Genomic DNA, 60,948 nt, shown 5'->3' with positions numbered 1-60,948 from the left:
AGGGAAGAGTATAAAAATATTGCTCAGGCATGTAGGAATGAAATCAGGAGGGCCAAATCGCACCTGGAGCTGCAGCTAGCGAGAGATGTCAAGAGTAACAAGAAGGGTTTCTTAAGGTATGTTGGCAACAAGAAGAAAGCCAAGGAAAGTGTGGGCCCCTTAATGAATGAGGGAGGCAACCTAGTGACAGAGGATGTGGAAAAAGGTAATGTACTCAATGCTTTTTTTGCCTCTATCTTCACGAACAAGGTCAGCTCCCAGACTGCTGCGCTGGGCATCACAACATGGGGAAGAGATGGTCAGCCCTCTGTGGAGAAAGAGGTGGTTAGGGACTATTTAGAAAAGCTGGACATACACAAGTCCATGGGGCCGGACGAGTTGCATCCGAGAGTGCTAAAGGAATTGGCGGCTGTGATTGCAGAGCCATTGGCCATTATCTTTGAAAACTCGTGGCGAACGGGGGAAGTCCCGGATGACTGGAAAAAGGCTAATGTAGTGCCAATCTTTAAAAAAGGGAAGAAGGAGGATCCTGGGAACTACAGGCCAGTCAGCCTCACCTCAGTCCCTGGAAAAATCATGGAGCAGGTCCTCAAAGAATCAATCCTGAAGCACTTACATGAGAGGAAAGTGATCAGGAACAGTCAGCATGGATTCACCAAGGGAAGGTCATGCCTGACTAATCTAATCGCCTTCTATGATGAGATTACTGGTTCTGTGGATGAAGGGAAAGCAGTGGATGTATTGTTTCTTGACTTTAGCAAAGCTTTTGACACGGTCTCCCACAGTATACTTGTCAGCAAGTTAAAGAAGTATGGGCTGGATGAATGCACTATAAGGTGGGTAGAAAGTTGGCTAGATTGTTGGGCTCAACGGGTAGTGATCAATGGCTCCATGTCTAGTTGGCAGCCGGTGTCAAGTGGAGTGCCCCAGGGGTTGGTCCTGGGGGAGGTTTTGTTCAATATCTTCATAAATGATCTGGAGGATGGTGTGGATTGCACTCTCAGCAAATTTGCGGATGATACTAAACTGGGAGGAGTGGTAGACACGCTGGAGGGCACGGATAGGATACAGAGGGACCTAGACAAATTGGAGGATTGGGCCAAAAGAAATCTGATGAGGTTCAATAAGGATAAGTGCAGGGTCCTGCACTTAGGACGGAAGAACCCAATGCACAGCTACAGACTAGGGACCGAATGACTAGGCAGCAGTTCTGCGGAAAAGGACCTAGGGGTGACAGTGGACAAGAAGCTGGATATGAGTCAGCAGTGTGCCCTTGTTGCCAAGAAGGCCAATGGCATTTTGGGATGTATAAGTAGGGGCATAGCGAGCAGATCGAAGGACGTGATCGTCCCCCTCTATTCGACATTGGTGAGGCCTCATCTGGAGTACTGTGTCCAGTTTTGGGCCCCACACTACAAGAAGGATGTGGATAAATTGGAGAGAGTCCAGCGAAGGGCAACAAAAATTATTAGGGGTCTGGAACACATGACTTATGAGGAGAGGCTGAGGGAACTGGGATTGTTTAGTCTGCAGAAGAGAAGAATGAGGGGGCATTTGATAGCTGCTTTCAACTACCTGAGAGGTGGTTCCAGAGAGGATGGTTCTAGACTATTCTCAGTGGTAGAAGAGGACAGGACAAGGAGTAATGGTCTCAAGTTGCAGTGGGGGAGGTTTAGGTTGGATGTTAGGAAAAACTTTTTCACTAGGAGGGTGGTGAAACACTGGAATGCGTTACCTAGGGAGGTAGTAGAATCTCCTTCCTTAGAAGTTTTTAAGGTCAGGATTGACAAAGCCCTGGCTGGGATGATTTAATTGGGGATTGGTCCTGCTTTGAGCAGGGGATTGGACTAGATAATCTCCTGAGGTCCCTTCCAACACTGATATTCTATGATTCTATGATTCTATTCTAACACCTCCTCCTTTTTTCCCCTGCCTGTCCTTCCTGAGCAAGCTGTACCCTTCCACACCAATATTCCAGCCATGTGTATTATCCCACCAAGTCTCTGTGATGCCAACTATGTCATAGTAGTGTCTATTCACTAGTACAAGATTTCTAGTTCTTTCTGTTTATTTCCCATATTTCCTGCATTAATACACAGACATCTAAGATACTGATCTGATTTCCCCTCTATCTTCCCTCTTGCCTCGCCCTTGTCCCTGATATAGTGGCCCATGCTCCCCCGCAGATTCTGACCATTCTCCCTGGTCTCCATGTTTTTGACTTAGGACTTTTGTTTCCTGTCTCCATCAACCTTAGTTTAAAGCCCTCCTCACTAGGTTGGCTGATCTATATCGAAAGAGGCTCTTCCCCTTCCTCAGTAGGTGGATCCCATCTCTGCTCAGCAGTCCTTCTTCCTGGAACAGCATCTCATGGTCAAGGAAATCAAAGACCTCTTGGCAACACCATCTGCACGGCCAGGCTTTCACTTCCAGGATGGATCTGTTTTTGCCTGGGTTCCTACCTTTCACTGGAAGGATAAAAGAGAATATCACTTGTGCCCCCAACTCTTTCACCCTTTCGCCAAGTGTTCTGTAGTCACTTCTGATCGCGCAGGGTCATACTGCATGTAGTAGGAAGAGGGCTTGAAACATAAGCCCTTCTGTCAGAGGCCTGGTCTGAGGCCTGAGGCCTGGGCTAAGGTAGTGGTCAAAGCTTTACTGATATAAAGTAAAATCAGGCTGTAAGCTAGAGACAGGCCCTGCTCACAGCATCTGTCAAGAACAGGATGAATATTGCAGAAACACACATTCCTAAGAAGTGCTAGGCACCAGGACACTCACGCAAACACATTTGAGAAAGATGGTACCAGAACACCCTGATACCAAGTACGGTACAAACACAACCCTCAACGGTAACAAGAACACACTGACCCATCCTAAAGATAAGGTCAGGATGACAGCAAGAGGGATAGAAATGTTTTGATTGAACTGACAGGTATAAGGTAATGGGTGATGGTTAGCTATATCAGAAGGGGCAGTAACTAACCACATCAGAAGGTGGCACCTCACTCTGTCAGGTGGCACCTAACAAATGTACGTAACTTGTTTGTACTGGGGTATAAAGAGGTATCTCTGAGGGGGTATTGAGCTCTGGCCTAGGGGGGAATGGAAAGTCCCACCGTTCACTGAATTGATCCTTTGTAATGGGCATACATGTGTTAGTGGTCCTGTAGAGTCTGCAGGATATGGGGACTGTGCCTTGTTAACAATAAACCTGGCTGGGTGCCTTCACTAAAAACGGAGTCTGTGGATTTATTGGGCAGTTTAATTGAGGTCTGCTATCTCTGCTATCTGTGCAGAGCTGGGACAGCACGCTGAATGAACACGCACACAGTCAACATCTGACCACACCTCGCAGTATCATTAGTGCCCACGGGGTAGTAGTCAGAGGGCCAGATGATCCTTAACAATCCCTCTGTAACATCTCAGATATAGGCCCCTGTCAAGCACCATACCTCACTGATGCCAGGTCAGGCCAAAAGATGGGTGTCTGTGTCCCCTCAGAAGGTAGTCACCAACCACAACTACCCTACATTTCCTCTTTGGAGTGGTGGCCGTGATCCTCCCAGTCTTGGGGGAACATGGCTTCTCCTCCACCTTTGGGGGTGATTCCTCATCCCTCATTGCTAGGGCAGCATAACATTTCTTTATCACTATGGTTGGTGGGTTGGGATTAGGGGTGGATCACTGCCTGCCACTGTACATAACCAGCAGCCAATGTCGTCCCTGTGACAGACCCATATCCTTCTCCCTTGGGGGTGTGACATAGAAATATAGGTCTGAAGGGGACCTTGAGAGGTCATCAAATTCAGTCCCCTGCTCTGAGACTAGACCAAGTAAACATAGACCATCCCTGATAGGTGTTTGTCCAACCTGTTCTTAAAAACCTCCAGTGAGGGGGACTCCACAACGTCCCTTGCCAGCCTATTCCAGAACTTAACTACTCCTACAGGTCAAAAGCTGTTCCTAATATATAACCTAAATCTGCCTTGCTGCAGATTAAGCCCATTAGTTCTTGTCCTACCTTCAGCAGACATAAAGAACTGATCACCGTCCTCCTCATAACAGCCCTTAACATCGTTGAAGATTGTTGTTAGCTCCCCTCCCAGTCTTCTTTTCTCAGTTTTTTTAGCCTTTCTTCATAGGTCAGTTAGTCTAAACCTTTTATCATTTGTGTTGCTCTCCTCTGGATTCTCTCCAGCTTATCCACATCTTTCTTAAAGTGTGGTGCCCCAGAACTGGACACAGTACTCTAGCTGAGACCTCACCAGTCTTCAACAGAGTAGGACAATTACTTCCACTGTCTTACATATGACTCCTGTTAATGGACTCCATAATTAGGGCCCTACCAAATTCACCATCTACTTTAATCAATTTCGTAGTCATAGGATTTTAAAAATCATAAATTTCATGATTTCAGCTATTTAAATCTGAAATTTCACTATGTTGTAATTGTAGGGGTCCTGACCCAAAAAGGAATTGTGTGGGGGGGTGTTGTAAGGTTACTGTGGGGGGGGGGGTGTGATACTGCTAATCTTACTTCTGCGCTGCTGCTATTGGTGGCACTGCCGTCAGAGCTGGGCAGCTGGAGAGCGGTGGCTGCTGGCTGGGAACCCAGCTCTGAAGGCAGAGCAGCCGCCAGCAGCAGTGCAGAAGTAAGGATGGCATGGTGTGGTTTTGCCACCCTTACATCTGCGCTGCTTCCTGCAGAGCTGGGCCCTCCGTTAGAAGCCATCACTCTCTGGCCACGCAGCTCTGAAGGCAGCAGTGTAGAAGTAAGGATGGCATGGTATGGTATTGTCACCCTTACTTCTGCGCTGTTGCTTGCGGAGCTGGATCCTCAGTCAGCAGACGGCACTCTCCGGCTGCCCAGCTCTGAAGGCAGCAGTGCAGAAATAAATGTGGCATGGTATGGAATTGCCAGCCTTACTTCTGTGCTGTTGCTGGCAGGGTGCTGCCTTCAGAGCTGGGCTCCTGGCCAATAGCCACTACTCTCCGGCTGCCCAGCTCTGAAGGCAGCGCAGAAGTAAGGCTGGCAATACTGCAATCCCCCCTAAAATAACCTTGCAACCCCCCTGAAACTCCCTTTTGGGTCAGGACCCCCAGTTTAAGAAACACTGGTCTCCCCCATGAAATGTGTATGGTATATCTTAAAAGCACACAAAAGGCCGGATTTCATGGGTGGAGACGAGATTTCATGGTCCGTGATGCATTTTTCATGGCCACAAATCTGATAGGGTCCTACCCATAATGATATTAGTCTTTTTTGCAACAGCACCACATTATTGATTCATTCAATTTGTGATCCACTATAACTGGCACATCCTTTTAATCTGCACTACTGTCTTGAAAGTTATTTTCATTTTATAGTTGTTCATTTGATTTTTTCTTTCTACATTTTTTACTTTGCACTTGTCATCATTGAATTTCATCTTGTTGATTTCAGACCAATTCTCCAATTTGTCAAGGTCATTTTGAATTCTAATCCTGTCTTCCAAAGTGCTAAGCAACCCCTCCCAGCTTTGTGTCATCAGCAAATTTTATAAGCATACTCTCCATTCCATTATCCAAGTCATTAATGAAAATGTTGAACAGTACCAGACCCAGGACCGACCCCTGCAGGATCCCATGAGATATGCCTTCCCAGTTTGACAGCTAACTCGCTGAGTGCTGTCTTTCAACTAGTTGCACACCCATAAATTCGCCCAATCCCAGCCATTCAGGCCAATGACTAATCTTAAATTTTATACAAAGAATGATCGAAACCACAAAAACTTTCAGACTGAACTGTGTTTATACAATATATACAAATAACAGCTGAAAAGCTGCTGAAAATGACAGTAACACTTTATGTTAATAAGAGGGCAAAATGCTTGGTGTTAATTGATGGTAATATTTACAGGTGAACTTGGTTGGCTTTTCTTGCCAAAACAAGGGTTCCTCATACAATCATATAAATGGAGGTCATCTAGTCCAGCCCCCTGTGCTGAGGCAGGATATAGTATACCTAGATCATTTTTCACAGGTGTTTATTGAACCTGTTCTTAATAACCTCCAATGACAGGGATTCTAAAGCCTCCCTAGGTAACCTGTTCAAGTGCTTAACTATGCTTTTAAGTGACTCCAGAGAACCCGTGAGCTTATTTTGTTGCTCTGACCACACTGTGAAATAAAAGGGAACACTAAGATATTTTCCAAGCTCAGGACTTACAAAGCATATGCACAAAAAGAGTTATATTTGCTTCCCTCTCCTGTCCCTCATCACCACAGACAGAAAACGTTACACAGGCAGAGAAGAAAGATAATAAATGTGTTACACATCATTGAAAGCTCCTTGAATCGAGGCACTGAAACTCAATAGCAAGGTCCATAAACTGTGAGTTCTACAAGTCATGACTGCAGTGTACGGTGCAATCACAATCTCACTCCCACAGACCTGTCCCAGTCTGCGCTGAGCTCAGTTCCATCCTGGGAGGGACAGCCTCTTCTCTGGTTGTTCCAGAGTCCTAGTGAGGATTCTGGAGAGAGTAGTGTATAAGACATTACACCCAGTTCACTCCTTAAGTTTCAGGCATGTCTTGCTGTGTGTGTATTCAAATCCTCAAGAGAGTGGGTGAAAAGTCAGCACATTTGTACAAAATGTTCCACTCAAAGCTTTTGACATCTTGCATCAAGATTTCACACAGTTTCAAGTAGTTCTCCTTATTGACACTGCTAAAGTGTTTGCTGCTGTGATATAGTAGCAACCACACCATCGGCTATGGCTTGAGTAATGCAGGAAAGACCCACAAAAGCTAGAGGGGTAGAGCAGCCCTGCTGTTGCAGTTCATGTACTTCCCAGATACCATCGCTGCGGCTTTGGATATAGTTGACGGGGCAGGTTTCACAACCAAGCGTGAATGACATCAGCGCTGAGCATCTGCTATATTTCTCATGTTTTCTGTTGTGGTTTTCCGTCTGTGACTGAGAGTGTCTAATGATTCCTGACCACTGAGAACAAGCAACTAAGTTTGTGTAATTTTTTAAAGTGCTGGTGGAAAGTCCAGGACTAATAGCCCTGGAGGCTGATGTCCTCTGTTTCCAGAATATCTGCAACCCAGAGGGCAGTAACACAAGCTGCCTTCTTGGGCCCAACACCCATATGCACACTGTCCCATCCCTCTGCTAATGCTAACCTCATCCTTGACCCCGAGGGATCACCTCTAAGGGAGACAGGGGCCCATGCTATGGTCCATTCCAGTTTTGACCCCTCTGCTGAGATATTGAGTGGAGCCAAGTAATTCTTATCTGGTAGTGATTTTTGTGATGTAAACATCATCCTTCTCAGAGCAAGACTGGGATCTACCCACTTATTTCAGATAGGCCCCTGAGGGGCCTCCAGATAGGAATTAACAACCCGGAGATGTAGAGGAACCAGTGACCTAGAGATGAAGGAGGGCCATATCCTCACCTGGTGTAAAGAAGCATAGCTCATTGAAATCAAAAGAGTTACACCAACTTTATCTAAGGATCCGGCCCTGAATATATGAAAACAGTCTCATGATACTGTATAGTTATTCCAGTTGTCTCCTAAAATGGATCGGCTTAGACAAAAACAGATGACTGTTGTGGTTGGTAGTGCTGGATAGAGACAGATTAAGTTGCTGAGGCGGTCCATGCAAGTTCCCTACCACCAGCAACTTTGCTTGTCTCGGTCCTGTTCTCAGTATCCCTGCTAGTTTAGGCCCGCCATTCTACATAGGTTTGTTGATGTATTTTACTCATGCCCCACAAGTGTTAGAATAGGGTGAGGAAGGCTTCAATAAGATGCAATAACAGTTCTGAGGAAGCATGTAAACCCTCTCACATTTAGACGGTGCAATTAAGTCTTCACTGTCACAACCACCAAATTCACTCCCCAATTATATTTTAAAATTACCTAACTGTCATTAATTGAAGTTGTTATAAATCCAGACTTTGCAGGAGAAGGAACTGTAGATCCACACATCAGAGCGTACATGTCTATAACATGACAAGGGAACATTTTGATTTTCCAGATTCACACAGGAACATCTTCCCAGCATTTACTACCAGCGTTCAAAAATAGCAATAGAAGTTGGTGATCTGCAAGACCTTCACAACACATTTTGAGACCTTGCCTTTTTTGAGATACAGCATGACAATAAAGCTTAAGAAGAATTTGCCAAATGGACAGCTAGACCCTGAGGACGAGAACCTTCCTTCACCTCACCAGCTTCTTTGTGCCTCACTGGCAGTGGCAAAAGGGGGAGAAAGCTGGCTTAAACAGAAGTTGAAGCTATTCCATTTTATACAACTGAGGATCTAGCTCATGGCTATTGTAGTGCTAACAGCAAAGAGGCTGCTGCTTCCCCACTCGTTAACACACAGAGTTTTTAATATGTTTTCTCTGTAATTCTTTCATCTTAAGGATAAATGTGCTTGCTTAGAAAGGGCTGGGTGGTAACTTATAACTGTGGGAAATTATGCTGTTTATAGCCTCTGAAGGAAAAGCAAAGCATAGATGCTGGCTGTGTAGGCTGTCTGGCCTGCTGGGAATAACACAGTGTAGGTAGGGAATTGTGCACCCTGGAAAAAGCCCCAGTCAGCAGGGAGAGAGACAGGGGTCTTTGTCCAAGAGAATTGACAGCCGGGGAACCGGGATCTTGAATAGGATTATGGAAGGAAGATACAGGTGCTGTTGACCTGAACTGTGACTTGCACTTTTGAAAATCCCATCCTTAGACATACGAGTTTAGGCATCTACAATTGAATGTTTTCATCAAGACAGTTCCCAAAAGAAACAAGTTTTTTAAAGGCACAGTCAGGGGGAAAAGAATTTCAGATATTTTCCCTTTGGAAAAGAAAACGTTATTGTACTAATTTAAATGAAGAATTAAAGGTTGGGACATTCTGAATTTTGGTCAATAACTCTAATAATTCCAGACAGTGTTTTCTTCTTTGATCTGTCCAACTGAATTACCTGTACCTGCAAACACTTAAGCACATCAGTAACTCACCTGTGCTACTCATGTGAGTAAAGAAGATTTTGTGCAAAGCATTTGCAGGATAGGGCTCTATGGAAATGGAGGCTAACATTTGGATGTTTTAAAAAAATTTTCCTTCTCTGTGTTACTAACAACTGAGATGATTAAAACTCAGTATTTTAGGATCTAACTTGCTTCCACTATAAATGCTGTTTGTTTCTATTGTGCACTGATACAAATGTTAATGTTTCTAATGTTTTTCAGTTTATTGGGGAAGAAAAACAAACCAAACCACATATTAAGGCTTCGCAAAAAGAAAAGGAGTACTTGTGGCACCTTAGAGACTAACCAATTCATTTGAGCATAAGCTTTCATGAGCTACAGCTCACTTCATCATGTAGCTCATGAAAGCTTATGCTCAAATAAATTGGTTAGTCGCTAAGGTGCCACAAGTACTCCTTTTCTTTTTGCAAATACAGACTAACATGGCTGTTACTCTGAAACCTGACATTAAGGCTTGATTCTCAGTCACCCTAAGGCTTGTTTATACCACTTTGGCAGTGTAAATGAGAATTGGTCCCATTACTTTAGCAATTCAGATTGTGAAACCCATGTGCAATCCGCGTGTTGTAGCACTTATTTCATTTCACAATGGTGTAAGTCACACAGGAAACCTGAACATCAGACATCCAGCCTTCACAATGTGTGTTTTGGGTTTCACAGAAAAGTTGTCTGTGTCTCAGCAGAGTGTAAGGGTGAAACAGAATCATAACAAATAGGGGACTCCTGGGTCATCCAGTCTGATCTCCTGTCCCCCAGAATCCCACAGGACTATGTCCTTCTGCATTCCCACATCAAATCCAAACTCTCTGGAATCTCACCCCATCACTGGGTACTCAGCCACTTCCCCACTATTTCCCTGCTTTGGCTGTTACAAACTTTCCCTCGATATCGTAAGGACTGACTATGGCAGCTATTAATAGCTATGGCTCAGAGCTGCACTGCCCTAGCAAAAAGAAAAGGAGTGTTTGTGGCACCTTAGAGACTAACCAATTTATTTGAGCATAAGCTTTCGTGAGCTACAGCTCACTTCATTGGATGCATGCAGTGGAAAATGCAGTGAGGATGTTTTATAGACACAGACCATGAAAAAATGGGTGTTTATCACTTCAAAAGGTTTTCTCTCCCCCCACCCCACTCTCCTGCTGGTAATAGCTTATCTAAAGTGATCACTCTCCTTACAGTGTGTATGATAATCAAGGTAGGCCATTTCCAGCACAAATCCAGGTTTAACAAGAACGTCTGAGGAACAGTGAGGGGGGAGGGGTAGGAAAAAACAAGGGGAAATAGGTTACCTTGCATAATGACTTAGCCACTCCCAGTCTCTATTCAAGCCTCAGTTAATAGTATCCAATTTGCAAATGAATTCCAATTCAGCAGTCTCTCGCTGGAGTCTGGTTTTGAAGTTTTTCTGTTGTAATATCGCAACTTTCATGTCTGTAATCACATGACCAGAATGATTGAAGTGTTCTCCGACTGGTTTTTGAATGTTATAATTCTTGACATCTGATTTGTGTCCATTTATTCTTTTACGTAGAGACTGTCCAGTTTGACCAATGTTCATGGCAGAGGGGCATTGCTTGCACATGATGGCATATATCACATTGGTGGATGTGCAGGTGAACGAGCCTCTGATAGTGTGGCTGATGTTATTAGGCCCTGTGATGGTGTCCCCTGAATAGATATGTGGGCACAGTTGGCAACGGGCTTTGTTGCAAGGACAGGTTCCTGGGTTAGTGGTTCTGTCGTGTGGTATGTGGTTGCTGGTGAGTATTCGCTTCAGTTTGGGGGGGCTGTCTGTAGGCAAGGACTGGCCTGTCTCCCAAGATTTGTGAGAGTGAAGGGTCGTCCTTCAGGATAGGTTGTACATCCTTGATAATGCGTTGGAGAGGTTTTAGTTGGGGGCTGAAGGTGACGGCTAGTGGCGTTCTGTTATTTTCTTTGTTGGGCCTGTCCTGCAGTAGGTGACTTTTGGGTACTCTTCTGGCTCTGTCAATCTGTTTCTTCACTTCAGCAGGTGGGTATTGTCGTTGTAAGAATGCTTGATAGAGATCTTGTAGGTGTTTGTCTCTGTCTGAGGGGTTGGAGCAAATGCGGTTGTATCGTAGAGCTTGGCTGTAGACAATGGACTGTGTGGTGTGGTCTGGGTGAAAGCTGGAGGCATGTAGGTAGGAATAGCGGTCAGTAGGTTTCCGGTATAGGGTTGTGTTTATGTGACCATCGCTTATTAGCACCGTAGTGTCCAGGAAGTGGATCTCTTGTGTGGACTGGACCAGACTGAGGTTGATGGTGGGATGGAAATTGTTGAAATCATGGTGGAATTCCTCAAGGGCTTCTTTTCCATGGGTCCAGATGATGAAGATGTAATCAATATAGCGCAAGTAGAGTAGGGGCATTAGGGGACGAGAGCTGAGGAAGCGTTATTCTAAGTCAGCCATAAAAATGTTGGCATACTGTGAGGCCATGCTGGTACCCATAGCAGTGCCACTGATTTGAAGGTATACATTGTCCCCAAATGTGAAATAGTTATGGGTGAGGACAAAGTCACAAAGTTCAGCCACCAGGTTTGTTGTGACATTATCGGGGATAGTGTTCCTGACGGCTTGTAGTCCATCTTTGTGTGGAATGTTGGTGTAGAGGGCTTCTACATCCATAGTGGCCAGGATGGTATTTTCAGGAAGATCACCAATGGATTGTAGTTTCCTTAGGAAGTCAGTGGTGTCTCGAAGATAGCTGGGAGTGCTGGTAGCGTAGGGCCTGAGGAGGGAGTCTACATAACCAGACAATCCTACTGTCAGGGTGCCAACTTTGAGTTGTAAGTCGTGTTCTCGTCCATCTTTCCTGTTGAAGGAAAAGGCCCAGTAGGGACCATCGAATTGTAGAAGTAAATGCTTGGTTACAGAACTGGTTTCGGAGAGAGGGTTTTGGATTCTTTGACCATGAGATGTTGTTCCAGGAAGAAGGATTGCTAGGAAGAGATGGGATCCACTTAATGAAGAGAGGGAAGAGCATCTTCGCAGGCAAGCTTGTCAATCTAGCGAGGAGGACTTTATATTAGGTTCACCATGGGATAGAGACCTAAGCCCTGAGGTAAGTGGGGAAGTGGGAGGAAACAAAAGGAGGAGGGTGCAACAGGGGAGGCCTCCTGATTCATACTGAGAAAGTAGGGCAATCAGCTACTTATCTTAGGTGCCTGTACATGAAAGCAAGAAGCCTGGGAAACAAGCAGGAAGAATTAGAAGTCCTGGCAGAGTCAAAGAACTATGATGTGATTGGAATAACAGAGACTTGTTGGGGTAACTCACATGACTGGAGCACTGTCATGGATGGGTATAAGCTGTTCAGGAAGGACAGGCGAGGCAGAAAAGGTGGAGGAGTTGCACTGTATATAAGAGAGCAGTATGATTGCTCAGAGCTCCAGTATCAAACTGGAGAAAAGCCTGTTGAGAGTCTTTGGATTAAGTTTAGAGGCGAGAGCAACAAGGGTGATATCGTGGTGGGCATCTGCTATAGACCACCGGATCAGGAGGAAGAGGTAAGCGAGGCTTTCTTCAGACAAGTAACAGAAGTTTCCAGGTCACAGGCCCTGGTATTAATGGGGAACTTTAATCACCCTGACATCTGCTTGGAGAGCAATACAGCAGTGCACAATCCAGGAAGCTTTTGGGGAGTGTTGGTGAGAACTGGTACAAGTGATGGAGGAACCAATTAGGGGCCGAGCTCCTCTTGACCTGCTGCTCACAAACAGGGAAGAATTAGTAGGGGAAGTAGAAGTGGGTGGCAACCTGGGCAGCAGTGACCATGAGATGGTTGAGTTCAGGATCCTGACAAAAGGAAGAAAGGAGAGCAGCTGAATACAGACCCTGGACTTCAGAAAAGCTGATTTTGACTCCTGCAAAGAACTGATGGGCAGGATCTCCTGGGAAGCTAATACGAGGAGAAAGGAGTCCACGAGAATTAGCTGTATTTTAAAGAAGCCTTATTGAGGGCGCAGGAACAAACCACCCCAATGTGCAGAAAGAATAGCAAATATGACTGGCAACCAGCTTGGCTTAACAGAGCAATCTTCAGTGAGATTAAACACAAAAAAGAAACTTACAAGAAGTGGAAACTTGGACAGATAACTAGGGATGAGTATAAAAATATTGCTCGAGCATGCAGGGGTGTAATCACAAAGGCCAAAGAACAATTGGAGTTGCAGCTAGCAAGGGCAAAAGAACATGACTATGATGCTGTGAAAAGCTTGTATTCATTCCTGCATGTAAGTCCTGAATTTGCAGTTCTCCAGAAACAAGTTACCTCTTTAAAAACCAAAACCACAGAATTTACACAGACAGGACTGTGTTTTCTTCAGCCATTGCAAAGAGAAATAAATGGAGGGCAGATAGGCGAGAAGGGAAGAGGAAGAAAGAGAGAGGGACAATTTCTTGGTCAAAAGGGAACATTTTTCTTTGTGACATCCTCTTATAGGAAGTTCTGGACTGCTCTGTTGCCTCATTTGTATCTACCAATGCACTGAAAAGGAGCCCTCTCTAAAACAGCAGATCTTTTCCCTCACTCAACAGCTGCAGAACCTGAAACGTGCTATAATTTTTTTAGTTGAAATATAAGCTTCCGTCTTCACCAGCTATGACAGAAGAAATAACATATGCGGATCTGGAATTTAATAAATCTTATGCACTGGAAAATATCCCAAAGCCTGACACTCCTGTGGAAAAAGGTACCATCTCTATGGGGCTTTTTAGTTGTGCTTAAAGTAGCTGGGCTGGGAAGTGCTCTAACCTAATCTTAGGCAGAATGGACCAAATTCACTCCTTTAACTCCCTCCTTCTCAGTAGAGTCACACCAGTGGTGAATTTCTCCTGTTTTATTGTGATTACTGCAGAGGCATGCACAGTGCTGTTCAAACCATGGAGGGAGATGTCCCTCCCCATACCATTTTACTATATAGGGACCCACTCCTGCAAACATCAATTGCTGAAAGTAGTACTTACTACCGTGAGTAGTCCTATTGACTTTAATAGGACTACCCATGGGAGTGAGCAGTGTGAAAGGTAGTAAGTGTTTGAGGATCAGGCTCTAGAGTAGAGTCTGACAGTCTTGAGGACATATTGTGCCATCAGTTCATAATGAATTCAGTGGGGATTTCTATAGAATCATCCATGGGATGATGTGGCCCTAGGTTAAGATTTTACAGTTGCCAAATTCTGTTCCATGGGGAAACGAGAATCTTTGTTCTCTTTCATGTAGGACCGACTCCAGGTTGCTTCTTTCTCATGGGAGGTGGTAACATTTGGTGACAAATGATAACTTGCTTTCAGGGTATGGAGCATTTGTGGCATCTCCATGTGAGAGGGTAAACACAGCCAGAGAAGGGGAAAACACTTGAAATTGTCATAGGTCACTTTAAAAAAAATACACCAAGAGCACATTAGTAAGTGTAAGAAAAACATTCCTCAAAAAACAAACCTGATTCATGGAACCTTTTCCTGAAACAATGAATGAGAGATTATTTAAGTAAAACACTCACAAACCTGGTCTTTTGTTTTCTCTGGCTCCCTGACCAGTTCAGACCTCACAGCCCCATCCTGTCCTCTGCAGCAGGATTTGCATTCAGCTAAGGAAACCACAGTCCTCAAGTGAATCAAACTGAAAACCACATTCCCTTTTTTTGCTTAAATTTCTGAGAGCACCAGTTGTGATGCCTTTAGGCTCCAATTTGGGGCTGTACCTCGTTAGGGAAGGTGTTAGGTTATTTTGTCTTTACGTACAGGCTAGTCCTCTGGTATAAATTAGAGCATTCTGAAGGCTGCTCCAACTTGTGTCTGCTGCTAGTGACCATAAGTGGTTATTACAGCAGTTGGGGATCTCCAGAGTTCAGGGAAGCCCTAACTGTGCCTTCTTTTTCAGAGCCACCACTTTACACCAGCCATAGGGAGGGGAGTTGACAGCACAGCTACTGCACTGATATGATCCTCCTGGGCCAGCTTTGTCACTGTGTCCCAAGGGTGCTGTGCATAGGGGTCACAGCTAGGGTGACCAGATGCCCCGATTTTATCAGGATTGTCCCGATTATTAGGGGTTTTGTCTTAGATAGGACTTTATTACACCCCCCGCCCACCCCCATTTCCCCTCTCCTCTTCCCAATTTTTCACACTTGCTATCTGGTCACCTTAGTCACAGCACAGGGAAGGATCTGGGGCATCTAAGTATTGTTAAGTGCCCAGAACCTAGGCTGGAAAGAGAAAGAGAAAGAAAAAGAAATCCTGTTTCTGATACTGACCAATGTCAAAAGCTTTAAAGGAAGATTTAATAATCTGACTCCTGGAAGATGTTGTAAGCAGGCACACAGATCTTTCAGTGCTCTCTGGACACACGCTGGCTGCAGCCAGCTTCTTTGCAGCAACTTTTGAGGATGGCTTTGCAACTCTTTGGGTTTGTTCCCTCATTCCCGACCCAGCCTCCTCTGAGATTTAAAGTGAACTTCCTTCTCTTCAGCGTGCCCAGGAAAAGCAGTCCAACACCTAACATAACCAATTCCAGAAACTTGACTGTCTTTCAGGCAGTCATTGAATTCAGTGGAGTTAATCTTGATTTGCACCAGTGCAGTGGGAGGAGAAGCGGAGCCATAGGTATCTTTAATATAAGCAATGTTTATTTTGCCTTGGATAGAGAGTAAAAAGAAAAATGGCAAAAGTAAACAAAAGGTGCCATATCCTCAGCTGTGCCAAAGCTCCATTTAGTGCAGCTAAGGGGGAAGCAGATAAAAGGGAGTTTACACCACCTTTGCTAATCATGAGGCCAACTGGGGCTGTATGATGGGGCTTAACCCCCATCATCTGCAAGGTAAGGGAAAGTACCCCCAATTACTCAGCTCCACACCTGAGGGTGATTAACTAGTTGCCTACTAGCCAGAGTAGGTGAAGCTAGGCCTTATAAGTAGATTGAGGGAGCTCACTTAGGGGAAGAGAGTGGCGAGGAGGCAGGTCTCTCTGGCAGAGAGAAGTGATGGGATAAGATTTAACAGACAGGGTACAATGGCAGAAGAACAATACAGAGGCAGGTTAGGCACCTGCAAGAAAAGCCCTGTGCAAAGGCAAACAAGGGAACTACAGAGAAGTTGAGAGAAGCAGAAGGACTATTAGTTTAAGGATCTGTTTGACGTTGTTTGTGCTACTCTGGAAGAAGCTGAACTCTTATGTGACCTGGCTAGAGGGCTGAGCTACAGAAGACCCAGACAGGGGGTAGGGAGAATACATTGGCTGGGACTGGCCATTGTAGCCAAATAAGTAGTCACCAGAGGTGGTATGAGAGTCATAGAGCTCTGCAATGCTGCATCTAGGCATCAGGTGTGCCCTAGAGACGAAGACACACACTTACAGGCTGACCCCTCCCTCAGCATAATTTAGAGCAGCCTCAGGCCTGGCTGCAACAGTGTCCATGGGGCTCCTTCACAAGTGATGGTCACTGGAGTGCAGGGGCATTCTCACCATGTCGCCTTCCTAGCCATGTCCTAGACACCCGCTTTATGTTATGGCCAGGTGGTATGAAGTTGGCTACTCCAGCTAGGAATTTCCCTATCATGGTGGATTCCCATGTAGATGGCTAAGTAGACTTTCTTCCTGTTTTACATTGCCGGAGCAACATAAAGCAGGCAAACCACGGTGGCAGGGACCTGGTTCAATAAGGAGACTAGAAATACAGCTAGACTAAAAACACACTTGCAGTTAATTTCACGGGATATTGGCTAAGTAAGATGAAAACTGTTATGTTTCAGAAAGTCCTTTTGTTTCTTTCCACTACAGCATGATGCCTTTTTTCAGAGGACCAGCCTCTCTCTGAGAGCATGTGGGTCATGGGCCTGTCTACATTACAAAAACAACCATGTAGGGAGGCCCATTTACAAGACTGTTTAAAACAGCATTCTATTTTGAAGAGAAAATGGGAACTAACCTGGATTTAACAGGGTCTTCTGTCTGTGCTCCAGCCTTGGACTTATGCAAAATGTTAATATGAACTGGGTACACAGTTACTGTCCCATACACACTCCAAATTGGAACTGGATTGTAATTAATTGGGAAGTTAACTCATTTGTAGCTAGAACTGATCAAAACTTGGTGTCGCTATTCTCACTTCAGTAGATCATTTCAATTTACCCCAGCTGAGGATCTGGTTCAAGTGCATATTATCCAATCAAAGAGTTCATAAAATTGAGTTGTAACATCTTGGTTGTCTCCAAAAGGGTTTGAAACCTCCCTACTCCTACTCAAGATTCCCCTGTTTATGATCCCAGGGTTGCATTAGCTCTTTTCGCCACAGAATCACACTGGTAGGTTGTGTTCAGCTGATCATCCGCCACCACTCCCAAACTTTTTTCAGAGTTACTGCTTCCCAGGTCAGAGTCCCTCATCATCAAAGTATGGTCTGCATTCTTTGTTCCCAGATGATACATTTAGCCATATTAAAACACATATTGTTTGCTTGGTGCCCAGTTTACTAAGCTATCGAGATCATTCTGAATCAGTGACCCGCCCTTTTCATTATTTACCACTCCCCAAATTTTTGTATCGTCTGCAAACTTCATCAATGATGATTTTATGTTTTCCTCCAGGTCATTGATAAAAATGCTATATAGTTACATTTTGAGACCTATTTGTTACCTAGTTGTTAATCCATTTAATGTGTGTCATGTTAATGTTATATCATTCTAGTTTTTTTAACAAAATGTCATGCGGCACCGTGTCAAATGCCTTACAGAAGGCAAAGTACATTATATCAATCCTATTATTTTTATCAACCGAACTTGCAATCTCATAAAAAAAATCAAGTTAGTTTGACCAGATCTATTTTCCATAAATGCATGCTGATTTGCATTAATTATATTAATGTCCTTTAGTTCATTATTTATCGAGTTCCATATCAGATACTCCATTATCTTGTCAAGAATTGATGGTAGGCTGATAGGTTTATAATTATCTGGGTCATCCTGTTTACTTTTTTTAAAAGTTGGCATAGCATTAGCTTTCTTCCACTTTTCTGGAACTTCCTCATTACTTCGAGACTTATTGAAAATTAACATTAATGGTCCAGCAAGCTCCTCAGCCAGCTTTTTTAAAACTCTTGAATACAAATTATCTGGACCTGCTGATTTTAAAATGTTCTAACTTTAGTAGCTTGTTTAACAATCTTCAGAGATACAAGTGGAATAGAAAGAGTGCTATCACCACCATATGATGAGACTGCATCATCTGTTTTCTTCCCCAAACACAGAACACAAATATTTATTGAACACTTCTGCCTTTTCTGCATTATTATTGATAATTCTACCATTTCCATCTTGCAATGGACCCATACCATTGTCAGGATTCATTTTGTTCCTCATATATTTAAAAAATTCCTTCTCACTGTCCTTAACTCTGCTGCCACAGATTTCTACTTCCGTCCCATGGCTTCATAGAATCATAGAAGATTAGGGTTGGAAGAGACCTCAGGAGGTCATCTAGTCCAATCCCCTGCTCAAAGCAGGACCAACTCCAAATAAATCATCCCAGCCAGGGTTTTGTCAAGCCGGGCCTTAAAAACCTCTAAGGATGGAGATTCCATCACCTCTCTAGGTAACCCATTCCAGTGCTTCACCACCCTCCTTGTGAAATAGTGTTTCCTGATATCCAACCTAGACCTTCCCCACTGCTACTTGAGACCATTGCTCATTGTTCTGTCATCTGCCACCACTGAGAACAGCCTAGCTCCATCCTCTTTGGAACCCCCCTTTAGGTAATTGAAGTCTGCTATCAAATTCCCCCTCATTCTTCTCTTCTGCAGACTACCTAAGCCCAGTTCCCTCAGCCTCTCCTCGTAAGTCATGTGCCCCAGCCCCCTCATAATTTTCTTTGCCCTCCGCTGGACTCTCTCCAATTTGTCCACATCCTTTCTGTAGTGGGGGGCCCAAAACTGGATGTAATACTTCAGATGTGGCCTCACCAGTGCTGAATAGATGGTGATAATCACTTCCCTCGATCTGCTGGCAATGCTCCTACTAATGCAACCCAATATGCCGTTAGCCTTCTTGGCAACAAGGGCACACTGCTGACTCATATCCAGCCTCTCGTCCACTGTAATCTCCGGGTCCTTTTCTGCAGAACTGCTGCTTAGCTAGTCGGACTCCAGCCTCTAGTAGTGCATGAGATTCTTTCATCCTAAGTGCAGGACTCTGCACTTGTCCTTGTTGAACATCATCAGTTTTCTTTTGGCCCAATCCTCCAATTTAGCTAGGTCACTCTGGACCCTATTCCTACCCTCCAGTGTATCTATTTCTCCCCCCAGCTTAGTGTCATCCATGAACTTGCTGAGGGTGGAATCCATCCCATCATCCAGATCATTAATGAAGATGTTGAACAAAACCAGGCCCAGGACTGACCTGTGGGGCTCTCCACTTGATACAGCTGCCAACTAGACATCGAGCCGTTGATCACTACCTATCGATCCCGATGATCTACCCAGATTTCTATCCACCTTATAATCCATTATCAATTTCCTGCAATTCCTAACTTCTGATTGTGACATACTCAGTGTAGAATCCAGATTAATGAGTAGCTGTTTCGCTCCTGCCCTCTAACCTGGGTTGCCCTTTACAATGCTTTGCTGCTGTACCCTATGGTAAATTCCCTGAGCTGAGTCTTCCCACACAGAGCTGATTGCAGACTCTGTGATTCTACACCTGGGTGTGTCCCCTACCTGTGCGTGTAGCAGGACAGGGTGAGGCAGCCCAGGCTGGTAGAATGAGTGGGCTCAGTGGGACCCCAACACAACAGGTGGCATCTCGGAAGGGGGGTCCAACCCATCACAATCTGAAAAGGCATACTTTGTATAAACCTTATTACAATAGTGTGTAGGGTGTGAACACAGGGATACATTATTTCACAATGATTTATATTCATTACTATCAACTTCCCCTTTATTCCATTTTGTGTGTGTGTGTATATATTATATTTCTTTAATTGTTCAGGGTAAGCTTTTGCTGCCTCTTCATTGACAGATGCAGCTTCACCAGTAGTCTGCACGTTTTTGAGGTTGAAGCAGTTCCTAAAACTGTTAAGCCAACCTTGGCTGGCTTTGAATTCCTTCTCATCAAAAGGCTGTCCCTCTTTGGCGGGAGTTTTGAATAGCACGTAGAGGCTAAGAGCCTTTTCTCACAGCGTGTTGCCTTCGATATAATATTTTACAGCTGCCTTCAATTGTCTTATAATCCAGACTGGTTTTTTAACCAGCACAGCCTTCTTTGTGGGATTGTGACTTTTTGGGCATCTAGAGAAGTGTTAAATGATTCCCAATTTTCATTTCATTTCACACACACACTTAGTGCTTTAAGAGGGTCAATATATATATAAATAATATTACTGGTCTGGACTTTATTCTGCTGTTCCTCCAGGGCTCCCCTCCTCATCCTCCACATGGCGTCTGGCTGCCTTGACTTTCCTCATACTGTGCTTGGCATTGCTGCTAGGGATGTTAGCCCTTGGGATTGTGTGTAAGTATCAATATTTTATTTATTCATTCATTTGGTGCTTGTAAAAGATGCCAGATTGATATCCATCCTTTCTAGTCTGAAGTTGATGATTTAACTGTTTCAAAGGTACAGCGGGGGCAGTGATAATGCAAGTTTCCCAGACACACTCTCACCAATTAATGTACTTTAACCTTGGCCCTGCTCCAGAGTAGTATTAATGCTACAAGTGACAATCTGTGTAGCCCATTCACTCCTTGGCCTCTCTGCTTTAATTGCCAAAGAGAAGCCTTCTTGTGCCAGTTATGGTGGTGGTTTTTGTGCTGTGGAAACCTGTCCCATTAGGAACTGGAGTGACATCCACTAACTCATTTCATACTGTACACTTCTCAGGAGGCATACCTTTTGGTTAATACTGACCTGCATTGGATAGACATTGGTGACAAAAAGGTGAAAGGCTCTGTACCCCATTAACAAACCAGCTCATTTTATATTGTTTTTAGTAGAAAAAAATTACACTAAATCTGTGATGTCACTTCTAATCATTACGACATGAAATGAGGCACAACATTTAAACCAGATGGATGGAATCACTAAAATTAAGAGGAGAGAGACAGGAATAATTTTGATTTGTAAATGGTCAGAATGGAAAATGCTTTTGTGAATTTCAGTTTTTCAGGTTTCCAATAACTTCCAGAAACAAATTGGGAGCCTCATGAGGAACCAGGAAACTCTGCAAACAAATTTTTCAAAAAGAATGCAAGATATGAAAGATCATTTGTGTCTTAAAGGAGAGGAAAATAATGAGAATAATGGTAATTAGGATTGTTATGCAAATGGACTCCTATCCTTTATTCCAGAATAGATAAGGTTGGGCAAAGGTTATACAATTCCCCCATCTGCTTCTCATAACATCCCTATTAAATTAACTCTGCCCTTGCATTGAAAGGGATCACAACTAAGTGTATGCAGTTAGTGGAGAGGTGAGATAAGCGAATTCCTCCTTCATGATCCATTCGATCCTCTTCTTGTGTGTTGAAATTGCTAAGAAAGCAAATAATTAATGTTAGTTATTGTGGTGCTTTTGTGATGTGATGTGACCTACCTCCTAGTAACTGGATTTTTGCTAACCAACTGATTTCACATGGGCCACAGTACAGCATCAGATGGTAACTGTCACCCGAGATGTTGCTTAGTGGTCTGCAGAACAGTGTGGAGGACTAAGGTTCAATTTTCATTCAGTACCTCTGGGACTGGGACAGGATAATGAATTGCAAAAGAAGCAGTATGTTCAGTCAGTGGGGAAGCAAGAGTACTTTGTGTGACTCAGCATTGAGCTAGGCAATGTTTTTTTAGTGAATAGTAAATGTCCAAAGTGGTGAGCAAAATTATTTCTGAATTTGGATAGAATTCCGCCAAATAAAAAATAAGGAAAAAAAATCAACTAACTCAAAATGCTTCATTTTGACATTTTTGAAATGAACCATTTCAACATTTAGTTTCTAAATAAACTTTCATTTTGAAATTGTTTCATTTGACCCACATGAATTTGTTTCAGCGAGAAAGAGTTCTGAACTGATTTGAAACTTACTGAACTTTTTTTTAAAGATTTTTTTCCCCTTCAGATGCTGAGCAACCCTCCTCCCCCCCTCCCCCAGCCACCCAGTTATTTACTTAGCTCTATTCAGCAACGCCCTTATAGTGAATTTGCTATGGAACCTCCAGGGTGGAACTGGGCAGTTGGATATCAAACCAGTAAAAAAATAAGCAGGAGTGAAAATGTCATCAGAGTGTTTGATTGTGGTGCCTAGAACCCTGGAAAAGTGGGGTAAGTTTCCTTTTGGATGAGAAATCTATGACAAAAAGTCTGCGTATTCCCTCAGTGCAATTGCTTGGTTTATACTATATACACCCTGGAACAGAGGTGGTCACAAACAGCATGCAGCAATCCCCGCTTTCAGGAATCTGAGGCAACACACTAATACCTGGTTTCCAGGAGATAGCTCTGCCCCAAGAATGGACTCTAATTACAGAGATTAAGGAAAATGGCAAACTCTCTGGCTGCTTGTAACAGCTCTGTCAAAAAGAACCTCCCTCACAAAACTAACAACATAGTATTTCTTCAACGACTACACACTGCTCATATGCTGACGAACAGAACTTGTAAGATTATGTGTAGCAGCATGACTTGGTGACTTCTGATAATAACTGGGTTTTAAATTTCTCAGCAATGAAAAATCCACCACTCCTCAATGGAGATCAAGTCATACTGTAGCAGAACTGAGACTCAGCAACTCATTTCACACAGGCTAGCGAGATTCTCCAGTTTGGTCCCCGGGAGGATTAGTGTCACATCCATTACAACTCTGCAACTTCTATATGCACTCAAACCTATGGCTTCAGCTCCTGTATTCTCCACTGAACTGCTTAGGATGAGAAATAGAAACAATTTCTCTTTCGTAGGACCCAGTTGTATACTGTGCCCTGCAAGCTGGCAATGGATGGGAGGTGACACCTGCTTCTACATATCAATGCAGAAGAGGTCATGGGAAGAGAGCCAGAGGTTCTGCTCCTTACAGAATTCCACCCTTCTCATGCTAAAACACAGACGTAAGCTGGTATGGTCCCTCTCCCAGTCTAACTTTAATTAATTTCTCAGAAGCCTCTCCAAGATAAATTGCATTTTGGTTACTACAGCTCTGTTGCCTCAGGAACCACAAAGTGTGGAACAGTGCAGAGTACAGTAAATCTGTTGGTCACATTTGGAACTTATTGCCGGTGATATTAGTAAAATAGACACAAGTCTCTCAGATCCTGCTGTAGTTACAAACAATGGGTTTTCTACAGGGGGTACTGCCTTCTGGCTGATTTCAGGAAGAGGGTGGATCAGTGCTTTGTGGATAACATTTGTCCTGGTCTTCTGGGTTCCTTGATGGATTCAAGGGAAGGATTTCCACACTTCCACAGAGTTGGATTCACCATGGTCCTAAAATTTGTGTCTTCATTTACACTGGAATAAAGTGGCCATCAAATGCCAGCATTCTGATCTGGTAGGTATTATACCCATTTTATCCTGGTGTAAATAACAAGACAATGTGCAGGACAATAGGGCACCAGACCCCATATCTCCTATAAGAACTTGGCTTCTTTTGGGAAATAATGTGGTGATTTCCTCACAGAACCATGTACTTCCAAGAGAGAATACACAATATTACTGGATTGGTTTACATAAATCTGGAGAGAACAGCTGGTATTGGACGGATGGCTCAGCTGTTTTGACACAGAAAGTAGATTGGTAAGTTATAAATATTTTGGACCAAATTGAGGCCTGTCCTGGGTGCTTGTGCAAAGGAGACAGATGGTGCCCACTTACTTTCCTGCGCTGTCTGTGTTGTGACTAGAAGCACAGGGGCAATAGCAGCTTCTGTAGGGCTGCTAATCCCTGTCCTGTGTGGGTGAGGAGGGAGTGGGCAAGGAGCAGTGGAGCATTGACACTGACCTCACAATGCACTGGCTGGCAGAGATGAGCTTTCATGTAGAGGAAAGTAATCTGAACCAGTTGTAGGGCACATGCACATTACTTACCCCAGGGAAACTGGCAAATACAGAGTACCCCGAATACATGCACTGAGTGCCAATGTCAAGACATAATGAAATGATGCTTTATTTTCTAGGATTGACTTGTATTCATCCTCTAATTGTGGATACCTATACAGAGAAAAAATTTATAGTTACTACTGCACAGAGAAGTACTTCTGTATCTGTGAGAAAGCAGCTGTCAAACTAAGGTACAGCAACATCAAACGGAAATTGGCTCCATCAGTATGCGATAACATATACTAGTGATTCTGTTTTCTTGTGCATATTTTTGTTTTTCAGACTTCTCACAACTGGGATTCTAATGGGCATTTTATTAGCCACTAAGCCAGAACTTTCTGCTTCTTTTCTCCACAGGTTTCAGTGATGAAAATCAAGAAACATTAACTGGAAAGATTCTTAGAAAGTAACTAGTAAAAATAAGCTACAATCAGCACAAAAGTATTACACCCGATAACTATTGATAACACCCAAAAATCTAGGAATCTAGTTCTGAAATGTGCAACAGGTGCCAAATTGAAACTAGGAACTTCTGGCATATCAATGAACCAGAAAAATTAGAGATAAAGACCTTTTCGGTCACATCTTGTGATTAGAAGCTGTCAAGGTTCTTTCCCCACTCTGAACTCTAGAGTACAGATGTGGGGACCTGCATGAAAGACCCTCTAAGCTTACTCTTAATAGCTTAGGTTAAAAACTTCCCCAAGGTACAAACTTTGCCTTGTCCTTGAACCCTATGCTGCCACCACCAAGTGTGTTAAACAAAGAACAGAGAAAGAGCCCACTTGGAGACGTCTTCCCACAAAATATCCCCCCCCCCAAGCCCTACACTCGGTTTCCTGGAGAAGGCTTGATAAAAATCCTCACCAATTTGTACAGGTGAACACAGACCCAAACCCTTGGATCTTAAGAACAATGAAAAAGCAATCAGCTTCTTAAAAGAAGAATTTTAATTAAAGAAAAAGTAAAAGCATCACCTCTGTAAAATCAGGATGGTAAATACCTTACAGGTTAATCAGATTAAAATCTTAGAGAATCCCTCTAGGCAAAACAGTTACAAAAAGACACAAAAACAGGAATATACATTCCATTCAGCACAGCTATTTTACCAGCGATTAAACAAAAGGAAATCTAACACATTTCTTGCTAGAGTACTCACTAACTTAAGAGTTTCTGAGGCTGCATTCCTGATCTATTCCCGGAAAAAGCATCACACAGACAGACAAACCCTTTGTTCCCCCTGCTCCAGATTTGAAAGTATCTTGTCCTCTCATTGGTCATTTGGGTCAGATGCCAGCAAGGTTATTTTTGCTTCTTAACCCTTTACAGGTAAAAGGGTTCTGCCTCTGGCCAGGAGGGATTTTATAGCCCTGTATACAGAAAGGTGGTTACCCTTCCCTTTATATTTATGACAGAAGCGCATGGTGTGATGCTTCAGAACATTAGATTCTTGAGGGCCGGGATGCACAAAAGGAGTTAGGTGCTGTGACACCGAGCCATACCTAACTTTGAGGTGCCCAGAAAACCACTGCAACTCCTGAAGTCTGAGATAGGCTCCTAGACTCTTATTCAAAATATATCAAGAGACAGGAACCTTGTAATGGGGCTTACAAAAGCCAGCACCCTAGGCAGGGAACCGCCTAAGCTGTTCAATGGGAGATGCTGAGGAGAAGTGTGTGCAAACCCTTCCCTTCTCACAGGGACAGGCATCTACGTCCAGGCTGCAGGGAGGTGCCTAGCCCTGCTGCTCAATCTTAGCTGAAAACCTTAATTATATCCCTCTTCCCCTTACTTCTCTCTTTTCTAGGATGAACAACCCGAATCTTTAGTCTCTCCTGGTATGGAAGCCATTCCGTACCCTTCACCATCTTTGTGCCCTTTGTGACATTCTGGGGTACAATTCAGACTAGTGGATGGCTGTGTCACCTCTGCAGTGTAACCTGGGGTGCCCTTTACAATACCTTGCTGCTGTAGTCTCCAACCTACACAGCTCATAAACAGCCACCAGCATGTAAGTCACTGTGTGTGCTGCAGCCAGCCAGCCACCCCTTGGCTCTCACCAGCTTTGGGTATTCTGCAGTGACCCTGTGATGGGGTCAAGACTCACCGCCGCTGGCGCCTCCCACTGGTTGCTCCGGGAATTAGCTCTGTCCAGTCCTGGAGCACCCTCTTGCCCGTTGTGGGTTCTGCTGCCCTGGGTCCCGCATTGCTCCCCACTTGGCAGCGTTCGCTTCAGGACATTGCCCTCCGGCAGTGCCCACTACTCCAGACTTACCCCCTTCCAGGGAGATTAACAGCAGTTTTTGGGACTCACACCTGCCTCAGTGGACAACCACAACCCAAAGTCAAGCCCCTTACCTCAGGGGCAAGTTGCAGTCTATACTGGCCACTGTCTTCGGTGGCCAGGTGCAGTGTAAGGGAGGGATGGGGCAACCCAGGCCTGCCCACTACTCTGAGTCCTGAGCCAGGGACCCTCTAGTGGCAGCCTCTTTCTGCCCTCCTTTGTTCCCCTCTTGTCCTCCTATTCTTCCCTGGGCCAGTTCCCCTTTGGCCCTGTACACCTTCTCAGCCCTTTGTAGCAGGGTCTGCAGCCTGGCAGGTAATGGGGATGGAGCTCTCTCCTGCTCCCCCGAGCCTGCCCAGCATTGCTCTGTCCAAGATGCTCACTCCCTAGCTCAGGAGCCAGTCCTCCTCCCCTGCTAGTCAGAGAGAAACTGATCCCACCCCTGCTAGGCACCTTTATATAGGACCTAGCTTGGCCCTGATTGGCTGCCTCATAATCTGCCCTGATTGTCTGTCCACAGGCCCTTGCTGATTGGCCGCTGGTCTGTGCAGCCTCTACGGCCTGTTCCAGCCCTTCTCCGGAGGGGCTGGGGCAGCCGCCCCACCGCAGACCCCAACACCTGCCCCCCCGGTCTCAAATTTCCCCCAGAAATATATGTACTGTATTTCCCAGCGCCCTCCTGGACAGTAAAAATATATTAAGTCTTATATATATATTAAGTCTTATATATTAAAATATATTAAGTCTTATATATTAAACTTGGGATGCCGCTTGTTCAGGGAAAGCCCCTGGCAGGCCGGGCCGGTTTGTTTACCTGCCGCGTCTGCAGGTTCGGCCAATTGCAGCTCCCAGTGGCTGTGGTTCATTCCTGCAGGCCAATCGTACCGGCCGCCACTTCCCGCAGCCCCCATTGGCCTGAAGTGGCAAACCGCGGCCAGTGGGAGCCGCGATCGGCTGAACCTGCAGATGCAGCAGGTAAACAAACCGGCTCAGCCCGCCAGGGGCTTTCCCTGAACAAGCGGCACCCCAAGTTTCGGAAACACTGCTTTAAGGGAATAATATGCCATTTTATTATCTTAAATAGTTATCCAAGCACTTCAAGCTAATCACACTGGATTAGAAAAAACTGTCAAACAAGTTTATTAACTACAAAGAGATTGATTTTTTGAAGCAGAAGTAATGAGGCTTAAAAGTCAGAAATGGTTATCAGAAAAATAAACATAAAATGTTTACTAGTGACTAACTTAACAAACTATATTAGATTCAATCAAAATCTCTCAACACATCCTTCCAGCAATGTTACTGACCAAACTCTTCAGGTCAAGACCCCCTCCTCAGAAAGGCTGCTTCCTTTGTCTCTTCCGGGGCTGAGAATGTGATGGGCAGGGAGAGAGCGAGCAGTCCTTTGGGGTGTGTCATAAATATAAAGGGAAGGGTAAACCCCTTTAAAATCCCTCTTGGCCAGAGGAAAAATCCTCTCACCTGTAAAGGGTTAAGAAGCTAAAGGTAACCTGACCAAAATGACCAATGAGGAGACAAGATACTTTCAAAAGCTGGGAGGAGGGAGAAAAACAAAGGGTCTGTGTCTGTTTGTATGATGCTTTGGCCGGGAACAGAACAGGAATGGAGTCTTAGAACTTTTAGTAAGTAATCTAGCTAGGTATGTGTTAGATTATGATTTCTTTAAATGGCTGAGAAAATAGCTGTGCTGTATAGAATGAATATTCCTGTCTGTGTGTCTTTTTTGTAACTTAAGGTTTTGCCTAGAGGGATTCTCTATGTTTTGAATCTAATTACCCTGTAAGGTATCTACCATCCTGATTTTACAGAGGTGATTCCTTTTTACTTCTATTAAAAGTCTTCTTGTAAGAAAACTGAATGCTTTTTCATTGTTCTAAGATCCAAGGGTTTGGGCCTGTGGTCACCTATGCAAATTGGTGAGAATTTTTACCAAACCTTCTCCAGGAAGCGGGGTGCAAGGGTTGGGAGGATTTTGGGGGGAAAGACGTGTCCAAACTACATTTTTTCAGGAACCCAGATAAAGTTTGGTGGTGGCAGTGGAAGTCCAGGGGCAAAAGGGTAAAATTAATTTGTATCTTGGGGAAGTTTTAACCTAAGCTGGTAAAAGTAAGCATAGGGGGTTTTCATGCAGGTCCCCACATCTGTACCCTAGAGTTCAGAGTGAGGAAGGAACCTTGACAGGGTGTTTGTTCCTCCTTTTTATACTTTCAGTCCCCTTCTTGAAAAACATTTCCAGCTGAGACTCAGGAGACAAAGGAAGGATATTTCCTGCTGTTTTTTTTCACCTGTTCGAACTTCCTTTGTCTCCCCTTCCAGTTTGATTGCTCTCTTTCCTGCTTAAATGCAAATTAAGGCTAGCACACAATCCTTCCTTTGTTCAGGACAGACCTAACTTCTGCCTGGGCAAGGCTGCATGGTTTTGAACATGTGTTAATAACAGCCTACAGGGGGAATCTTACAATCTTCCTATACCATGGTACCACACATATTTTACCAGGACAACACTGACCAGCAAATTATGGGTTTTCAGGTAATACCTTACAGGGCGTACTTGTACAAAGATTATTACAATAGTGTGTACAGTGTGAATACAGTGGTGTATTCTGTCAAACCCTTCCCTAAACCTTTTTCAGTTCCACTTAGGGCTGTCAAGTGATTTAAAAATGTAATTTCAATTAATTGCATGATTAAAAATTTAATCATGATTAATTGCACAACTAAACAATAATAGAAAACCATTAAAATATTTTGGATGTTTTCTACATTTTCAAACATATTGATATCAATTACAACACAGAATACCAAGTGTACAGTGTTCACTTTATATTTATTTTTATTACAAATATTTGCACTGTATTTGTAAAAGCAAAATAGTATTTTTCAATTCACCTAATACAAGTACTGTAGTGCAATCTCTTTATCATGAAAGTTGAACTACAAATGTAGAAATATGTACAAAAAATTGCATTAAAAATAAAACAATGTAATATTTAAAAGCCTACAAGTCCACTCAGTCCTATTTCTTGTTCAGCCAATCACTCAGACAAACAAGTTTGGTTACATTTGCATGAGATAATGCTGCCTGCTTCTTGTTTACAACATCCCCTGAAAATGAGAACAGACATTCGCATGGCACTGTCATAACTGATTTTGCAAGATATTTACATGCCAGATGCGCTAAAGATTCATAAGTCCCTTCAAGGCTTCAACCACCATTCCAGGGAACATGCATTCATGCTGATGATGGGTTCTGCTCGATAACGATCCAAAGCAGAGCTGACCGACGCACGTTCATTTTCATTATCTCAGTCAGATGCCACCAGCAGAAGTTTGATTTTCTTTTTTGGTGGTTCAGGTTCTGTAGTTTCCACATTGGAGTGTTGCTCTTTTAAGTCTTCTGAAAGCATGCTCCACACCTCGTCCCTCTCAGATTTTGGAAGGCACTTCAGATTCTTAAATCCTGGCTCAAGTGCTGTAGCTATCTTTAGAAATCTAACATCGGTTCCTTCTTTGCATTTTGTCAAATCTGCAATGAAAGTGTTCTTAAAATGAACATGTGCTGGGTCATCATCCGAGACTGCTATAATATGAAATATACGGCAGAATGCGGGTAAAAAACAGAGCAGGAGACATATAATTTTCCCCCAAGGAGTTCAGTCACAAATTTAATTAACGCATTATTTTTTTAATGAGTGTCATCAGTATGTCCTCTGGAATGGTGGCCAAAGCATGAAGGGGCATACAAATATTGAGCATATCTGGCATGTTAATACCTTGCAATGCTGGCTATAAAAATGCCATGCGAATGCCTGTTCTCAATTTCAGGTGACATTGTAAATAAAAAGCAGGCAGCATTATAGCCCATAAATGGAAACAAACTTGTTTGTCTGAGCGATTGGCTGAACAAGAAGTAGGACTGAGTGGATTTGTAGGTGCTAAAGTTTTACATTGTTTTGTTTTTGAGTGCAGTTATACAACAAAAAAAATCTACTTTTGTAAATTGCACTTTCATGAAAGTGATCACTTTCACTACTTATATGAGGTGAATTGAAAAATACTATTTCTTCTGTTTATCATATTTACAGTGCAAATATTTGTAATAAAAATAATGATATAAAGTGAGCACGGTACACTTTGTATTCTGTGTTGTAACTGAAATGAATATATTTGAAAATGTAGAAAAACATCCAAAATAGTTAATAAATTTCAATTGGTATTCTATTGTTTAAACATGTGATTAAAACTGCTATTAATCACAATTAATTTTTTAAATCAAGCTTAATTTTTTTGAGTTAATTGCATGAGTTAACGGTGATTAATCAAAAGCCCTAGTTCCACAACATTCTTTTTTAAATGGGGAAACCAGAACTGGACACAGAAATCTATGGACTATGGATATATATCAATTTATATAGTGGCATCATGATATATTCTGTCTGATTTTCAATCCCTTTCCTAATAGCTCCTAACATTCTGTTAGCCATTTTTATCACTGCTGAACATTAATATGGAGTTTTGAGAGAACTATCCAGAATGATTCCCAAATCTCCTTCTTGGATGGCAACAGCTCATTCAGACCCCAGTCACAAACTTTTTTGAGATCCCTTTGTAACTCTTCCCAGTCTGCTTTGGACTTAACTCTCTTGAGTAATCTTCTTTTGTCTGTAAATGTTGACACCTCACTGTTTACTCCTTTTTCCAGAACACTCATGAATACTTTGAACAGCATTGGTCACAGTTCAGATCCCTGGGGGACCCCACTATTTACCTCTCTCCATTCTGAAAAGTGACCATTCATTCCTACCCTTTGTCTCCTGTCTTTTAACCAGTTACTGATTCATGAGAGGACCTTGCCAGGATCTCCTCTGGAGCCCTTTTTAAGGACTGGCATTACAGTAGCTACCTTCCAGCCATCTGGTACAGAGACTTCTTTCAGCGACAGTAGTTCTGCAATTTCATATTTTGCATGAACTCACCTGAGGTACCCAATCTGGCATGCACTCCCTGAACACGGTTACCAAATCAGTTCTTGGGGTTGGATGCAATGCATCGAGGTTGCTGAGGGAGTTGGCTGATGTGATTGCAGACCCATTGGCCATTATCTTTGAAAACTTGTGGCGATCAGGGGAGGTCCCAGATGACTGGAAAAAGGCAACTAGAGGGTCCATCTTCAAAAAAGGGAAGAAGGAGAACCTGGGGAACTACAGACCAGCCTTACCTTAGTTCCCAGAAAAATCATGGAACAGGTCCTCAAGGAATCCATTTTGAAGCACTTGGAGAAGAGGAAGGTGATCAGGAACAGTCAACATGGATTTGCCAAGGGCAAGTCATGCCTGACCAACCTGATTGCCTTCGATGATGAGATAACTGGCTCTGTGGATATGGGGAAAGTGGTGGACGTGATCTACCTTGACTTTAGCAAAGCTTTTGATACTGTCTCCCACAGTATTCTAGCCAGCAAGTTAAAGAAGTATGGATTGGATGAATGGACTATAAGGTGGATAGAAAGCTGGCTAGATCATCGGGCTCAGCGCGTACTGATCAATCGGTTGATGTCTAGTTGGCAGCTGGTATCAAGCGGATTGCCCCAGGGGTCGGTCCTGGGGCCGATTTTGTTCAACATCTTCATTAATGATCTGGATGATGGGATGGATTCCACCCTCAGCAAGTTCACGGATGACACTAAGCTGGGGGGAGAGGTAGATATGCTGGAGGGTAGGGGTAGGGTCCAGAGTGACCTAGTCAAATTGGAGTATTGGGCCAAAAGAAATCTGATGAGGTTCAACAAGGATAAATGCAGAATCCTGCACTTAAGATGGAAGAACCCCATGCATTGCTATAGGCTGGGGACCGACTGGCTAAGCAGTAGTTCTGCAGAAAAGGACCTGCGGATTACAGTGGATGAGAAGCTGGATATGAGTCAGCAGTGTGCCCTTGTTGCCAAGAAGGCTAACGGCATATTGGGCTGCATTAGTAGGAGCATTGCCAGCAGATCAAGGGAAGTGATTATCACCCTCTATTCAGCACTGGTGAGGCCACATCTGAAGTATTACATCTGATTTTGGGCCTCCCACTACAGAAAGTATGTGGACAAATTGGAGAGAGTCCAGTGGAGGGCAATGAAAATGATTAGGGGCCTGGGGCACTTGACTTACAAGGAGAGGCTGAGGGAAATGGGCTTCTTTAGTCTGCAGAAGAGGAGAGTGAGGGGGGATTTCATATCAGCCTTCGATTACCTGAAGGGGGGTTCCAAAGAGGATGGAGCTAGGCTGTTCTCAGTGGTGGCAGATGACAGAACAAGGAGCAATGGTCTCAGGTTGCAGTGGTGGAGGTGTAGGTTGGATATTAGGAGAAACTCTTTCTCTAGAAGGGTGGTGAAGCACTGGAATGTGTTACCTAGGGAGGTGTTGAAATCTCTATCGTTAGAGGTTTTTAAGGTCAGGCTTGACAAAGCCCTTGCTGGGATGATTTAGTAGGGGTTGGATCTGCTTTGAGCAGGGGATTGGACTAGATGACCTCCTGAGGTCTCTCCCAACCCTAATCTTATGTGATTCTATGATTCTGTCCCCATCTAGTGCTGGGTAGGCCAGCTAGAGATCGATGAGTCTGCTACAGACTTGGCTAAGAGAGAAGTGTCTTTTACCTCATGCACTAGAAGTTCATACATTTAGCTCAGAGGTCCCAGTTTGAGTTTGCTTTACATTGTTTTTTAGCTCTGGCTGTATCTAGAAACACTGGTTTGTGGTTCAATGACCTAGATGTTGGTGTCTTCACTGCTATCTGGGTGACACATCCCAGATTCCCTCCGGAGGTTCCATCACTATGCAGGGAGCTGGCAGGGCTGTGAGCACTTTACAATCAGGTCTATTGTCCTAGGGTTCAGGGCTTGGCCCTGCCAGGCTCTTCAACAGTTTGGAGAATCATGTTTCACTGAGAGTGACTCGAACAGTTCTTGTGGAGATGGCCCTGTCTAGAAATGGCCATGTGTGTAACTCAAACATGCCACGATGTAGTGAAACAGTGCTTTGTTTCTAGGATCTATATCTACCAACTTGCCAAACACTGTGCATATCTGTTTGTTACCGCATATGTCTATGCTGATCAGAATTGCAAGAGAAAAAAATCTGGATCTGTGAGAAGGCAGCCATCCAGCTGAGGTTAAAGACAATCAATAGTGGGAAGTGTGGTTTATCAGTATGAAATTATTATTTTTCAGCCGTGGGAAGATCCTCTGTTTGCTCTGCATTGTTAGTTTTTTGGTTCTTCAAAGTTTTCAAATGGTGATTTAAATAGGTGTGTAGTCAGTGTCCAAATCAGCGTCTTCATTTGCATTGTTTTTAGGACACCTCTGTTAAAAACTACATTACTTAGGGAACACACATAGGGTGCTATCCACAAAGTCTGTTAATCCAGCTCTGAAATGTGCAATGGATACCAAATTGAAACTTGCAAATCCTGACAAATTATAAAGCTGTTGAACTGAGATATGGAAAGAACTATAGGGTCACATCTTGTTCATCCCCTGGAAGCCCAGTATATGATTGTCTCCCATTGTCTATTTGCCAGAGATTTGTCTATTGCAGATTTAACTCAGGTGATGAGTTTTCAACCATTTTCATTCAGGAGTCTATTCTGCCAAAAATTTCCTGATCACTAACCCTAAACATTTCTATTTCCCTCAGGTTTTTCACACATCTATTAAACCCTCCAACAACCCTAAACACATTCCTCTGACCTTCTGTACATACCTGTAGAAGGTGGCAGTATCCCTACTATTCAGTCATCACTTAGCCAAATTATGCATATGTAGCTCTTTAAGATTCTGGAGGGATTTGAATTATGAAGAATGTTTAAACATTTTGTGAGAAATGAAGATTTAGAAAGTACTCTGATAGGTCATTTTCAGATGATTAGATCTTTAGGTTGCATCTTGTAATACTGTAGGACATAATGAAAGACCCTGTAAATAGAGTGGATAGAAAATCTCTGTAACTCACTGCCTCAGGCTAAAAGAGTTAAATATTGTGGCTGGATTTTAAAACAAGTTGAAAATTTTAAGGTTATCATAATGTTCGCAGTCATGTAATTGGCAAAAAGAATAATAAATGCATTTCTGTGATGAACGTTTCTTGGGGTTACTCCTGAAGCCACTCAGAAATGTCAGGCAATGAAGAAAGTTGCCACTGTCTTATATGATGCTGATTCTGGACTGGAACGTGCACAGTCCCCCGGGGCTCAAGAGGCTGCACTGGCTGCCAGGCTCAATTCAAAGTGTTAGTGTGAGTCTGAAAAGATCATTTTGATTTGGATGCTTTGCACCGTACTGATCAACCCTTTCCTTTGTTTTATTCCAGTGCGTGAGGTAGAGCGTAACATGTGAGCTGACAGTCCCCAGATCCATTCAGCTAGGTTTGCAGGATTCTCACTGAAAGGCTCTCCTCTCTGAAATGTACTGCCTCGCAGATCCAGCCGAGGACTCCTCTGCACAGACATTGCACTGGTGTATCTGGGGCAGAGTCGGCCAATGTGGTGTCTCGCTGTTAAACGTTGGGGTGGGTCTTAAATGTAGATTTTAGTTCAGTTGAATTTTGTACTATTTGTATTGTACTCTTTTTAAAATGTTGCATGCTTTATCTCCTGTGTTATTTTTATACTACTGCATGTGGATCAATCAGTTTAAGGGCCTTTTCTGTATAGTACATGTGCTTTGATCTTTGGTCAGGTGTCATTTAAAAATTTGAATAAAAGTAGTATCTTTTACTTCCAGGGCACCCTCTGTCTGAAGAATAGAAAACTCTTGTGTGTTCTTGTGAAGAGGGAGACCAGTTGGGGTGCACCATGTAACAGGCCCTAGTTTCAGCTGGAGTTGGGTAGTAGCAAGAGACTTTCACCATGGGAGCTTTGATTCCGGATGTCCGCTCCCCCTCCCTAGATCAGACAGAGTAGAGGTCACCCTGGTATGGTCACCAACCCAGGGCTCTTACTAACTGACATGATCTACTCTTGAATACATTTGTTTCTTGATTAAATGAACTTTAACCCAGGGCCCCAATTCTCTTTTCATTAATGTTTACACAAACAAAACAGCAGGATCATAAAAGGAAGAGGAAAGTAACGTGAACAATGCTGAAGAGAAGTGCAGTCCAGCAGTTGCAAACATTGTCATGAATACATTTACACTTTTTGTTAGTGATGACAATTATAATTCTGAAAAAGCCACTTCCAGTAGATATGGGGATCTCAAGGTTTAGGGCATATGCATAACACTCATGCTGTGGCAATTTACACTCCGTGGGTCAAATTTTCAAGGGTTTCTTTGCAACACTTGAGTCTGGAAACCTGATTTCAAAAATAAAGTTAGACTCTGCAGAATCTGAATATACCACAAAGGCCACCAAATACATCAAGTGGGCCAGTTCCAGTCCACGGGCCAGTGTTCAATGTACCTGAACGACAGTACACATCTTCCTCAAATAAACAACAACAGGAAAATACATGCCATGTCACATGAGATGTACTCCATTCCATGCATACATCCTCCTGGCGACTCTAAGCAGCAGAAACTTTGTATTAAAAGTGAGTGTGTCCCAGTACAGGGAATCTTCTGATTGCTGCATTGGTACAAATCAGGTTCTTTGTAGCAAGGAGGGGATTGTGGAGGAGAACAACAATGAATACTCATCCTTACTCTGTCTTTTCTGTAACAACATGGCAGAGTCTTAAAAGGGGGCCATTTTTAGACTCTGGTCTCTGATCTTCCATCCTTGTCTTTTTTGGCTTAAAGTGAGGGGGAATGAAGAAATCCACTCATAAAACTTCTGATGGCTTGTCTAGTATGGTCTTCCCAGGAGAACTGCACTGTACCAATTGGGTATGAAGTACCATTTGTATGTCCAATGTTCATTGTTTATCCAGAAGGCATAGTGTGTGCATGTGGCTTTTGACACCATAACGTTCATTTCCATTCATTCAGTTCTGATTTTCCAGGTATTTTCAGATTACACTGTCTAGCTTGTGGGTAGATGATGCCTTTCATGTGCCTAAATTTTAATTTCATCTCATGTCATTCTGAACAATAAGGTTCTACTGGAAAACCATTTGGTGGAGATTTTCAAAGCAGTCTAGGGAATTTAAAGACATACATTTGAATGGAAGATGTGTAACTAAATCCTCCTAGATCAACATGAAAATCTCAGGTGTTATTATTCTGTACTGAGAGAGATGTGGGTTAAGATGTAATCAGCAAGTCCATTATAATTTATCTTTGCTACACAGGACTAAATTTCCAAAAGCGCAGTTTTACTTTGAAAGGTGAATATAAAAAGACATCTTCTTACGGAATGTACCTGCTTCCTGTGGATATTTAAAGCCATGCTCTTGGCCTTAGGAATAGAAACAAGTTGTTGATTTTTTGTCCTGTTCACGCTGCAGAGACAGACCAGCCCTGGGAAAGGGAGTTGGATTTCATCCCTTTAGAGCAGACATGCACTTTAAAGTATCATGTACCTCCAACTTCCTCATCTTAATATCTGTTTGTATATAAATAACTTCATCATTTCACTTTCCCAGTGACTTCAGTAAAGTTATTGTATGATCACCCAACTAACTAACTAAATAAAATAAACACCACACCCTTATGTTGGTGGGATAGTGATAACTCCCAGTGTTGGTCCCACTCTGTTAATTGCATCACCTGCGCTCAGAAAGAGAATTGGCCTATACCTCTGAAAGCTCTGAATCCAGAGACTTTGTTCCCAGATGGCTGTCACTAGCCTTGCTGCTGAAGGAAGAGAGAAGCAAAGATGCTTGTGCTTCAAGCAGAAGGGGTAAGTGCTGAAGAAGGAACTAACTTCTTCTCCTACACATAGTTTACTTTTTGTTCTCCAAACTGCAGTTTTGATGATGTTGCAAATCCTCACTGAAGCTACTTTGTTAGGTTCTCGGGGATAGATGAGGTATAAGAATCTGGACAGTGTCCTGCATAATGTCTCATATTGTCTATATTTTCTCATCTGTAACTTGCTGAATATTTTAAACCTCACTTCTTTAAGGAAACCATAATACCTGCTGGAGTGAATTCCTCTTGGAGAAAATTACTGTTAGATGCTTTCTCAGAGAAGGTTAACTCTGTTCTTACTGGAAAGAGGAAATATGGATGTGAGTGGCAGTGTAAATGTGAGTCAAGAGCTACAAGAGGGGCAGAGTTCTCAGCTCACAAATGGTGACTGTCAAGGGGCCCCTGATTTGGGTGGAACCTTAGCATAGGTCATGCCCCCTTTTTTTGCTCAACTGTCAGGGAGTACAAAGCAAACCACAGACACTGGCTGTGTAGGCCATCTGGCTTGCTGGGAAGTATAGGCAGAGAACTTTGCAGTCTGGAAAAACCCCTATCTGCAGGGAGAGAGATGGAATTCTCTGCCGAAGGGCTGTGTTTTCTTCAGATTTTGCAAAGAGAAGTAAGTGGAGGGCAGATGAGCCAGAAGGGAGGTAGAGGAAGAAAGAGAGGGGGACAATTCCTCAGTCAAAGGGGAACATTTCTCTTTTGTAACATCCTGTCAGAGGAAGTTCTGGGCCACTCTGTTCTGATATCCGGGTTGCATCATTTGTATCTACCAATGCATTAAAAAAGGAGCCCTCTCTAAAACAGCAGATCTTGCTCCTTGCTCAAAAGCTGCAGAGCCTGAAACATGCTATAACTGTTTGATTTGAAATTTAAGCTTCCCTCTTCACCAGCTATGACAGAGGAAATAACATATGCGGATCTGGAATTTAATAAATCGTATGCACTGGAAAATGTCCCAAAGCCTGACGCTCCTGAGAAAAAAGGTACAATCTCTATGGGGCTTTTTAGTTATTGTGCTAAAAGTAGCTGGGCTGGGAAGTGCTCTCAACCTAATCTTAGGCAGAGTGGGCCAAATTTGATCCTCTAACTCTACTCTTGGTAGAGTCACACCAGTGGTGAATTTGTCCTGTTTTACTGTCATTATTAATTAACAGAAGTGTGGAAGCATGCACATTGGTGTTCAAAGCGTGAGGGAGATGCTGTCTCTACCCTGAAGATTTTCTTATGTAGGGAACCAATCCTGGAAACACTAACTGCTGAGAGTAATACTTTTTGCCATGAGTAGTCCTATTCACTTGGATAGATTACCCATAGGAATGAGCAGTATGCCAGGTAATAAGTGTTTGTGGGATCAGGCTCTAGAGAACAGTTTGACATGCTAGAGAAGATATTGTGTCATCAGTTCATAATCATTTCTGCAGAATCATCCATGGCACGATGCAGCCTAGATTAGGATTTTAAAATTCTCAAACTCTGGTCCATGGGGAGGAGAAGATCTTTGTTTGCTTTCATGGTTAACCTGCTCCAGGTTGCATCTTTCTCATGGGAGATTGTAACATTTGGTGACAAATTATAACTCGAGTTTCTGGAGCAGAGTGTTTGTGTTGTCTCCATGTGAGGGGGTGAACACAGCCAGAGAAGAGGGAAACACTTTAAACAGTCAACGCTGCATTTTCAAAAAGAGACCAAGGTGACATTAGAAAGCGGAAGAAAAAACCCTAAAAAGCCAAACCCCAGTTCGTGGAACCTTTTCACAAAACAATGAATGAGAGTTTATTTAATCAAAACACGTACAAATCAGGAAATTGGTTTGCTGTGGCCTCCTGACCAATTCAACCACAGAGCCCCCGTGCTGTTCTCTGCAGCAGAGTAATTGAAATAGAAAACTACTTCCCTTTTCTGGTTAACTGTCAAAGAGGACAAAGCGTTTTGCCTTCAGGCTCAAGCTGGGGGCTGTAGCTTGGTAGGGAAGGTGGAAGGTTTTTTCATCTTTACATTCAAATACATGTCAGATTATTTAGCAGTTTTGCCATTTTTCTGAAAGTAGCAATCACCAAACAGCATCAGTGTGTTCTCAGCCCTGATTCCTGGCTGAGGCAGAGGAGCACACAGCATGATTCAGGAGGGGAATGTGCAAAGTAGCTTTAAGCCACTGACACTTACTATAACCACTTCCAGGAACTTGACTGTGTTCTGTCTTTCTAGCAATCTAATTGAATTGAATTCAGTGGGGTTAGTCCTCATTTGCACCAGTCCCTGTGGGAGGAGAAGTGGAGCCATATTTATTTTCAATAAAAGCAAAGTTTATTTTGCCTCCAGTAGAGAGTAAAGAGAAAAACCACAAAGTAAATAGAAGGGGCCAGATCCTCAGTTGTGCCAAAGCTCTATTCAGTGCAGCTGAGAAAGGAGGGGATAAAGGAGAGCTGAAGCCACATGTGCTGATTCTGAGGTCAATGGGGCTGGCCTATTCCTTAGTGTAATTTATAGCAGCCTCGGACATTCTCTAAATTATGCCTGTCTGCAACAGTCCCCAAGGGGCTGCCTCATAGTGGTGATCACTGAAATTCAGGGGCACTCTGGCAAAGGGGGCTAGACTTTGGGTTGAGGTTGGCCACTGAGGCAGGTGCGAGTCCCCAAACCTGCTGTTAACCTCCCCGGAAGGGGGTAAGTCTGGAGTAGTGGGCACTGCTGGAGGGCAGTGTCCTGAAGTGGATAGATAAATAAAATAAATAAAATAAACACCACGCCCTTATGTTGGTGGTATAGTGATAACTCCCACTGTTGGTCCCACTCTGTTAATTGCATCACCTGTGCTCAGAAAGAGAATTGGCCTATATCTCTGAAAGGTCTCTCAATGCAGACTCTTTCTTCCCAAGTGGCTGTCACTAGCCATGTTGCTGATAGGAAGAGAGAGAAGCAAAGATGCTTGTGCTACAAGCAGAAGAGGTAAGTGCTAAAGAGGGAACTAACTTCTTCTCCTATGCATAGTTTACTTTTTATTCTCCAAAGTGACATTTTGGTGATAATGCAACTCATCACTGAAGCTACTTTGTTAGATGTTCACATACCACAGAGATAGGTGAGGTATAAGAATCTGGACAGTGTCCTGCATAATATCTCATATTGTCTATATTTTCTCATCTGTAACTTGCTTAATTTTTTAAGCATCACTTCTTTAAGGAAACAACAATGTCTGCTGGAGTGAATTCCTCTTGGAGAAAATTACTGTTGGATGCTTTCTCAGAGAAGGTTAACTCTCTTCTTACTTGGACAGAGGAAATATGGATGTGAGTGGCAGTGTAAATGTGAGTCAAGAGCTACAAGAGGGGCAGAGTTCTCAGCTCACAAAGGATGACTGTCATGGGGCCCCTGATTTGGGTGGAACCTCAGCATAGGTCATGCCCCCTTTTTTTGATTAACTGTCAGGGAGCACAAAACAAACCACAGACACTGGCTGTGTAGGTCATCTGGCTTGCTGGGAAGTGTAGGCAGAGAACTGTGCAGCCTGGAAAAAAACCCTATCTGCAGGGAGAGAGACGGAGTTCTCTGCCGAATTTAAACACAAATTTAAAGGTTGGGACACTCGGAATTTTGGTTAATAACTAAAATAATTTCAGAGAGTGTTTTCTTCTTTGATCAGTCCAAATGAATTACCTGTACTTGCAAACACTTAAGCACATCAGTAATTCACCTGGGCTATTCATTTGAGTAAAGATAATATTGTGCAAAGCATTTGTAGAATTGGGCTCTATTGGAACACAGGTTAACATTTGGATAATTTAAATTTAATTTTCCTTCTCTATGTTTCTAACAACTGAGATGATGAAAATGTTAATGTCTATAATATTTTTCAGTTAATTGGAGGGAGAAACAAAACAAACCCCATATTATGGCCTGATTCTCAGTCACCCTAAGGCTGGTTTACACCAATCTGAAAGTGCAAAGACATCTTAAAGTAGGTGTAAATTTCATCCACACTCACTTAAAGATCCTTTACACTGCCAGAGTGGTGTAAGGTGGTCCTACTGTAAATGAGAATCAGTCCTATTTCTGTTAGCAATTCATATTGTGACATCATTTACAATCTGCTCCTGATCCACATGTTGTAGCCCTTGTTTCATTTCACAATGGTGTACGTCCCACATCTGCATTCCCACATCTAATTTAAACTCTCTGGAATCTCTCAGTATCACTGAGTACTTGACCACCTCCCCAAAGGAGTCTGTTTCTGTGTCTCAGTTGCTCTGGCTGTTACAAAACTTGCCCTAATGCTGTATGGTCAGGAGCAGTGGGAATCCCTGTGGCCCACAGAAATACAGTGGATCTCTCTGGTGCACCAGATAACACACCTGGTGCTCTGTCTGCTAGGAGGGTGCAGCATGCACTGTCTTCCAAGGCTAGCCAGTTCCTTCCCTCCTTCCTGTCCCCTTTCAGAGCCTTACACTACAGGGTGTGCTAGAAAGGAGCAGTCACTGCACTGAGAAGAGTGCAGGGTCTACAATTTTTGCTGGCCCTTATGGAGGAGGCACAAAAGCCAGCACACATGTTGCATCCTCCTTTTACCTTCTTGTGCAGCCTCAAAACCTGTCCCTTTGCCTGAACTTTTCCTTGTGTCAAAGACTATCCCCTTAGGCCTAGACAAGCAAGATTCCAGGAATGTTAATAAAGCTGAAGTCTCACATATCAGAGCACAAGCAGTGGTTCCCAGGCATTGGCCCCGATCCCTGGAGCACTCCTTGCTCTTTCTGACCTGAGCTGGTAGAAACCAGGTGCCAGATGATGTACATTGGACTATAAATCAATTATCAATACACTGATTTATACCAGCCAAGGATCTGGGCCCAAGTACCTGGACTTGGGCTTCTGCATGGTCACATTGAACTCTAACTCCTGGGGACAGAACCTAGTCTCTGGAGCACTCTCAGCACCCTGTGGCAAGCGACAAGGACTGAGAATTGATCCCAAGCCTGCTGCTGGACTGTGCAGAGTGCTAACCCCTACGACATGCATCTGGTCATAACAGAACATGACCATAATGCTGTGAAAATCCTGTATTCATCCCCACATATGAATCCTGACCCTGCAGTTCTGCAGAAACAAGTTGCCTCTTTAAAAACCAAAGCACAGAATTTACACAGACAGATGTTGCAAAGAGAAATAAGTGGTGGGTAGATGGGTGAGAAGGGAGGCAGAGGAAGAAAGAGAGGGGGACTGTTCCTCAGTCAAAAGGGAACATTTCTCTTTTGAAACATCCTGTCATAGGAAGTTCTGGGCCACTCTGCTCTGACATCCGGGTTGCATCATTTGTATCTACCAATGCATTAAAAAGGAGCCCTCTCTAAAATGACAGATATTGTTCCTCACTCATCTGCTGCAGAACCTTGAATGTGCCTTAACTTTTTGACTTGAAATATAAGCTTCCCTCTTCACCAGCTATGACAGAGGAAATAACATATGCGGATCTGGAATTTAATAAACCTTATGCACTGGAAAATATCCCAAAACCTGCCGCTCCTGAGGAAAAAGGTACAATCTCTAAGGAGCTTTTTTGGTTATTGTGCTTAAATTAGCTGGACTGGGAAGTACTGTCAACCTAATTTTAGGCAGAATGGGCCAAATTCACTCCTCTAAATCCATGACTGTCAGTAGAGTTACACCAGTGGTGAATTTCTCCTTTTGTTTTATTGTCATTATTAATTAACAGAAGCACAGAAGCATGCACTGTGCAGTTCAAAGCATGGAGGGAGATGTTGTCCCTCCCCTGCATATTTGTATAATGTAAGGATCCCTGCAAACACTAACTGCTGAGAGCACTTTCTACCATGAGTAATCCTATTGACTTGAATGGGACGACCCATGGGAGTGACCAGTGTGCAAGGTAGTGTTTGTGGGATCAGGTTCTAGAGTAGAGTTTGAGAGTCTAGAGGACATATTGTGCCATCCATGGGGATTTTGGCAGAATCAACAATGGCAGGATATTGCCCTAGATTAGGATTTTATAGTTGTCAAACTCTGGTCTATGGGGGAAATAGGATCTTAGTTCTCTTTCATTTTTGACCTGCTTCCTTCTCACGGGAGGTTGTAACATTTGGTGACAAATGATAACTCACTTTCACAGTATAGAGCGTTTGTGATGTCTCCATGCGAGAGGGTGAACAGAGCCAGAGAAGAGGGAAATACTTTAAATAGTCAAAGGTCCTTTTAAAAAAGAGACCATGGGAATATTTGTAAATGCAAGAATTAAAAAAAAGGCTCAAAACACAAACTCTGTTTCACAGAGCCTTTTTCTGAAACAATGAACGAGAGATTAGTTAAATACAAAACTCTCCAGACAGAACTTTTGTTTGCTCTGGCTCCCTGACCAGTTTGGACCTCAGAGCCCCAGGCTGATCTCTGCAGAAGGGCTTGCATTCAGCTAGGGAAACCTCAGATCCCGAGTGAATCAAACTGAAACCACTTCCTTTTTTCCTTATCTGTCAGAGACCACTTGTGATGCTGTCAGGCTCCAGCTTGGGGCTGTACCTCGGTAGGGAAGGTGGTAGGTTATTTTGCCTTTACATTCAGATAAATGCCAGATTATTTAGCAGTTTTGTCATTTTTAGGAAAGTAGCAATCACCAGACGGCATCAGTGTGTTACAGGCCCCGATTCCTGGTTCAGGCAGAGGAGCACACAGCATGATTCAGTAGGGGAATGTGCAAGAATGTCTGGAAACCATCTTTGTTCTATCCCCAATCCTGGGCCAATTGTGCTCTAAGCCAGTCCTCTGGTATCAGTTAGAGCACTCTGAAGGCTGTTCCAACTTTGCTGCAGGTACTCGTGACCATAAATGGTCATTGGAGGAGGAGCAGTTGGGGATCACCGGTTCAGGGAAACCCCAGTGGTGTCTTCTTTTCTGGAGCCACCGGTTTACACCAGCCATAGGGAAGGAAGTTAGCATCAGAGCTATTACACTGGTGTTACCCTCCTGTGCCAGCTATGCCACAGTGTCTCAGAGGTGCTGTGCATAGGGGTCACAGCAGAGTTAAGGATCTGGGCCATTTAAGTATTCAAAAGTGCCCAGAACCTGGGCTGACAGGCAAAGAAAGAAATCCTGTTTCTGACACTGACCAGTGTCAAAGATTTCAGAAGAAGACATAATAGTCTGCCCCCAGGAACGTGTTGTAAGAAGGCACACAGGTTTCTCAGTGCTCTCTGGACACACATTGATTGTAGCCAGATTCTTTGCAGCATCTTTTGAGGAGGGCAGTGCAACAGTTCAGAGATGGACCTGTTGTAAGTTGTGCAGCCAGCTCATCTGGTGAGGAGGGAGTGGTCGGGGGGGATTAGGGGGAGGCTCACAGGACAGGGGCCTGATGGAGAGGTCCAGAGAGCTGGGGGGAAGGGCAGGCAGGGAGAACCCTCCTGAATAACCCACTCGAGGAAGGCCTGAGAGACAGGCAGTAAGGCTGCCCTCACCTCCTGGTGTATACAAAAGGAAGTATTTCTTCACGCAATGCAGAGTTAACCTGTGGAACTCTTTGCCAGGGGATTTTGTGAAGGCCAAGACTATAACAGGGTTAAAAAAAGAACTAGATAAATTCATGGAGCACAGGTCCATCAAAGGCTATTATCCAGGATGGTCAGGGATAGTGTCCCTAGCCTCTGTTTGCCAGACGCTGGGACTGGGAAGCCGGGGATGGATCACTTGATGATTACCTGTTCCGTTCATTCCCTCTGGGGCTGCTGGCATTGCCACTGTTGGAAGACAGGATACTGGGCTAGATGGACCTTTGGACTGACCTCGTATGGCTGCTCTTATACACCGTCGAACTTGAGGGATGGAGAGCCCCATGTGCTGGCCAAGCGACAGGGATCCAATTGTTTTACTCCAGGAGGTCTCCCCGATTCTGGTGATACCTGTCAGGACCAACTTCTGGCTCACCAAGGGGGACTCCGCCACCTGTACACTGAGCTGGGGGTTGTGTAGCAGAGGTTCTGCAAAGAGGTCCTCCTTCCTGGCGGCCACCATGGACCTGGTCATCAAGTCCAGCTTCCAGGTCCTGAGGATGTCCCAGTAGAAGACCGGCAACTCAGACAGGTCTTGCAGAAGACCCCTCAGATGGAGGTAGAAGAGCTGAAGGTTGTATCAGAGCCCTCAGAGATGGTGGAGGAAGGCGTGCACCAGAAAACTCTACACTGGAGTACCTGCACCATAAAGGAGTCTCTGCAGGGCCTAAAGGTGGTAGACATGGACCTTACTGCGAAGGCAGGGCAGGTCCTGTCCACCCTCTCCCAGGAGGAGACTCAGGACCCCCACAGAGACCCAGTGCAGCTTCAGCCAAAAGAACTCCAAAATTTTCTTCTGGAGTCAGGCCAGGATACCTGGGGGCTGGCTTAGGGTGTTGATCCGGTGCCAGAGCATCCCCATCCTCTGTAAAGTAAGGGAAAGAACCCTAGTTAGTCAGCTTCACACCTGGGAGTGATTAACTAATTGTCTCCTGCCCAGAAGAGGCAGAGCTAGCTAGGCTTTAAAAGTAGACTGAGGGAGCTCAGCTGGGGGAAGAAACTGCAGAGGAGGCAGGTCTCTCTGGCAGAAAGAAGTCATGGGATAAGTTTTAACAGATAGGGTACAATGGCGGAAGAACAATACAGGATCAGGTTAGGCTTCTGCAGGGGAAGCCCTGTGTAAAGGCCAACAAGGGTCTGTGCTGACCATCTGTAGCCCTTGCAGTGGAAGAGAGTCTGTTGGAAACTTGTGTAGCTGCAGCCCTTTCCAAGCAGACCTTTCACCATTTCTGAGTCTGCCCTATCAGAAGCTGGCTCAGTGTCTTTGTGGGTATGTGGGAACCAAGGAGGAAGGAAGGAAGGAAGGAAGGAAGGAAGGAAGGAAGGAAGGAGAACCAAGCAGCAAAATAAGGCATTTCCAGAATGCAGAGCTTTTAGTCACTGAATTCATTATTAGTTTTCATAGATTCCAAGCCAGATAGGACCATTATGAGCATCTAGTCTGACCTCTTGCATCTAGTCTGACCTCTTACATAGCACAGGCCATAGAACTTTCCAAAAATAATTCCTAGAACAAATCTTTTAGGCCATGTCTACGCTATGACTTATGTCGTTCAGGGGTGTGAAAAAACCACTCCCTGAGCAACATAAGTTTTGCCAGCATAAGTGGTAGTGTGCACAGTGCTATGTCAGCGGGAGAGATTCTCCCGCGGACATAGTTACCACCACCGATGGAGGTGTTTTTATTAAGTTGACAGGAGAGCACTCTCCCCTTGGCATAGAGCAGCTACACGATCAATCTTGCAACGGCGCAGCTGCATCGGCACAGACGTAAGCTCGCTAGTGTAGACACGGCTTTGGAAAAACATCCAATCTTCACTTAAAAATTGTCAGTGATGGAGTATCCACCACACCCCTGGGTAAATTGTTCCAACAGTTAATTACTCTCACCATTAAAAATTTACACTTTATTCCCAGTCCGAATTTGTCTAGCTTCAACTTTCAGGCTTTGGATCGTGTTATACCTCTCTCTGAAAGATTAAAGAGTCCATTATTAAATACTTGTTCCCCATGGAGGTACTTATAGATTATAATCAAGTCACCCCTTAGTTAAAATAAAGAGATTTTGCTCCTTGATTCTATAACTATAAGACATGTTTTCTAATCCTTTAATTATTCTCATGGCTCTTCTCTGAACCCTCTCCAATTTATCAACATTCTTCTTGAACTGTGAGCACCAGAACTGGACATAGTATTCCATCAGCAGTCACACCAGTTTCTGTTTAACATTCTCCAGAGATACAAGTGGAATGGGAAAGAGTGTACTCACCATATGATGAGACGGCATCATCTGCTTTCCCCCCAAATACAGCACAGAAATATATATTAGCATGTCTGCCTTTTTTGCATTATTATTGGTAATTCTATCATATCTATCTATCAATGGACCAATACCATTGTCAGGATTCTTTTTGTTCCTAATATATTTAAAAAACTCCTTCTTATTGTTCTTATTTCTGCTGCCCTAGATAGCTCCCTGTGTCCTTTGACTTCCCTTATCAATTTTCTACAATTCCTAATTTCTGATTTATATTAATTCCCCTTTATTCCATTTGCTATGTATTTAATTATTATTATTTTTTACAGCTGCCTTTAATTCTACTCTAAACTAGTTTTTTTTTTAAACTTAGCACAGCCTTCTTCCTCAATTGTGGGCTTATGGCATTGGGGACATCTAGTAAGGTGTTGTTTAAAGATTCCCAATTATCGTTCAATTTTTTTCTGATTAAATTCTTCCTCCCAGCTGGTTTGGATGTGGTTTATAATTGTTTTCAGCATTGTGAAATTGGCCCCACTAAAGCACCAATTATATATATTACTGGTCTGGACTTTTTTCTGCTGTTTCTGCAGGGCGCCCCACTTCATCCCCCACATGGCGTCTGGCTGCCCTGACTTTCCTCACATTGTGCTTGGCATTGCTGGTAGGGCTATTAGCCCTGGGGATTGTGTGTAAGTATCAATACTTTTTTATTTGGTGAATTTGATACAGGTATCTATCCATCCCCTGTAGTCTGAAGTTGTTGATTTAACCATCGCACAGGTACAGCATGAGCAGTGGTAATGCAAGCTTCCCAGACACACTATCACCCCTTAAGGACAGGTTTCAGAGTAGCAGCCGTGTTTCAGCTGTAGCTCATGAAAGCTCATGCTCAGATAAATTGGTTAGTCTCTAAGGTGCCACTAGTCCTCCTGTTCTTATCACCCATTAATGTACTTTACCTTGGTTGAGCTCCAGAGTAGTGTTATTGCTGCAAGTGACAATTTCTGGAGCCCACTCACTCCTTAACCTCTCTACTTAAATTGCCAAAGGGAAGCCTTTTGGTGACATCAAGTTATGATGCTCTTTTTTGTGATATGGAAACCAGTCCCATGAGGAACTGGGTGACATCCACTAATTCATTTCACACTGAACACTTATAAGGTGGGGATGTTTTTCAGTTACTATTGACCTGCGCTGGATATCAATTGGTGACAAAAAGGTGAAAGGCTTTGTATCTCATTAAAAAGCCAGCTCATTTTATTTAAAATTTATTTTAAAATAGAAAAATTACACTAAACCTGTAATGGCAATACTAAAGGTTACTACCCAAAACAAGGCACAAAATTTAAACCAGACGAATAGAATAACCAAAAATTTAAAAAAAACAGATGACTGGCACCAGACTCCTTGTTGTTTTTGTGGATACAGACTAACACGGCTACCCCCGGATACAAAAATTAAAAGAGGACAAAGATAGGAATAATTTTTATTCATAAATTATAAGAATACAAAATGCTTTTTGTGAATTTCAGTTTTTCAGGTTTCCAGTGACTTCCAGAAACAGATTGGAAACCTCAAGCAAAACCAGGAAACTCTGCAAACAAGTTCCTCAAAAAGGCTGCAAGACATGAAAGACAATTTGTGTCTGAAAGGGGAAGAAAAAAATAAGAATAATGGTAAATAGGATTGTTATGCAAATGGACTCCTGTCCTTTATTCCAGAATAGATACAGGTTGGGCAATGGTTGTACAATTTCACCTATTCTCTTCCAATTACACCCCATTAAATGACCTCTATACTTGCACTGAAAAGGACAATCACTAATTGTATGCAATTAGCAGAGAGGTGAGGTACAAGGGAATTCCTCCTTCTTGAGCCATTCAGCCCTTGTTTTCTCTGTTCAAATGGCTAAGAAAGCAAATAATTAATGCCAGTTATTATTGTGCTTTTGTGATGCTGACACCTTCCTCCTAGTAACTGAACTGGTACTATCTGACTGATTTCACATGGGCCATAAAACAGTATCAGATGGTAACTGTCCACTAGTGATGTTGCTTAGCGGTCTGTATAACAGCTTGGAAGATTAAGGATCAACTTTCATTCAGTTCCTCTAAGACTGGGTCATGAAGTGTGAAAGAAGCAGCATGTTCAGAGTCTGGAGAAGCAGGAATGCTTTATATCACTCAGCAACAGAGCTGGGCAACTGTTTTTGTTTTTTTTTGAATAGTAAATCATCAAAGGGGTGTCCAAAACTACTCGTCAACTTAGGTTGAAGTCAGACAAACTAAAAAATAACGAAAAAAATGAAAAAGTCAAATAAAAAAGTTTATTTTTATTTATTTATATCTGTCCAGAAAGTATAAGAGGACTGGACAGGTATTTCCCAAATTGTTTTGGCAAAAAAAAAAAAATAAAAAAATCAGGCTAGATAAACACAAGAATTTAGGTGCCATTCACAAAAGCAGAGCATGACTGGGAGAATGATTACAGTTTAGGTGCTAGGGCCCTCACCTGTGATGATGTCCCTGCTCCAAATATTTTTAAATTATTTATACAAAGTGGAATGGCTTCCACAAAATAGACTAAGAGAACCTCATCCAAGAATAGCCTCTAGCTCACTCTCCTGGGATAGAGGAGATAGAGGTTCATATCAATGCATCGGCGAAGGAAAACCAAATATCCCCTCCAAATGAATGCCCTACCTGCCGAGGTAAGGGTTCTAAGAGGGCCTCCTCCTCTGGCCATTTTCTCAATCTAGTCCTTTAAAAATGTCTGGAAACAAAACATTGTGGGATGAAGGAAACATTTTGTTCAACCCCAAACTGACTCTTTAGCAAATTTTTTCCATTGCGTTGATATTTTTCTAAACTAACAACATTCCATTTCTAAATGAATAGTTTCATTTTTAAATGTGGTTTCATTTAACATCAAGGAAAATTTTTTCAATTTTTCATTTCAGCGAGAAAATGAAAAAAACCCACCTCTGATTGGAAACTTACCATTTTTTTCAGATATTTTTGTTCAGTCCCTCATCTAAAAAAAAATGGTTTGGTTAGCTCTACTTTGCACTGCCCTCTTTGGCTAATTAAGGAGCAATATTGATTGGCTTCTAACGTGGATTCACTATGGAACCTCAAGGGTGGAGTACACGAGTTGCTTGCAAAACACTAGAAAAATAAGCAGAGCTGGAAAGATCATCAGAGTCTTTCATTGTGATGCCCAGTATCTCAGGGAGATGGGAAAAGTGATTTATTTCTGACCCTGGCTCTAGTGCCTAAGGTTACCAGTGGTCTGAGACTGGGGAAGAGGGATTGATAATCATTTTATAAATAGATCCTTAAGCACAATGGTTCACCAGTGGAAAACATGAACACATTTTGTTTTTGAAAAGGACAATGGAGTTTCATTTTCACCAGCACTAGTTTTGATCATATTGGAAGAGCAAGAAATTTTCACATGCATCCAGTAATGTCCCCTCTCTCTGAAACTGGAATTTAACACAGAGCATGAATGGGCTTTTCTAATCTAGCATCATCTATGGAAGGAAGGTCTTCAGCAAAGCAGACGCTACTTTCATAAAGAGAAGGATCTCTGTGGAACAGCCCTTATGTGAACATTGAGTTAGTGTGGTTTTTCCAGAACTGTGCAGAAGGAATAATTGGGACAGTGCTTTTGGAAAGTCAGGTCTGTTTGTGGGTGTAGAGATTTTGGGAGGGCTATTCTGTAAGTCTGGTGTCCCCACTGGGGCAGAGTTCAGATGACAGTGTGTATTCTGCATTGTATGGTGGTTGCTCTAGTAGGATGTGTGTTCCTAGGTTGAGGCATAGAGCAGAGGTTCTCAAACTGTGGTCTGCGGACCATCAGTGGTCTGCGAGCTCCATTCAGGTGGTCCACAGATACTTTCCTCTAAGGTGCGCGCCTGGGCAGCCACACACAAGAGAACGAAGGGCCACTCACCTAATTAGTGGAGCCTCTGCAAATTTCAAGTGGTCTGTGAAAAAAACCACTGGAGTAGAGGATATGCCCTGTTAGATGCCCTGACTTTTAACCACCTTGCTTTTGTGATTTTTGCCTTAGGTATGTTATGTATGAACTATCCTTTAAAGATAGTATAGGAGCAGATTCTCCTTTACACTGCTATGGGAGCCATTTACACTCCCTTTAAAGCACCATTACGTTGTCAGAGTGGTCTAAAGGGGCCTTACATAAAGGACATTCAGATTCATAATAATGTTATCAATTAAGATGGAAAAAGTCTTGATCCTGGTAGTTCATACCGTCTCCATCCCCATTCTCATTCTCTGGCCACTGCAAGATTGTTCACTAAAAAAAAAAGTGGCCTCTTTGCTGAGTCACAGCAGATTTCAGGGCCTGGTAGGGTCAGTTTTCCATTGGAAGAGAAATTAATCATGAGGAGTCTGGGTATTCTTAGTGCAAGTGGTTTCTTTACACTAGATACACCTGGAACAGAGGTGGTCACAAACAGCATACAGGCAATCCTTGCTTTCAGGAATCTCAGCCCACACATTAATGTCTGGGTCCCAGCAGGCAACTCTGTCCCAGAAATAAACTGTAGTTACAAAGATTAAGGGAAAGAGCAAATTCTCTTGCTGCTTGTAACAGCTTTATAAAAAAGAACCTGAATCACAAACCTAACAACAAAAAGAAAAGAAGTACTTGTGGCACCTTAGAGACTAACCAATTTATTTGAGCATGAGCTTTCGTGAGCTACAGCTCACTTCATCGGATGCATACTGTGGAAAATACAGAAGATGTTTTTATACACACAAACCATGAAAAAATGGGTGTTTATCACTACAACAGGTTTTCTCTCCCCCCACCCTACTCTCCTGCTGGTAATAGCTTATCTAAAGTGATCACTCTCCTTACATTTTTTCATGGTTTGTGTGTATAAAAACATCTTCTGTATTTTCCACAGTATGCATCTGATGAAGTGAGCTGTAACTCACGAAAGCTTATGCTCAAATAAATTGGTTAGTCTCTAAGGTGCCACAAGTACTCCATTTCTTTTTGCAAATACAGACTAGCACAGCTGTTACTCTGAAACCTAACAACAATACAGCATCTCTTCAGAGACTGCACACTGCTCTCATGCTGAGGAGCAGAACTTGTAAGACTATGTGTAGAAGCTCGATCTGGTGATTCCTGATATAACAACGTTCTCTGCTGCTGGGTTCAACACAGTTTCTACCTCTTCAGCAATGCAAAATCCAGCCCTTCTCAATGGAGATCGTATCATACTTTAAAAGAACTGAGACTCAGCAGATCATTTCACACAGGCTAGTGATAATCCCGGGCTTGGCCCGTGGAGGATCAGTGCCATATACATGACAGCTCTGCAACTTCTATGTGCATCTTTCCAGTCAATGGCAGTAGCCCTTGTATTCTAAATTGAACTGCTTAGGATGAGAAACAAAGACAATTTCTCTCTCTTTTTTAGGACCAAATTGTACACTCTGCCCTGCAAACTGGCAATGGATGGGAGGTGACACCTGCTTCTACATTTCAAGAGAGAAAAGGTCCTGGAAGCAGAGTCAAAAATTCTGTTCCTTACAGAATTCAACCCTTCTCATGCTACAAGACATGGAGAAGCTGGTAGAGCTCCTACCCAAGCCTCTTTTATTTTATCTGGATGTAAATTTCTCATAAGCCACCCAAGACAGAAAATGCAGTTTGGTTACTATAGCTCTATTGCCTCCTATCTACAGGGTGTGGTACATTGCAGTGAACAGTGCCTTTGTCAGACACTGGATAAATAGCTTGTGGAACTTACCACCATAGGATATTTTTAAAGCAAAGAGTAGATGTGAGTCTCTCAGATTCTGCTGTGGTTATGAACAATGGGTTTTCCACACAGAGCACTGCCTTCTGGGTGCTTTAAGGAGTAGGTTGATCAGTTCTATGTGGATAACACTTGTCCTGCTCTTCTGGCTGCTAGAGGGGTTCAAGGGCAGGATTTCCACACTTCCACATCAGATGGGCAGAGAGAGAGCAGGATTCACTTCTTCATTTACAATGTGGTAAAGTCGACATAAAATGTTAGCAATCTGATCTGGTAGATGTTTACACCCATGTAAATGACAACAGAAGGCACAGGACAATTGGGAATTAGGCCCCTATTGTCAGGCCAAGTCATGGGTGGCCTGTGGGCCTGGAGTGAGCTACTCAGTACTGGGGCTGAAGGTCAGAGATCAATCCGGGGCCAGGCCAGCTCAAAAGCACACAGTCAGATACTGTTACCAGATTGAGTGTGTGAGGCAAGAGTCTGGGTCAGGTTGGGCCACGGTCTTTCACTGAGGTCAGCAATCATCTTAAACCGAAGACAGTAAATCAGGGCCAGGAGCCAAGCATAGGTTGAGAGCTGGGAGCGTGGGATAAAGACAACATGCACTGAGGAGCAGCAAGGCAGAATCAACAGCAGAAGTCCACCAAAGCTCTGTTATTGCTCAGACAACTTCCAGAAACAGCTGTACTTCTAGCTGCCGTATGCAATGCAAGGGATGATTCGGATTTGCTGTCTAAAGCCCTATGCGGGTTTTGTCCAAGCTCCCTGGTAGCTAACTTCTTCTGCCATGGACTGTCACAAAGCAACTGAGGCCAGCTGAGTAGGTAGAATTAACCACTGCTAAGTTCAAATGCCTGGGGATGGAGAGACAGGGCATTCTAGTGAAGGAACCTGGAGTCTGGAATTCACTTCCTGTGCTGCTACAAAAAAAACATAATTTGTGGATCTTTAGGGCATGGAGCTGATCCCATGCCTTTCTTCAGGCTGTTGCTTATTGGAATTGGAGTTCAGTTGTTTGGTCTAAAGTTTATAACTGGATTGGGCATAGAGTTCTATTGTTTTTGACTTTTTGTTTAAAAGTCACATGTTCTACTAACTGGAGCACATGAATTCAGAGACTTGATATGGAAGCATTTTCTAAATTACAAAATAAAGAAATCCACCTTGCATTGGTGCGTGGACAAGGTAGCAGCTTTTCTAACTCTAATTTCTGTCGTTTTATGAAACTAGAAATAATATTTATCATAAATATTTCTTGTCAGTTTTCCCAACTATTATATGTTGTATCATATGTCAGAATCTGTCAGATTTCTAAAAGATTAAGACATGAGTTCATAGAAATTGTCCATCTTTGCATTTAGTTCAAATATTCTTTTATTCCGAGATTACCAAAGCATTTAGGCCCACATATTTAAAGGTATTTAGCTGCTTACGTGCTCAACTTTGCAATGCTGAACTGATTAGGAAACGATATCTCATTTTCAAACACATTTAGGCTCCGAAGTGCCCAAGTCACTTTTGAAAATGAGGATTAGGCTCCTAAATTAGTTAGGTGTTGCAAAGATGAGCATAGTTATGCCTAAATACCTTTAAAAATGTGGCCGTTAGGGCAGATTTGTAAAGGTGTTTATGCACCTAAAGATGTAGATAGACACCTAATGAGATTTTCTAAAGCACCCAGGCATCTATCTCCCATTGATTTTAATGGGTGTTAGGCACTTTAGAAAAATCCCACTCGGTGCTTATCTGCATAAATACCTTTTAAAAATCTGACTCACTTCAATGGTGACTTTTATATCTGTCCTGCAAGATTTCAATAATCTGAGACACTTGAACAGTCCTGTAATACAAATCCGGGATATATCATCACATCAGGAAGGGTGGACGCCATAGCTTTGGCTGGGAGTTCTCTCCCATCACTAATGTACATTAGTGGGGGTTTTTAAAGGTAAGAATATGAGTTCTTTATTTAAGTAATGTTGTTGTGATTTCCTCACAGAATCATGTACCTCCAAGACAGACTAGAGACTATTACTGGTTTGGATTATCATGTAAATCTGAAGGGAACGGCTGGCATTGGGAGGACGGCTCAGCTTTTTCAGCACAGAGAACTGATTGGTAATGAATATTTAGGGCCTGATTGTGGCCCATTCCAGGATCCCTGCAGGAGAGAAGCATAAGGCGCCCCCTTACTCTCCTGTGCTGCCTACCTGTGTTCTGACAGAGACGCACAGGGGCAATAACAGCCTTTGTGAGCTGCTAATCTCCGTTCTGCACAGGGCAGGGCGGGAGTGGGCAAACAAGGCTGGAGACTTGGCACTGGCCATGCGGAGCACTGGCTGGCACAGCTGAGCTGGCAGGAAGGGGCAGAAATCCAAACCAGTTGTAGGGCAGCTGTGCATTATTTACCCCCTAGGGAAACTGGCGAAGACACGAGGGTCCTGAACACACGCATAGAATGCACATGTCAGGACACAGTAAAACGATGCCTCATTTTCTAGGATGACAGTCTGTGTGCTACACCCTTAACCACTAGAGTCATTTTTTAAAGAGACCATTGTTTGATCTGGGTTTCCAACCTTTTGCGTAAGGAGGTTTTTGCAGACAGAGACCTCCCCAGTGCCCAGCTACAGGCCACCGTCCTTTTCCAGGAGCAGCAGCAGCAGCACACAGTGAATACTAGCTTCTGTAGCAGCTCACTCACGGTGCCTTCACCCTATTCTTAAAGGGGAAGTTCCCATTCCTCTTATTATACGATTTATGTCACCATTAACACAGATCTATACAATAATGAACAAATATTCAAAATTACTAAACACAAACAATGTTAATCTATTTCTAAAACATCTATTTCAGGGACCACGGATGTGGATACAATCAATGTGCATGCCTATATGACAGGAAAATGTATACAGATGACTGCTCACAGGAGCACTTATGGATCTGTGAGAAAGCAGCTGTCCAGCTGAGGTAAAGAAACATCACCAGAAGGAACACTGGCTCCATCAGTATGATGGGACATATACTCAGTGTATTTTGTTTTCTTGTGAGGTTTTTATACTTTTTTTCAGAATTTTCAGAGTGGGGATTAAAATCGGCGTTCTATTATATGCTACACCAGAACTTCTTGTTTCTTTCCCTCCACACTAGGGTTCAGTTATGAAAATCAAGACAATAACTGGAAAGAGTCTTAGGAAGTCACTTGCAAAAATAAGCTACTGTCAGCATCAAAATACCACTGCCATGCACTAGAGAGAACACAAAATCCATCAGTGCAGTTCTGACATGTGTAACAGACGCCAGATTGAAACTGGGAACTTCAGGCATAGCATGGAACCGGAGAAACTGGAAATAAACCCTGAGTTCCAACTTGAAATAATTTTTTTCTAAGTTTCATCACACTTCAGTTATTTCCCTCAGACAACCATAAACTAAAGGCTTGCCTACACTACAAAATTAAGTCAACTTAAGTGAAGTCAATGTACAGCCAACACAGTAATTAAAGTGGTGGGTTCACGTCCACACTATGTCCCATCTGTTGGTGGGACATGCCCCGACTAGGAGTGGTTCCACTGACTGAGGTAGGGGATTGTGGGACACTAACAGCTGCAGTTCAGCAGCCCTGGGGCTGACAGCCTCAGCTGTCAGCCTCCCCTCCCCTCTCACCCCCCGCTCCAGTGCTGACAGCCCAAGCTGTCAGCCAGGGGCCAGGCTCACAGCTGGAGCCCTCCCCCTGGCCCGGGTGCTGACAGCTCCAGCTAGTGCCTGGTGACAGCTCGGGCTGTCAGCACCAGGGTGGGGGGAGCTTCAGCTGTCAGCCCTACTCAGGGCTGACAGACAACAGGTGATGTAAATAACTCAGTGTCTACATGGACACTGCGCTGCTCTAACGACACCGACCTAAGGACAACACCTCTATTGAGGTGGAGTTATTGTTATAAAAAAGTGCTTATATGCTATTTTATATGAATGTTCAAAAAGTTTGTTCTTATAACTTAGCATAAGTGATTAAAGTAGTTGAAGCCTAAGGCCGAGGTCAAGATGACCTGAGAGGAATGCTGAAGAAGCAGCTACAAAACCAGGAGAGACTGCCTGTTATCACCGAAGATAAAAAAGAATGCAAGGAGTAGGACTGACTGTCTCCTGGAGCAAATCCGGCACCCGGCAACGGACTGTCCACTCAGCAACAGAACTGTCCAATGGAAAAGAGCAGAGACCCCTACTCAAATTGGGGGGCTGGACTTTGGACATGGGCGAGGACGGTGTTACCAACTGTAAAGGGTATAATTGCTTGCAATTTCTGAGGGGCAGGGTCCCTCTCCTGAGGCACCCAGCTCGAGCTGTATTTCTGTTAACTAATAAAAGACGCATATATAGATTAGACTCAGAAGTTAGAAGTTCGTGGGATCCTAGAGTCGAATCAAGCACCTAAATTGGTGAGAGCAAGGGCTAATTGTTTATTCCCCTAACAGTTTGGCCACCGCAGTAGGACTCTAGGCGACCATCATCGGGGCCTCTCGCCTCCAAACATCCACTTGGCGCCAACGGGTGAGTTCACCTGGGATCTTTGGCAGCGAGGGGTACCAAAGGGTGAGTCTTAAATTCCCACGTTCTAAATTCCAAATTTAGGTTTCTGGTTAAAGTGCACTTGGAACAGGTGTGTGGCCTGATCAGCTCCAGCTAGTGCCTGGTGACAGCTCAGGCTGTCAGCACCAGGGTGGCGGGAGCTCCAGTTGTCAGCCCTACTCAGGTCTGACAGACAACAGGTGATGTAAGTAACTCAGTGTCTACATGGACACTGCGCTGTTCTAACAACACCAACCGAAGCACAACACCTCTAGTTGAGGTAGAGTTATTATGTTGGTGTAGCGGGCAACTTACTTCAGCAGAAGCAGCATTCTAGTGTAGACACTGACATAATTAGGTTGACGTAAGCCACCTTGTGTAATCCTAACTCTATAGTTAAACTAGGCCTTTATCCTATTTCTCCTTGGTGATTTTACTCATCTGATACTTGTACAAAGTTTCTTCTATTTCAGACAGCCAGCTTGTTATTGTATAGATATAGTTATACATTAGCAACAAAAAGCCATTCTTTACAAAGAGTATAGAAAACCATTACAAATATTGCTACAGGAAATCAGAATCATATACTTGGCTGGATTTCAAAATGTCCTGGATTATTTCATGCTCATAATAACCTTTGCAATTTTACAAGTCGAAATAAGGATAATAACTAGATTGCTGTAATGTGCTCAACTTGTGACAACACTCGAAGACCACTCAAACTTAAGACAGTGCAGAATGCAGCTGCCTGATCACTTAGTTGTGTTCCTTTATTATACAGATATATTACTATGGTTGTGGTGCCTGGAAGGGTCACACTGAGAATGCTTACTCAGGGCAAACAGCAAGGAATAGAGTAGACAATCCCTAAAACTGGTGGTTTATTCTATAATTAGATTCAGCAAGCCAGTAACAAAACAACTTCTGTGACACCACATTGGAGAAGTCAAATACAATCCCCTTTAAGCAATCCAACCTTTGGCTCCCATCTAGACAGCCAATGCTAATATAGTGAAGGGTTATCGAAAACCTTATTCACCATAATTAAAGTTCTACCAATCCCAAAAGACCATTGACCTTACCCAAATACACCCTTACAGCCAATCCTTATTAACTAAATCTAAGATGTATTAATAAAAGAGAGTTATATATAGTTAAGAGATCAACATACATACAAATGTGTGTAAAGTCCTTAGGTCAGTTTCATAGCAGAGATGGTGAGACTGCTGATTTGTAAAAGTCTTTCTGGAATCAATTTAAAAGGTTACAGTCCAATAGACGTTTCAGATGTAGAGTTTGTTCAAGTTCTTCCATGAGAATTCCAGGGTAAATCCAGAGTAAATCTGGAGACCTCAGTCTTGTGGCTAAGACCTTCTCTGTCAAAGTTTAAGTAAACCTGATATAAAAAGGATCAGGCCTGAAGCTTTCTTTATATCTGAAGCAATCTGGGTGCTGACAGGTAATCCCACCACATGGGCTTTGATGAAAGCAAGCAGAGAGTTTGATCTTTATTCAATGGGTCCTTTCTCAGAAAATACATTAAGCAATAACTATTCAAATTACTAAAACAATTCATTATATCAGATAATTAAGCTGAAGACAATATAAGTAATGTTATTATGTCCTATAGCATCTTGCATCTTTGATTTTTGAGTCAATAGAATACAGTAATGAATCATTAAGAGACGGGAATTGGATTTTAGCATCTACAAGCTAATTAGATCACATGGTTAAACTTCTAACAAGATATAGGTAAACACAGACAAATACACTTAGCTTCTAGTCTTGATTCTCTAATAATACAGGCAAACATGTTAAAGATTTAAGACTTCTTAATACGGCTTTGACAATGATCTACGAGGAATGGCCCTGTTTACCATTGTGACGGGACAAGGCCAGATGGCTATAGAAAAGTAGCTGGGTTTTTTTGAAGCAGAAAAGAATTTTATTTGTGTAACACTTACAAAGAATCACCAAAAAGGATAAATCAAAACTATGCAACAAAACAAAAGCAAACACAAGGTATAACACAGCAGCCTTCAGGAGGGAGAAGTGTTCAGGCTAGCCTGGGCCCAGAGCAGGGGGGCTTCCTCGACACTCGTGGTCTTCCACCCACTCAAGTTAACTAGTGCCACAACCAGTGTCACCGATTTATAGAAAAGTAGTGAGAGATAGATATATTAGCTCCAGGCTAAACAAATCCCTGGTACCAGGTTAAGTGAAATGGAAGCTGCTCCAGGTCAATTAAGACACCTGGGGCCAATTAAGAACTTTCCAGAAGGCAGGGAGAATGCTAGGTTGATTGGGACACCTGAAGCCAATCAGGGGCTGTCTGAAACTAGTTAAAAGCCGCCCAGTCAGTCAGGTGGGTGTGCATGTCAGGAGCTGTGGAAGGAAGTTCTGCTGTTGGAGAGGCTGAGTAGTACTCACCATATCAGGCACAAGGAAAGAAGCCCTGAGGTAAGGGTGAAGTGGAGCTTGAGGAAGTGAGGGCTGTTGTGGGGGAAGTAGCCCAGGGAATTGTACATATCATGTTTCTAAAAGGTCAGCTACCATAGCTGATACTATTAGGGTCCCTGGGCTGGAGCCTGGAGTAGAGGGTGGGCTCCCCCCCCCCTTGCACCTTTGCCCCCTGATTAATCACTGAGACTGGGAGACAACAGAGACTGTGCAAGGAAGGATAACTTCTCCTCACCTCCCTTGCTGGCTTATGATGAAAATGGCTCAGTAGACTGTGACCCTTATCTCTAGAGAAAGAAGGGTTACATGGAGGGTCACAGTGAGCCCCTGAGGCTAGCGAAATCCGCCAGGAAACACGGAACCCATGGAGGCAAGGACAGAGCTTTGTCACACCATTTTAATATCTTCTGTTACGTTGTTATGGTCACACACTAGTTGACCTGTCTGTTAGTGTCACAATTACACCATGTACACCAGAGACTGCACTGTCCTCCATGCATTTGAAAATACTAGTATCTATTTAAAATTATATGTTTGATTTGGTTTGTCGATGTGCCTTGATATTTGGACAGGTGACTTTTACAAATCTAAAGGAAAAATAATGTTTACTTTCACTTGGTCACTTCATATAGTGCTACAATATCCTGACTGAAAGTGCCATAGAAGTACAACCATTAAATAATGAAGCACCCTCTCCAAACCTCTGTCTGATGTGCAATGGTTCAGATGGGGCTTTTCCAACTTTACAATGGGTGGTTCTATGAAACTACAAAAATCTATATCACTTCACATTTCCTTTCACTTTCCCAAGCAAAATATATATTTGTGTCAGATATGCCAGAATCATACTTCAAAATGGTGTCTCTAAACTTTCTCGTATAGCACTTAACAGTCCTATAAGCTTAAGAGCAGGCCTGTCTCACAGATATCAGAATGGGTGAACAGCACCCTGTTCGGTGGTACTCATCTTCTTTCAATGGTACCATCAGTGAGTCTGAACCTACAGACTTCTCACTA

General features: G+C 43.2%; 2 protein-coding genes across 3 annotated transcripts; both read left to right on the top strand.

Moving 5' to 3' along the window:
* The first annotated feature begins 13,592 nt into the window (after nucleotides 1-13,592).
* Nucleotides 13,593-35,101, top strand: LOC311528801 (C-type lectin domain family 12 member B-like). Its single transcript, XM_084644224.1, has 7 exons — nucleotides 13,593-13,764; nucleotides 20,473-20,571; nucleotides 21,219-21,362; nucleotides 23,011-23,165; nucleotides 23,727-23,842; nucleotides 24,222-24,335; nucleotides 34,804-35,101. Exons 1-7 carry the CDS (start codon nucleotides 13,674-13,676, stop codon nucleotides 34,808-34,810), a joined length of 726 nt encoding a protein of 241 aa, XP_084500350.1. The 5' UTR covers nucleotides 13,593-13,673; the 3' UTR covers nucleotides 34,811-35,101.
* A 2,979-nt stretch (nucleotides 35,102-38,080) lies between these two features.
* On the top strand, nucleotides 38,081-56,020 carry LOC311514914 (C-type lectin domain family 12 member B-like). 2 transcript variants are annotated; one of them, XM_084617638.1, is made up of 6 exons: nucleotides 38,081-38,275; nucleotides 47,690-47,788; nucleotides 48,632-48,775; nucleotides 52,561-52,715; nucleotides 54,905-55,023; nucleotides 55,762-56,020. In XM_084617638.1, the coding sequence occupies exons 1-6, from the start codon at nucleotides 38,185-38,187 to the stop codon at nucleotides 55,877-55,879; spliced, it is 726 nt and encodes a 241-aa protein (XP_084473764.1). In that variant the 5' UTR covers nucleotides 38,081-38,184; the 3' UTR covers nucleotides 55,880-56,020. The 2 variants fall into 2 exon arrangements, with proteins under 2 accessions (XP_084473764.1, XP_084473765.1); XM_084617639.1 differs by lacking the exon at nucleotides 38,081-38,275 and adding an exon at nucleotides 42,675-42,818.
* The last annotated feature ends 4,928 nt before the right edge of the window (nucleotides 56,021-60,948 follow it).

Source organism: Lepidochelys olivacea (genome assembly GCF_965140295.1).
Source record: "Lepidochelys olivacea isolate rLepOli2 genome assembly, chromosome: 1".
NCBI lineage: Eukaryota > Metazoa > Chordata > Testudines > Cheloniidae > Lepidochelys > Lepidochelys olivacea.
This window is presented reverse-complemented; position numbering and strand designations above follow the sequence as displayed.

Bases quoted from the DNA above. Each gene is read 5' to 3' on its own strand.
- LOC311528801 (XM_084644224.1), top strand. From the start codon at position 13,674: ATGACAGAAGAAATAACATATGCGGATCTGGAATTTAATAAATCTTAT. The intron at 20,572-21,218 runs GTAAGTATCAAT...TGTGAATTTCAG, and splicing joins GTTAGCCCTTGGGATTGTGT to TTTTTCAGGTTTCCAATAAC. The intron at 21,363-23,010 runs GTAATTAGGATT...TCTCTTTCGTAG, and splicing joins GGAAAATAATGAGAATAATG to GACCCAGTTGTATACTGTGC.
- LOC311514914 (XM_084617638.1), top strand. From the start codon at position 38,185: ATGACAGAGGAAATAACATATGCGGATCTGGAATTTAATAAATCGTAT. The intron at 38,276-47,689 runs GTACAATCTCTA...CTGTTTCTGCAG, and splicing joins TGACGCTCCTGAGAAAAAAG to GGCGCCCCACTTCATCCCCC. The intron at 47,789-48,631 runs GTAAGTATCAAT...TGTGAATTTCAG, and splicing joins ATTAGCCCTGGGGATTGTGT to TTTTTCAGGTTTCCAGTGAC.